General features: G+C 43.0%; 12 protein-coding genes across 13 annotated transcripts; 9 read left to right on the top strand and 3 right to left on the bottom strand.

The window, feature by feature from the left end:
- Nucleotides 1-1,055: 1,055 nt before the first annotated feature.
- LOC102715213 lies at nt 1,056-6,519 on the top strand. The gene is made up of 7 exons (XM_006655844.2): nt 1,056-1,447; nt 2,880-2,937; nt 3,374-3,454; nt 3,563-3,598; nt 4,478-4,717; nt 4,816-4,954; nt 5,729-6,519. Exons 1-7 carry the CDS (start codon nt 1,248-1,250, stop codon nt 6,199-6,201), a joined length of 1,227 nt encoding a protein of 408 aa, XP_006655907.1. The 5' UTR covers nt 1,056-1,247; the 3' UTR covers nt 6,202-6,519.
- A 5,698-nt stretch (nt 6,520-12,217) lies between these two features.
- LOC121054803 (probable calcium-binding protein CML41) lies at nt 12,218-12,824 on the top strand. The gene has a single exon (XM_040525567.1). The coding sequence runs from the start codon at nt 12,268-12,270 to the stop codon at nt 12,565-12,567; it is 300 nt and encodes a 99-aa protein (XP_040381501.1). The 5' UTR covers nt 12,218-12,267; the 3' UTR covers nt 12,568-12,824.
- A 1,517-nt stretch (nt 12,825-14,341) lies between these two features.
- Nucleotides 14,342-18,292, top strand: LOC102714925 (protein TIC 22, chloroplastic). The gene is made up of 8 exons (XM_006655843.3): nt 14,342-14,915; nt 15,009-15,071; nt 15,515-15,589; nt 16,337-16,381; nt 17,318-17,377; nt 17,456-17,527; nt 17,609-17,644; nt 17,730-18,292. Exons 1-8 carry the CDS (start codon nt 14,517-14,519, stop codon nt 17,817-17,819), a joined length of 840 nt encoding a protein of 279 aa, XP_006655906.3. The 5' UTR covers nt 14,342-14,516; the 3' UTR covers nt 17,820-18,292.
- Nucleotides 18,293-21,134: 2,842 nt separating this feature from the next.
- Nucleotides 21,135-23,094, top strand: LOC121054706 (probable fucosyltransferase 8). Its single transcript, XM_040525117.1, has one exon. The coding sequence runs from the start codon at nt 21,135-21,137 to the stop codon at nt 22,782-22,784; it is 1,650 nt and encodes a 549-aa protein (XP_040381051.1). The 3' UTR covers nt 22,785-23,094.
- Nucleotides 23,095-23,241: 147 nt separating this feature from the next.
- LOC102714650 (galactoside 2-alpha-L-fucosyltransferase-like) lies at nt 23,242-25,128 on the bottom strand. Of its 2 annotated transcripts, none has more exons than XM_040525115.1 (2): nt 24,818-25,128; nt 23,242-24,692 (listed from the first exon to the last, which is right to left on the bottom strand). In XM_040525115.1, the coding sequence occupies exons 1-2, from the start codon at nt 25,089-25,091 to the stop codon at nt 23,266-23,268; spliced, it is 1,701 nt and encodes a 566-aa protein (XP_040381049.1). In that variant the 5' UTR covers nt 25,092-25,128; the 3' UTR covers nt 23,242-23,265. The 2 variants fall into 2 exon arrangements, with proteins under 2 accessions (XP_040381049.1, XP_040381050.1); XM_040525116.1 differs by having other exon boundaries at nt 24,803-24,844.
- A 1,077-nt stretch (nt 25,129-26,205) lies between these two features.
- On the top strand, nt 26,206-26,741 carry LOC102716606 (cytochrome P450 93A2-like). The gene is made up of 2 exons (XM_015838012.2): nt 26,206-26,475; nt 26,583-26,741. The coding sequence occupies exons 1-2, from the start codon at nt 26,206-26,208 to the stop codon at nt 26,739-26,741; spliced, it is 429 nt and encodes a 142-aa protein (XP_015693498.2).
- Nucleotides 26,742-29,647: 2,906 nt separating this feature from the next.
- Nucleotides 29,648-31,505, bottom strand: LOC102716328 (galactoside 2-alpha-L-fucosyltransferase-like). Its single transcript, XM_040525114.1, has 2 exons — nt 31,238-31,505; nt 29,648-31,161 (listed from the first exon to the last, which is right to left on the bottom strand). Exons 1-2 carry the CDS (start codon nt 31,503-31,505, stop codon nt 29,648-29,650), a joined length of 1,782 nt encoding a protein of 593 aa, XP_040381048.1.
- Nucleotides 31,506-39,691: 8,186 nt separating this feature from the next.
- LOC102716048 (fucosyltransferase 2-like) lies at nt 39,692-41,734 on the top strand. Its single transcript, XM_040525592.1, has 2 exons — nt 39,692-39,965; nt 40,120-41,734. Exons 1-2 carry the CDS (start codon nt 39,692-39,694, stop codon nt 41,625-41,627), a joined length of 1,782 nt encoding a protein of 593 aa, XP_040381526.1. The 3' UTR covers nt 41,628-41,734.
- Nucleotides 41,735-46,091: 4,357 nt separating this feature from the next.
- Nucleotides 46,092-48,971, top strand: LOC102715769 (fucosyltransferase 2-like). The gene is made up of 2 exons (XM_040524883.1): nt 46,092-46,359; nt 47,497-48,971. The coding sequence occupies exons 1-2, from the start codon at nt 46,092-46,094 to the stop codon at nt 48,969-48,971; spliced, it is 1,743 nt and encodes a 580-aa protein (XP_040380817.1).
- Nucleotides 48,972-51,814: 2,843 nt separating this feature from the next.
- LOC102715490 (fucosyltransferase 2-like) lies at nt 51,815-54,658 on the top strand. Its single transcript, XM_040524882.1, is given in 2 exon segments — nt 51,815-51,994; nt 53,177-54,658. Coding segments are annotated over 2 exon segments (1,662 nt in total).
- A 3,600-nt stretch (nt 54,659-58,258) lies between these two features.
- Nucleotides 58,259-61,614, top strand: LOC102715216 (probable fucosyltransferase 8). The gene is made up of 2 exons (XM_040524881.1): nt 58,259-58,439; nt 60,107-61,614. The coding sequence occupies exons 1-2, from the start codon at nt 58,259-58,261 to the stop codon at nt 61,612-61,614; spliced, it is 1,689 nt and encodes a 562-aa protein (XP_040380815.1).
- Nucleotides 61,615-62,013: 399 nt separating this feature from the next.
- On the bottom strand, nt 62,014-65,371 carry LOC102714380 (galactoside 2-alpha-L-fucosyltransferase-like). Its single transcript, XM_006655842.1, has 2 exons — nt 65,116-65,371; nt 62,014-63,481 (listed from the first exon to the last, which is right to left on the bottom strand). The coding sequence occupies exons 1-2, from the start codon at nt 65,369-65,371 to the stop codon at nt 62,034-62,036; spliced, it is 1,704 nt and encodes a 567-aa protein (XP_006655905.1). The 3' UTR covers nt 62,014-62,033.
- Nucleotides 65,372-69,332: the final 3,961 nt, after the last annotated feature.

Raw genomic sequence — 69,332 nt, 5'->3', positions numbered from 1 at the left:
TCAAGCAGCGAACCTAGCTTCCAGTGTTTTAGACTGGTTCATCCTTCTACCCAAAAAATTTGTTGATAATTAGATAACGCTTTTTGTTGTCTGAAATTGGTATGAACGTTGCCTCTACCACCAGTTGCTAAGCATACATGTCTATTAGCATGGTTTTTAAATTGTTTTTCTATCGAATAAGATAAGTCACTCGCCTGATATCCTTTATTATACATTTTTAACTATTAAATGGTGTGTTTATGGAAAACTTTTCATATAAAAGTTTCTTAAATAAATATTTTTTCTATAATTTAATATTTGTTTTTTTAAATGAAGCATATATTACCTCTGCTATAGAAAGAGTGTATTTTTTTTACCATCTACGTTTAAGATTTGAACGTCTGTCTTATTTAAAAAAGTTTCATGATTAGTATTTTATTGTTACGTGCAAAATACACGTGCGTTGTAAAATAGATAAATGCTTTTAGTTTTATTAACTATTTTTGTATATACTCACATGGTAACAAATAATGATCCACGCCGTGTATGTAGATTTAAATGGTATTTTTTCCACTTCATGTATTGCGTATGTATTTAGTCATCCTTGTGCAAGTTGTATTTTTCTCATGTTCGTGCCATTGTTAATGCATTTTATCTACTTTGCTAAATCTAAATTCAAAATTTATGAATTTATATATTCTTATCACAACATATCTGGTCAAGGTAAGCCCATGCAAAAGTTTATTATAAGTACATACAATATTCAACCAATCAAATAAAAGCACCTTCCCAAATTAAGAAAAAGAAAGTGTCCATTTTTTTAAATCACCATTAAATCAATATTTATAATTGGTACCACTAATATTTTCAACGTTCGCTGAACATATTTAGATAGGGATGAAATTAATAAATTTTAGATTTTTTCTTAAAAAACAGCATTGTATTGAAGTTGACGCTAAATAGTTGAATTCATTAATATAGTTTTTTTACATATTCTAAAAATAAAATAAAATTACATGGTTAATGCCCGTTGCAACGCGGGGCATTTTGCTAGTAAATAAAAAAAATCCGCAACTAGCCAAACACCGAAGCGACTCCTCGCCCCGTCTCCTCCCCATTTCCTCCCCTCCCCTCTTCCGCTTCCGAGCCAAGCAACCGAGCGGAGCAGCGCGCAAACCCTTCTCCTCCTCTCCCTCCCGCCTCGATTCCGCGCTCGGGTTCCCCTCCCCCCTCCCTTCCCCTCGCCGAGGAGCGGGTTGCTGGTGGCCATGTGGCCCGGCTGCGGCGGCCGCTTCTACTGGGCGCCCGCGCCGCCGCCGTCGTCGCCGGCGGCGGCGGAGGACGTGAGGGGCATCGTGGTGGTGTTCGGTTGGGTGTGGAGCGACGAGGCGCAGCTGCGGCCGTTCGTCGAGCTCTACGCGTCGCTCGGGTGGCGCTGCCTCGTCTGCCACCCCGACCTCGTCGCGCTGTGAGTCCTTCCCTTTTTTCGCTTGTGGTAGCTGCTGCTAGCTGTTTCGTTTGGCCCGCGCTACTCGCGCGCGCTCGTGGAAGTGATCACTTGGTAGTTCCGTAACCTCTGCTGCTTCTCACGGAGTGTAATTGTAGCTGCGGTTAGGTTCAATTTTAGGGATAGGTTTGGCTTGTTTTGTGGCTGCTGAAATAATAGGGGAGGGTGGTTTAGGTCTAGTTGTATGTGATTTTTTTAAGTATCTGAAATTTATTGCTTGAAGATCTTTGGATCGATCATCTTCCTCCTTGGAGTGCTTCAACGCGGTCTTTTAGTTAGAATTGCTGCAATCTCTACCATTTTTGTGGTAGAAATAACCAGCTAACTGCAGCAACCTGTGCAATTTCTACTTTTGTTTTAGCTCAATTGCCTGATTGGACTTTGATCATGACATTACGTTTGGAGGTTTTGGTGTTAAAGTATATTCATTGGAGGATGGTGGAAGGTTTGGGTTGTTGGGTTGTGGATTTATGGTAACTGGATCTTTGTATTACCAAAGTTGCGTTTTATTTTATTGAATCCGAAAGAACATTTTGTCATTTCAATCCTTATTTTGTTAGCTTTTGACCTTCAAGGTTTTCTTGTATCTTCAGCCACAAGTTCTTAGTGTCAATATTCGTTAGTTATTAACCTTTTCCATTCTCTTTTTCCTTGTACCCTTTTGAACTAGTAATATAATATCAGCAAAAGAGAGGGAATTATCCCAGTTTCATTAACAAAAGCAGACATGCGCCAACAAAAAAAGGAAAATAATAGACTGTAGACACTGTAGACATCATCTTTGCCCACTACATAACAAGTTTACAAAACAGTACTCTATGAATGAACTATCAGCAACAACAACAACAAAAGAATTGAAACACCAACACAAACCCACATGAAGACGCCATCAACAACTCAGGCTTGTTCGAGAAATTGAGCATTACCCCAATTGCCAACCTTCTTTTTACAGAGACATGCCTTGGCATAAATGTGACTCCCCACGTTATCGGTTTTATTTCAGAGGATCTGGATCCTACATATTTCCTCAACCCGCACAACCGCCAAGATGGCTGAGATTCTTGCATTTAGATCGAGCACTCGAAGACATTTTTAAACCTTCAATCATTGATATAGTAAATCTACACACAATGGAATATATTGTGTATTGACTAATATGTGTAAATAAGTATTTAATATCATATGGTGCTAAGGATAGTGGTTTTTATCAGCATCATTTAATTCACTGGAGGAGTGAGTAACATTATTCAATAGGGTGATTATGGCCTTTTTATCCCGAATGAGATATAACCAGGGTCTTATACTTGAAGAGTTCAAGTGTAGAATTTCAGGTGATCCCTTTGCGATCTTATTCTATGACCGTATTAATTATTTCCTATTTTCCTTTATGCAGGTATCTGTCTGAGAAAGCTGCATCACTGGCATCTGGTGTTATCAGTGAGTTAGTGAAGGTTAGTACTTCATTGTCTTGGCATACACAACAAATACTGCGTTACACAGCGTGCACTGATAGCTTTGTTGCTCAAAGTGTGAAACATTAAAATGTATGCTGCTTCCTGTTTTGGCAATCAGTGATACTGTAAAGAAATTCCCCGTGTGAGCGCTGTTGAGTGTTGTGCCCTACACAGCTATACTTGGGAAATATCTCAGTTTGATTTCTTGTTTGGTCTTTGTCTGTTATATACCCATTAAATCCATAGCTGTAATGTGAAGTTCATGTGTGCATGCCTTCATAATATTATTACTGATGAGGAACTGAATTATTTGCAGCTTTCATATGGTAAAACACTAATACATCTTGAAAATGTGTCAAACCTACCAGGAAATATGATTATTCTTGTTTTTTTTACAATCTTTCTGGAATTACATGATATGCTGTTGTTTCAGGAATTTAAAGTAAAGCCATTGCCGATCGTGCTTGCTTCCTTTTCTGGTGGTTCAAAGGGATGCATGTATAAGGTTATTCAGGTGCTAGCTTGACCACTATTTCTTTTAACTATCTGATCCTAACAATATCTATGCTTTCATTTTATTCTTTTCACAGTTGAAATGACTGATTTTGCTTGTCTGTTCCAGTTACTTGATGGAAACTGTGAAGGAGATGCAACCATGGTATGCTCTTTCTTTTATGCCTTTTTCCCCTAAGAGGAGCACTTGCATTTCTATTCAACTATGATAATGAAAACTTGCTAAGAAAATCCTAGTAATTGGGTCCGGCTTTCTTTGGTGGTGTTTAGTTGCTAAAACTTTTTAGGAAAAACATCACATCAAACGTTTGACCGGATGTCGGAAGGGGTTTTTGGATACAAATGAAAAAAATGAATTTCACGGCTAGCCTAGAAACCGCGAGACGAATCTTTTGAGCCTAATTAATTCGTCATTAGTACATGTTGGTTACTGTAGCACTTATGGCTAATCATAGACTAATTAGGCTCAAAAGATTCGTCTCAAGATTTCTTCCATAATTGTGCAATTAGTTTTTTGGTTCATCTATGTTTAATGCTTTATTTAGATGTCTAAAAATTCGATGTGATGTTTTTGGAAAAAAATTTTGGGAATTAAACAAGGCCTTTATATACTCCAGTTTTATGTCGTATTGTAGTGACAGCCTTTTGTTTATTTAATCTAATCAAACATATTACTGGTAATTTTGTTGTGGTAGGAGATTCCTTCCTTAAAATGTTCACCTTTCCAAAACATCAACTCATGATCATTAAATGTTCAATTTGTATCTGAAATGTGCAGTTTGTATCAGTATTTTCGTCCATGATGTGACTTATATGCTTTTTAAAAGTCCCTCGTCATCATTGTATGTGTCGGTACTTAGTGTTGCCATTATGTTGTTGCTTCACTTACTTTTGGTTGCATGGTTTGCGTGCATTTGATCTATTTCATTTTGTCATTCCTTGTCAGCATATGTATGCTATACTGTTTGTGTTGTGGATACTTGCTATTTGGACAGAAGCTTTGACACAATTTTTCATCATGCAGAAGGACTATAGGTTGGTGAGAAACTGTATCTGTGGGCAAATCTATGACTCTGGGCCAGTAGATTTCTACAGTGATGTGGGTACCCAGTTTCTCCAAAATACTATAACTGGCAACTCGTCTCGACCATCCATGTTACTTTCATGGATGACAAAAGCCCTTGCATCTGGAATTGATACACTCTTCCCAAGCAGAATTGAAGCTCAGCGTGCGGAGTACTGGCACACACTATATTCATCAGCAGTAAGTCCAGATTTTTCCTATGCAATAGTGTGATTGTTGCATTCCTCTCACTGTCTCTGGTCACAACTGTATCAACTATTTTCATTGACTGTTTGCAGGGGCTGGGTCCTGTTCTTATGCTTTGCTCAGAAGATGATGATCTTGCCCCATGTCATGTTGTCTGTGGTTTTGCCAGGCGTCTGGTTGAACTGGGCACTGATGTTAAAGTTATCAAGTGGAGTGATTCCCCTCATGTTGGTATGTTCTTATTTTATGGTCATATCCAGTTATATTAGGCGGAATCTCTGATTACGAAGATTGTAAATATATCACTCTGTTTAAGAACATAACAGCTTGGACATTCAGTAATCAATACGTGACTGAGTGACTAACCGTCACTTCAATTTTCATGATAAGTATGATGGCACTATTTTGACATGATAAATCTGAAATTCTAAGTATCCTTTGTCTCTGACACCAACCTGGTGACATTACAAACTTACAGCTAGAGAATTGACAGCCTGCACAATTTCTGGAAGGACATGTATTTCTTAACGGGGATAGTAGGAATATGGATTTTGCATGATAATTCTTGCAGGTAGCATTCCAGGACAGGCATTAATCTGATATTGCATTGTCAATGTAATCAACTGACTGATTTGATGATGGATACCTTTAAGCTCATCTCCTGGAGTAATTCACAACTGAAGATGATGAATTAATCATTTCCATTATCTTACTAGTTCAACATCCTTTCCCATGTATGCTGTTGACTTGATAATATTTTGATATATTAATTAATCAAAGAAGACATTTTAAGCTCAGCTATCCAATACAGTGTTGCATGTTTATATTCCTAGATATGAGGATGATTATACTTTAATCTCAGGGTTGACATTGCAACCCCCATATAGTCTACAGTTATTTGTGGATGCATCATAATCTACTTAAAGCCTTGAAATTTCTTCTCTGCTATTATTTATCATCTCAAATTTAATTGGCTATCAGATAACCTCTCTTGATAATATGCAGGCCATTACATGTTGCATGAAGCTGAATACAGGAGTGCTGTAAATGGTACTCTGGGAAAAGCTCTCGTAACCTTTTGCCACAGAAGCCAGCGGAATGCAACAAGTGATCAGGAGTACAAGATAGCACACTCTGTGTGCAGTCTACACAAAGTGGCCGCTAATTCTAATGAGAGCCTGAGAAGGGTAGCCAACAGCCCTAGTGACCACTTCTTCTTGCCAAGTTCGAAGGACCAGAATGAATCTAGGGATCCAGATTCTTTGATTGATGAACAGAGGCGACAACTATCCTGTCCACCCAGCATGGAGCCTCAAGGAGTCCTTGGCCAAATTCTGTTTGATGTTTGTGTTCCAAAGAATGTTGAAGGATGGGACATCAAACCAACTGTATCCCCAAACGGGCGGCCAACATTGGCTTCTGCTCGGCAACTCGGTCCGTTCAATCCCATCAAGTATTTTCGACGTTCAAGACTATAGCTTGTCTGCTGCAATTGAGAGTTTTGTGTACATATCGGAGGCAGGGTGTCTAATATTACTCTGATCAAGCTTTCACCTATGTAAGTTTCCTTGAGATTTCACTTATTTATAATTTCTTTTGTACACCGTTGACTGTACATATGATGTGTATAGTGTATATAAACTAGTTGATATGGTAGAAGGGGCCATCTAGGTTTGCTGGCAAGTACACACTTAACAGTATATATAGGCAAGGGAGTGCGCTATTATGGCCCTTAAGTTTTCTATTTTTGTGTCCCAAAGTCATGATCTAATCTAATTGTGAGAACTGTTTCTCTTTCCCCCTCTATAATAACTATTTCTGCTGGGGTCTTATATTGTCATGATTTGGTTGCCTTTGTTTACTTGTATTATTCAGGCTTTTGCGCACACGTTTCCCAAAGTGGAGTGATAAATGGCGCGTGTTTTGTGAAAAGTTTATATATAGAAGTTCATCGAATCACATTTTTAGAGTAACTTTTTAACTTCGTAGCGGTTAATTTTATTGTTTATATCATTAAATAGCTTAAAAAATTAGATAATCTTTTATCTTCTATCACCAAAAGAACACAACCATCAATTATATCTATCATTATTCGTGTTCTCTTGTTATCTCTAGGTTGTAAGAACGTTGTAGTCTAGGGGTTGATTTTTTTCCGCCTTTTTAAGGGAAAACAACGTACTTGCAAACAAATTGTGAATAAAACTTTTACGTGATTTTTGTGATATAAAAATCAAGTTTGAAAAATAAACTATGACGAAGAAATCTTAAATTTAATTTTAAATTTAAAGTTTAAGATTTAAATTTTGACTCATAAGTATAAGTATAAATAAAACGATGAGGCCGCTTATGTTATATATTAATTATAGATAAGATGTGGACAAGTTTATCGCTTCTCTGACTCGTTGGCTTCAATTCAACACGCGACCATGGATTTGTCATACTGATTACATCTTTCAGTTTAATATGGTTGACTTTTTCCAGAATTATTTTTTAGAAATATGTCTTTGGCATCCGACTTTCTTCGGGACGAAACTGCTAAAGGGAATGGTCTCGGTGCCAAAAACTGTCGTGCTAATTGGACCTCAACGCAAAGATCATTCGTAAAAAAGTTCATTCTTGATTATAACTATTTTATGAATCTACTTATACAGTAAGTTTTCTAAAATGGTCAAAATGTAAAATAATCCACGAGAAATGACTCCATTTGGAGAGCTTACTGAAGTTGTTGATAACGTTAGCACAATAAGTACCTACGAGAGCACGTGGGCAACGTGTTTGACTAGTTTAGGCCTAACTTGTATAGTTAGGGCTAATTTCTCAAAAAGTTTTTCTAAAAAACATCATATATAATCTTTGGACATCTAAACGAAACGTTAAACATAGATATAAAACTAATTACACAGTTAGGAGGAATCATAAGACAAATCTTTTAAGTCTAATTAGTCCATGATTAGTTATAAGTGTTACTACCTCCGTTTTATATTGGAAGACTTTTTAGTCGTGATTAAATTTATCAATCGATGAATGTATATAATTTATATATATGTCTAGATTTATTAGCATCCATATGAATCTAGATAAGGCTAGAAAGTAAGTACAATAACATATATATGCCAATGATGAATTAATTAGACTCAAAAGATTCATCTCACAGTTTCTACGCAAGCTTTAAAATTCGTTTTTTTAGTGTCCAAAAACCCCCTTTTAACCTCAAGTCAAACATCGCGTAACACACAAAATTTGTTTTCGCGAAGTATACACGCCCTTACACGAGAAGAATCGAATTTACTTGAGATGATTTGCCGTCATATCAACAGCGATGCAAAACTATGATTTTGTTCCTTTCCTTTTTTTTTAACTTTTGACTACGTGTTTTTTTGAAGGGCCATGGCCCAAGAGTCGCATCTTAGAAAAAAATGTGAATAATTCGGGTGATCATCTTTTGGTTTATTGGAGAAAAAAACAAAATAATATATTTATAAATAAAAAATAATTTACAACTAAAGCTTTTATAAACGTAATTTTAGCAATCTAAAAGTAAAGTCTGAAAAATAAAATACGATGAAAATCTCCTAATCAACCTCAAATTTAAGTAAAAAAATTAAATTTTGATTTATAAGTATAAGTAGAAACGAAAAGATTAAGATACCAGGGTTATTAATCATGATCTTTGGGTATTCTGCAGAGCTGCTGAACGCTGAACTTCTGTTGTTGCATGTGGCTTGTTTAGGATTATTGCTTTTCTTCGTTGTTTCATTATAAAGTTGATAATCGAATATGAACTTTGGTAAATGTAGCGCTGGCAGCACATGGGCGCACGCTTCCTACTGAATTCGATTGACGAGGCTTGTCCTCAATGACGCGTTTCTGTCTGAAGTTCTGAATACAGACAGAACTTGATATATGGTGGTGTTCTCTTATCATAAAATTTTTAGGTTTACCAGATTATGATAACTATGTGAGAATGAAGTTGAAAATTTTGCTTTACAAAGATGAAATGGGATTTTTATTATATTTTTTCTTAGCACCAAACAAAAAGTGTAGGATCTTGATAAGCGTGCAAACAAAAATTCAAACTCTATAATCAGAAAAGAAAATGACCGTAATCACAAGGCTTTGTTCTTTTAAGCTACTAGCTAGTAGTGCTAAACTGACTATCATGGTGGGTGCGTTTTCTAAGCTGGATTTTTAAAAAGAATTTATATAAAAGTTCCTTTAAAATTTAGAGAAAAATTCATTTTGCAAGTTTGTAATAGCTAATACTTAATTAATCGTATGCTAAATAAATATCTTCCTAATAAGCCAAGAAGTTACTAGACCAAATAGACAGAGTTTGTGATAGTTAGTACTCAACCATATGTTTACAGGTAGGATAATAACTCATGGATTTATTCATAAGAATTTCCACGCAATCCTCATGTTCAGGGGATCTTTCAACTGTCTGTATGTATTAGGTTAATTATCAGCGGCATCAATTCAGTAACTATATGTATTAGGTTTTTAAAATTCTAAAAAAAACATACACAAGGGACGTGCTGTAGTGTAAATTGGTTCCCTATCATGTAACACACATGATCATTTTAGGCCTGTGTTATATTTTGGACAAATAATTCTTAGAGCTAAAACAATCAAGTCAGTCTCCACCATCTTGACCTCATATAATAAGGTGGAATTAGATCATATGTTCATGTGATCTCCAATTACAGATGCTCATATTTGCCATCATAATTTTCTTCCAATGCCAGAGCAATGATAAATCAATGTGTTCAGACTTTACAATAAAAACAAGCAAACAATAACAACTAGATTACTGCATGTGCCTTACATTCCGGTGCTTGCTTTTATAGGAGTTTTTTTTTTACCACGAAGGTACCGGAAATATCATATTTTCTAGTATAAAAATTTGATATATTCAGGTACTAGATATGTCAGGTAATTGAATTTTTTCACATAGTAGACACTCTGTGCAGCAGTTCTCTTTTCTACAGAAGAATCTGATTCTCACAAATACTAAATGGATATTTCTCCATCATTCAAATAAAGAATCTTGGGGACTAGAGGCTTCAATTGGATTAGTACCAAAATTTCATCTTTTTAGATAATACCAGAACTTTTGTTAACAACGGTTATTCTGCTCCCCTACAATACTTAATTAATACCCTATGATTTCTTCCTACCACCACTTGCACCGATGAATACTTTACACAGAAGCACATAAAGATAGAGCAGAGATGGATTCACCAGTAAACAAAATGTAGACCATGATGATTGATGAACATACATTATTGTTATTGATCACCAGGGGAACTTTGTTGTCACAATAGTCTCTGAACTTATCTCGCTACGACGAAAAAAAGGGTACTCTGAAATTTCCCGATTTGTGCTTCTAGTTCTATCATCTATGCTTCCCTTCAGCTGAATCACTTCGCATACCAATTTCAAAGGTGGAGCCCAAATGCTTTTGCAGAAAAAAGAAAAGAAAAGAAAAGAATGTTATGCTTTCTTAATTACATTCATGTGCAGCAAAAGCACAGGTAATTATCCGCCATTTCTCATCAGGCTAAATAGTGTATGTAACTATTTCTCATCAGGCTAAATAGTGTATGTAACTATTTGCACATACTATGATACTAGATCAAAATTTTACTACTCCGTTTACAAATATTTGGCACTGAGGCACAATTCATCTGTACGATTTTACCACTCGTATGTTTCGCAAAAAGAAAATTACAAATAACTAAAGAGGTAATATCTCTTGTCGGAAATACTTGATTGTTTTGGTTTTTTTATTAAAAAAAAGCTAAAATGTCATATGTGTAAGCTTAAAATAATATTTAAATAAAACTTTTATATACATATTTTGAGTGATCTAACAACCAAGACTGAAAAATAAACTTACGAGAAAACCCTAAAATTAAATCTAAACTTAAGTTTAAAATTTTAATTTTTGTTTTTAAGTATAAACAGAAGCGAAAAATAGGGATGCAGGCTAAGAAAAAGAAAAGCAGAAGAGCTGCCAGGAACCAAACAGCTCTGCTAAGCACTCGTTACACTCCGCGTATATTTAGTACTGAGCACCCTAGATTCTCGATCATCTGATTGTTGCCCAGCGTCTTTACACTGTAGGGTTAGACTATGTGCCACCACGACCTTATCAAACTCCAAAAATAATGCACTTTTAAGCTCCACCACCTATTATTCCCCTTGCAAAAGCCCAAAGCCAAGCACGGCAGCATCCTCCAGCAAATTAAAAGAACCCCCACTTGTGATCTATCATATGATATCTTATCATTTTTCACCCAAGAATGTTTCCAAAGTTCACCATGGCTATCACCGCATCAACCAATCAATTACTACGTATCCCCAAATAAATGCATTTAGGCAAAAATTTGCTAAAGTGCATCGAAAAACGCGTAATTAGCCGGTGGACACCGTAAGGTCACAAATTTGTTGTAGGCAAAGTGTGGTAATTAGCTATAGGGCACTCCAGCTAATTTTTTATTATTTTTAGAATAAAAAATTTTAAAAATGATGAGATTGCCCTCGATGGCTAACTCGACTGGGTCCAGTCAAACCAGACCCAGTTGGTCTCGGCGCCGCACCACACCCGAACCCTAGCCTACAGGGCAAGTGAGCAGACGGCGACAGTGGCAACCCAACGGCGATAAGGGCGCATAACGGGTTGGCCACCAAGGGCAATCTCGTCATTTTAGAATTTTTGACTCTGAAAATAATAAAAAATTGGCCGGAGTACCCTATAGCTAATTACCACGCTTTTGTGGTGTCTTATAGTAAATTCGTGATCTTACGATATCAACCGGCTAATTACGAGTTTTTTTATGCCCTGTAGCAAATTTTGCCATGCATTTATAGCACTTGAATGGCAAAGACAAATTATATCCCTTATTAAATGATAAGGAGTTAAGTATAAATTATAATAGGTGATGTAAGGGCTCTAAAAATTGTCTCATATTTATGCTTACATGGAGGAGAGAGTAAAGAAGAGAGAAGAAAAACAGATTACAAATTTAAAATCAGCTGCAACACAAGCTGCAAGACACTATGTGTGTATGAGAGATGGATCATATATGGATGATATAATATATATTTATGTGTAACTATTGTACAAGTATATTACTGTAGAACTTATGGCTAATCACGGTTTAATTAGGCTCAAAAGATCCGTCTCACGATTTCTCTCCTACCTGTGTAATAGTTTTTTTTATTCATCTATGTTTAATGCTCTATTTAGATGTCTAAATATTCGATACGATATTTTTGGAAACTAAACGGTCTAGCAGTAGAAAAGAAAAAAAAAATGCAGGTAGCACCGGCCTGCCAAACTTCGCGCGTGCGTGGGAAACGTGCGGTAATAGTTAGCGCCGTAAAACACATAGAGGGGCTACAAGCCTAAAAAAATGCCAAGCTCTCCCTGATCCTATATATGCCTCGACGCTGGCTCACACTTTGCCTCTCACCAAGACATCTAGGCATCGATCGAGCTAGAGAGAGAGAGAGAGGCGGTGGCCGGCGGCGAGGCAGGGATGGCGTTCAGGAGGTACAGGGCGCTGCCGCAGGGGGAGGTGACGGCGGAGGAGTTCAGGGCGTGGCTGGGGCAGTTCGACGCGGACGGCGACGGGAGGATCAGCCGGGAGGAGCTGCAGCGCGCGCTGCGGAGCCTCAACCTGTGGTTCGCGTGGTGGAAGGCGCGGGCCGGCCTGCGCGCCGCCGACGCCGACCGCGACGGCGCCGTCGCCGGCGACGACGAGGTCGGCCGGCTCTTCGCCTTCGCGCAGACCCACCTCCACGTCAAGATCGCCCAGCTCGGCTCCTCCTACTACTGAACTACTCAATTAGCCTCTCGATCAAATCTCATACTGCATGTGATCGATATAATTAAGTGTGTTCGTAAGGATGCATAGTACAGTCGGTGTGTCTATGTCTGTGTTTTTGCACAAATCCTTGTGTTTACTTAATTTTGATCTTCGAGATTAATTGCTGTTTAAAGTACTCGCCTCATCGATCGATGTGAGATTTGGAGAAATTATGTATGATTTTACTCTTCTTTGTTTTGTTGATGATCTCTTCAGTTGGTTGAACCTACACGTATAACAATATCGACGACCCAAATTGGTAAGTTCGTAGATTTATGGGAAATTTTTTATTTGGATGGGGTTAAAAATTATGTTCATCGTCTTTTTTCTTATACTTATAAGCAAAATGTTAAATTTTCAACCTAAATTTAGAGAATATTTAAAGTTTTTCATCATAGTTTATTTTTCAGTCTTAACTTTTAGACCGTAAAGAACACGTATATAAAAAATTTTATTCATGAATTATTTTTAATATGTTGTTTAGTTTTTTCTCTAAAAAGGACAAGCAATCCTCCCCATGGGCTTATCTAATCTAATTACTGTTACCAATCAAATTATAATATACACACATTAAGAAAGTACTTGCACCAATCATTAGTCAACTAAGGTTGAGAAAAAATTAATTACCCATGGCACGTAAGAGGAATCTCAATTGAACCGGGCCTGCGTTTTCATGTGAATGAGACAAAAAGCCCACTTCCGTTTCCTTTTGTTGGGCCAAAGTACATGAGCTTTCAAGGATAATTAACTTAACCTAACTTTAATTAGCTTGAAGGCAAGAGAGGCAGCAGCCGTGGGGTGGCGGGTGGATAGAAATTGGAATCACGCATGCGCCGGCCCGCACCGTAGCTCGATGACTCGATCCCTTCTCGTCCAAGGATCGCTTCCGCGTCCGCCCTGCGGCGAGAGGCGCTGTGCATGCCAGCGGCCAGCCGGACTCCGCCCGCCGCCGGCGGAGCAACTCAAGCGATGGCGTGCCTTAGACGGCGGGCGCCCTCCTGTAGTTCCCTTGTGAGTAAAACTCTACATGCCGCAGTAGACGGGAGAATTTTATTTTTTTTTTACTCATATGAATGTTTATCACAGATTTATCACTAAACTTACATACCCACATATAATAGACTCATGAGGATTAATATATCATAGACAGCAAGTGACAAATCTGTTTTGACCACTTGTAAAAAGCAAAAAGTTAAATTTCTCCGGTGCACCACATCCGGCATCAATCCAACTCCAACTCCAACTCCAGAACATTGTACGTCACGGAATTCCGTTATAAATTATAAACTAAATGATACCCACTCGTATTATTACTGCAAGGTAGCACGGAGGACGTGGAAGCTAGCAAATACCTTTTAAATGGTGAGCTCCATCTTTGTGCCTTTTCGCCTGTTTATATAAACTAAAATTTAAATTTTAAAATTTAATTTTAAAGTTAGTTTATAATTTTTAACAAATAAACTGTTTCGATTTTTCTTTCCAAAAGCAAAATAACAATCATCTTTTGGCTTGCTGTGCAAAAGAAAAAAAACATATTTGTAACGAAAGATAATTTACAAATTAAACTTTTATATACGTATTTATATCAAATTGAACTTTTATATACGTATTTATAGTCGTCTAAACACCAAAACTAGAAAATAAACTGGGATAATAAAATATCAAAGTAAAATCTAAATTTAAGATTAAAAATTTAAATTTTGGTAAATAAGAATAAGCAAAAGGGCATAAGACGGAGGTGATAAACCTCCCGACCAAGGCCGCACCAGCGCACCACGAGACCCCACGGTGCGGCGCGACCGAATCCGCCCGCCGCCCGGCCGCTCCTCGGCGACGCCGGCCAAGACGACGCCTCGCCCTCTCCCTCGCGCCACCACCCAAGCCGTTCCCGTCGCGTGCCGGACCCAGCGACCACGCCGATGCCGCCGCCGAGCTCCTCCTCCTCCTCCCTCCCGCTCGCCGCCGCCCCGATGTCCAACCCGGGCCCCTCCTCCTCCTCGCAGGCCCCCAACCCACTCGCCGCGGCCTCCTCCTTCCTCCACCACCACCTCTCCCGCCTCGCGTCCCGCTTCGCTGCCCCGCCGCGCCCCGCGCTGGCCGCGACGGCGGCTATGGCGCCCCCGGGGCCGCAGGGCGCCTCCTCCCTCTCCCTCGCGCTCGCGCCCGACGAGGTCGCGCGCGCGCTCACCGGCACCCCCGTCTTCACCGTCTGTAACTCCAGCAACGAGTTCATGCTCGTCTCCGACCCCGCCACCGGCCTCCGCTCCCTCGGCCTTCTCTGCTTCCGCTCCGAGGACGCCGATGCTCTCCTCACCCACGTATCCTCCTCCTCTTTCCGATCTGCTTCCTTTTGCTGTTTGATTCGGTTTTTTTGTTTCACCCCTAATGATTTGAAAGTTTGTGTGGTTTAGATGAGGACGCGGCAACCTGTGGTAGGGAGGGGGGCAAAAGTGGTGCCTATTACGCTTGATCAGGTGGGCTTAACTCGATTTCTTTTCATCAATTTTGTCATCACACTTCTAGGACGAACGGTGGGTAGGAACTAGGAAGTGTTATGTACTATTGGGGCGTTTATGCGAGAGTTGAATTGGTTGCCATGCCATGGAAGGCATGCCACGCAAAATAATTTATCATCTGGAAAACAAGCAATGATTAGCTAAGTGCCATGGAAGGCATGCCACGCAAAATAATTTATCATCTGGAAAACAAGCAATGATTAGCTAAGTGCCATGAAATGCAGAGTGTAAACTTCCTTTTCATCCTCCTTTAATGCAATTGGCAGAGCTCCTGATCTTTCGGTAAAAACAAAATTGGTTGGCAAAGTGAGCTAGATTGCTTACCTTTAACTACAGTACTGCACTGATGCTTTTTAAAATTTCACAATGTAAATATACCTAAAGCCGTCTTATCAATGCAGGTTTATATGTTGAAGGCTGAAGGTATTGCATTTCGGTTCTTACCTGACCCTCTTCAAATTAAGAATGCGCTGGAGGTTAGTTGTTCTCTGGATTGGTGGCTCTTGAATCTATTAATTTCTTTATATCTAGTACCCCCATTGCTCTATCTCACTAGAAAACTGGAATTCGGTTTATCAGGTAGAAAAAAAAATACTCTTGATAGGATCAATGCAGCCATTGTATCCAAAATTCCAATGGACTCTTATATCTATGTTACTCCCATTTGATGTTTTCAATTAAATAACTCTACCAAGAACGCAAGATCTTGGCATGTTGGGTATGTGGGTGCCTATTGCCTATTTCACATTGAGTATCACCACTCAAGACTTTACATATGGACTTCCTTGGTTCATTGTAGTTTGTATATATTAGTTGTAGAGAAGTTGTAATGTTACTAATCATTGTTTTCACCAGAATGCACAAATAATATGTGCACATACAAGATAGATGCATGAATAACATGTGGAGACGTGGAGTGCTATCAGCCTATTAAGGGGAAGGTGCCATTTCAAAATATAGATAATATTTTACCTGTTCTTTGATGTGGACTGTCCACATCCAGTGTTTAGAGCCATCTGATATACCATTTGTGTGTAACCGCTCTGTTTTCTGTGTACCCTTGAATGTACAGCTTATGCTTTTTCACTCATGGGTATACTAGGGCTGAAGTCTTAACAGATTACATTTTGTGGATTACTATTATCTTATTCACTGATTCATCTAATGTAAGAATGCTAACATGCTTACTTCATCTTAGTGACAACTACCCTTTTTTTTTTCAGTTGAAATCTGGCTTAACTGCTTTTGATGGTGTTCCTGTTTTCCAGGTAATATTCAGTTGAAATCTGTGTTATTTTGCAGAAATACTTTTATGAAAAACATTGAGATATACCTTTCAATTAGCAAATGATTATTTAGATTATTAAATGAATAGTTGTAATCTATGTATTGGAATATGAACTAAACAGATTTGCTGATTAATATCTTGACTCTGAGCATAAAGTACTCATGAATTTAATATCCATGGACTGTGCTTTTTAGGTAGGTTATGGAAGAATAATATGCCAATAAAAACGGAAGCTGTCTGCTTGTTCTTATATGTTACTTGCCCATACCTATTTATTAAGAAATGTAAATGCATTGACTGTCCTGTCATGCAGTCATGCTTGCTCGTTTCTCACCACATGTATGCATCATCTTGTGAAGCTGTAGCCTTATCTTACTGATTCGACTTGTCGGTGCTAAAATAGGACTAGAACATCAACAAACAGTCAGATAAATTTAATTGAAGGTTTCTCATTAAAAAGAGATCAAATGGAAGTTTATGCGTCCAGTTTAGACCTTTTTATGGAATATCAGATTTCCTGTTTCCGGTTGTTGTTGGAACAAGGGCAGAATTTATTTATCAAGGAAAAACCAAACTATACAACTTTAGGTGCATTAATGCAGTTGATTACATGTTTATTACAGTATGGTACGAAAAAAACACTTGGGAGTAAAAGCTTGATAGCAGAAGCAGCATTATTAACTTTCTTCTGGAGATGTTTCACACTTTGTTTTGAGATACTGTGCATAAGTTTAATTTTGGACCATTCACCAGTTATTTACAGCACCATACTTGTGAATTTGACAGGCTGATAGCTGGTCTTAAATCATCATAGTGTTGTATTCTAATTCCCAAGTACAGACTATATTAAGTGATATATACAGCATGTGATGAATTCTTCTTTCCAATAGAAATAATATACCATTTGAATGTGCAGTCAGATCTATTGGTTGTCAAGAAACAGAAGAAACGTTATTGTCCAATATATTTTCAAAAGGTTTGCCAGGCTTCAATTTATTTCATGTAGTTTACCTGAGTCTAGTTTAGGTCTTCACCATTTCCTTGTTTAGTTCAGGAGGACATAGAAAGAGAACTTACAAGGGCATCTAAAAGTTCAAGAGGATCCGCCTTCTCTAAGCAAATTATGGTATGTGATTTTGTCGTTATACCATCTTCTTGCTCTCCTACGATCTGAATATATTGCCTTCAAAATGTGTGATTTCTTTAGGTTGGGAGTTTGGAAGATGTCTTGAAGAAAATGGAGGTAGGACGATAGAGATGCATTTTGGATTGCTTTTACTTTATGTCTTTACCAAGTACTAAACAATACAATGCACTTGGTTCTACAGATGAACGAGAGGAATTCTGGTTGGGATGACTTGATCTTTATACCCCCTGGGAAAAACCTCAACCAACATATTAATGAGGTATCAGCATAATTTTGTTATTGCAGTGATACCATAGAGTTTGAGCCATTCGCTCACTTCAAATGCTGTGATGGCCAGCCAGTCAACAGTGTCAAATCGCTGCCTGAGCTTCTTTTTAATAAGTTTTTAATGGTTCGACTTGTAACGAAAACAATTCAAGATGAAAGTGATAAGATATGTTTGTGATTTTTTTTCATTGTTTCACTAAACATCCATACAAACTCCACTCGATGCTGGCGAAGTGTATCATGATCACGGTGTGTTTGGTGGTCTTTCATGGGGGGATAAAAATCCAAGTTTCCCTTGTCGCGCTATGGACCAGAGGTCCAACCAACTAGTTAGCAACCTGGACCGAAAAGGACGTTCATGTAATCATTTTGTCTTTCCATTCCCTGTTTTGCACTTGAAATCCCAAAGAGATGCAATTTATTTCCTATTCTTTTTAGATAATGTTTCCTGTGCTTTTATGAACAATAATCATTTCCTGCTCGAAATGCTATTTCATTCCTGTTTTGTTTAGGACTATCGCACTTGTTGGCTTATCTTTTCGATCTGCATTTCAGAAAGTCAACGGGCAGGTTTTATCGATCCACTACAGATGTGTATGATATCTCACGCATTCAAAGTTACAGTATCATATCGTTCCTTGGTACTCTCAATTGATCCAATCAATTTCCTATATATTTGGCTGCCGGGCACTATGAATGCAGTGATTGGTACTCCTTGAATATTCCATCCATGTCCCAAATAAAGACACCCTTCTAATTCAAATAGTAGCCAGTAACATATTCCTAACACCCAATGAAATCTACTGGTATTTATTATGAAAGAGTATTTCCGAGTAAAATCCATAAATAGTATAATTTTTGTATGTTGAATCTAAATTTCTTGAATATATTATATTGAAATAATATAGTTTGACTAGAGCTAGTCTAAATGCTCTTTTTTATTGGGGCAATTTCGTTTCTGCCCATGTTTGAGGTTCTAATATTGATTTTGCCCTTCTTTTTTAGGGTTTCATTTTTGCCCCTCTTTCTTTGAACCGAATGAAAGAGTTGCCCTGTTTTGGATGGCTGTACTAACGGCGTTAAATGACATGTTAAAAGATTATTCTATCCTTTCACGAGAATATCATTTTTACCCTTGTTTTTTTAGTCATTTATGTTGTTACCCTCTGTTATAAATCATACAAAAATACTAAAGCAATATATTATTAATTCAAATCACATGTTTGAAAACTTATAATTTTTTTAAAAAATTTGACAAAGTTTTATTAGAAATTGGATACAATTTTAACAACAAATACATATAGCATATCATATCAAACTTTAGGGACAATTTCCACATATCACAAGTCCAAAATATCACACAATTGGTCCACATGTAACCATGTCCAAAATATCACAAAATAGACAGCCATATCATCTCAAATTAGTTCACATATTACCATATCCAAAATATCACAAAAACATACAACCATACCATCTCAAAGTGTCCCACATATTACAAGTCCGGCATGCTGAAGAATGACCAAACTCTAACGACTAGTCTCAACTCATTAACAATTGGCCTACAAATCACATGAAAAATAATACACATTTATCTAATCACCCACATCGTCTTATGAACTAAATTGAGAGACAACCACACAAGAATAACACAAACATTATACCTGCTGGCCTCTTCCATAAAAATTTCTTCCATCTCCTTAATTTCCTCCATGACTAGTCTTTAATACATCTGCATTCCAGGAACATTTAGCAATTTTCAGCACAATGCTATCCCAGGAAATTCACAAATTCCATAAACCCTTACTGGACTAAGCAAAGGAAGGGAAGAAAATGGTTACCTTACTGGACTAAGCAAAGGAAGGAGAAGGAAATTCCATAAACCGAGCCGAGGCAGCCCTCCCAGCAGCCGACGAAGCCGCTGTCGCAGACCACGCCGCGCCCTCCACCTCGCCGGCCCGCTGCGGGCGCGGCCCTCCCCGCCACGGTCGAGCGCGCGGCCGCAGCGCCCTCCTCCTGGCCGCCCCGCCGCGGGCGCGCCCTTCCCCGCCGCAGGTCGCGCGCGCTGCCGCCGCGCCCTCCTCCTCGCCGCCCCACCGCGGGCGCCCCTCCTCGTCGCCGCGCCGCGGGCGCGCCCCACCCCGCCGCCGCGCCTCCCTCCTCGTCGACGCCCACGGCAGCTGCCCGTCGCCGGATCCAGTCCTCTCTCTCCCTTTCGTTTTTTGCCGCTCCCTCTCCCCTTTAGTTTCAACAGGGTAAGGCGGTCACAGCCCACTTTTAGGAATTAAAATTTTTATTTTTAAATCTAAATATATTGATCAACTAGCACTTAACCTAACAGCGGGCAACCCTTTCATTCGGTTAAAAAAATGGTAAAAACAAAAAAGGCAAAATCAATATTAGGACCTGAAACTCAGGTAAGAACGAAACTGTCCCTTTTTTATTTATCTATCCTGAACGATTAACCCGGACATTGAGTTTGCATGTGTCCACGTTATCATCAGTACTAACCAAATCGATTATGGCGTGTCATCAGTACTAATCAAATCGATTATGGGGCGTGATTGTTTGGGTTTTTCAAGAAAAAAAATCAAATGACATATTTGCAAACGAAAAATAATTTAGGAATAAAACTTTTATATATGTATTCTTAGTAATTTAAAAGTCAAATGCAAGAAAATAAACTTTAATGAAATAGCTCAAAATTAACTTCAAATTTAAATTAAAAACTTAAAATTTGAATTGTAAGACCAGTCTCGATGAGGGTTTACAGAGATGTCATGTATATTAATTAGATGACACATCAGTCAAAAAAAATATTCGTATCAAACTACGAGGAGAGAAAGAGAGAGAATTAGTTTCAAGAACATGAAACCTCTATACATCCTCGGTAACTTGCATTGAGTGGATTAAGACGTTTCATATAATCAAATATTCTATGTAATTAAACTTTTAATAATAATTAAATACTTTATTTAACTTTAGAAATTGTACACCAAAACATTGTAATGTGTGTAGCTATTTTATACCTCGTTTTACTGTTGTGAAAACTATACAACAAAAATAAAACAAGTACTGAGACTGGTCTAAAGTAAAACCAAACGAATAGTCAGGACCATGCTGTATCTGGAAACTCTTCACGGTGCTACTACTGCTATGCCATCCTGTCATTCGATGTGCAACAACAATGGCAGTTACATAATTAATTAGCCATTGCCAATGTTGACCTCATCTACCTGTCCCCAACACAACAAAAAGCCAGTAGTACTACTAGATTGCGACGAAGTTGGAGTGCGTCGCGTTGCGTCGGTGCCTTGCCATGGTCACCGACAAGCTGGAGGAAGCGGCGGCGGGGCATCCGCCGGAGGCAGAGAAGCGCCGTGGGGTGGCTGGGCCTGGGGCCGCCACGGTGCTGGTCCTCGTCGCGCTGCCACTGGTTCTTGTGTCCTTCTTCTTCGGCGACCAGACCGCCTCCATCGCTGCCGACTCCCTGGCCCGTCTCCACCGCTTCAAAGAATCGTCGCCGGCGGCGGCGGACCGGCTCCTCGGCGGGCTGCTCTCGCCGGACTTCGACGAGGCGGCGTGCCGCAGCCGGTACGAGGCCTCCAGGCGATGGAAGCCGTCGCCGTTCCCGGCCTCCCCTTACCTGGTCGAGAGGCTGAGGCGGTACGAGGCCAACCACCGGCGGTGCGGGCCCGGCACCGCGCGGTACCGGGAGGCTGTCGCGCAGCTCCGGTCCGGCCGCAACGCCGACGCCGACGCCGACAACCACGGCGAGTGCAGGTACGTGGTGTGGCTCCCCATCCAGGGCCTCGGCAACAGGATGCTCAGCCTCGCCTCCACCTTCCTCTACGCGCTCCTCACCGCCCGCGTCGTGCTCGTCCATGAGCCGCCGGAGATGGAGGGTCTCTTCTGCGAGCCATTCCCCGGGACCTCGTGGCTGCTGCCACCGGACTTCCCCTACAAGGCCGGGTTCTCCGCCGGGTCAAACGAGAGCTACTTGAACATGCTCAAGAACGGCGTCGTTCGGTACGACGACGACGGTGGCGGCGGCGGCGGCGGCGCTCTGCCACCTTACGTGTACTTCCACCTGGAGCAGATACATCTCCGGTTGCAGAACCACACGTTCTGCGAGGAGGACCACCGGGTGCTCGACCGGTTCAACTGGATGGTGCTCAGGTCTGACAGCTACTTCGCCGTGGCGCTCTTCCTCGTGCCGGCGTACCGTGCGGAGCTCGACCGGATGTTCCCGGCGAAGGGGTCGTTGTTCCACCACCTCGGCAGGTACCTCTTCCACCCGGGCAACCGCGCGTGGGGCATCGTCGAGAGGTTCTACGACGGGTACCTCGCCGGCGCCGACGAGCGTCTCGGCCTCCAGGTCCGCATTGTGCCGGAGATGGCTGTCCCGTTCGACGTCATGTACGAGCAGATCCTCCGGTGCACGTGGGAGCACGATCTTCTTCCCCAGGTGACGAACACCAGCGAACCGGGCGGCGCCCGCCCGCCGTCGACGAAGGTGAAGGCCGTCCTGGTGGTGTCGCTGAAGCGGAGGTACTACGAGAAGCTGCACGGCGTGTACTACACGAACGCCACGGCGACCGGCGAGGTGGTGGCGGTGTACCAGCCGAGCCACGACGGGCACCAGCGCACGGAGGCGCGGGCGCACAACGAGCGCGCCCTGGCGGAGATCTACCTGCTGAGCTTCTCCGACACGCTGGTGACCACGGCGTGGTCGACGTTCGGGTACGTCGCGCACGCGCTCGCCGGGCTGCGGCCATGGCAGCTGGCGCCGCTGGACTGGGCCAAGATGAGGGCCGACGTGGCGTGCGTGCGGCCGGCGTCGGTGGAGCCGTGCCTGCATTCGCCGCCGTCGCTCGCCTGCCGGCGCCAGGACGCCGACCCGGTGGCGCATGTGCCGTTCGTGCGACACTGCGAGGATGTACATGCCGGTCTCAAGCTGTTCGATTGAGCTGCTTCATTTTTTCTCTTTTCTTTTTGGAAAAAAATATGAACTTTTTTGGGCTTTCGATCCCATAATAGTAAATTCTTTTATGCCTCCTCTAGAACACGATGAATTTCAAAGGAATTTTGATTTTCGAAGGAATCGAATTAGATCCTGAAAAACTCATTCCTTCCTAAGGAGCCCTTAAGCTGGAACGGAACCTAAGCAAGAGGTAGGTTCGCAAAATTCAAGAACTTCACAGGATTTCCTGTTCCAGTGTTCCAGCACCAAATCCTGTCAGAATTATCCATTGATGTTCTTGCAAATATAATCTAAATCTAATTTGGAAGCATCTTCTGATAAACACTGTCACCAGAGTACCAGACACCACCAATGGCTGCCATGGATAGTTCTTCAATGGATGGTAAAAGGTGAAATGTCTAACAGCAGAGCAGGTTCAAAATTGTTCTAAAATTTCTCTGTTTTTTTACATCACCAATTCACCCTTTCACTCTGGGTGAACAAGTTTCAGTCCCCAGCTCATGTCTTCGCAGTGTCTGACATGTGGGACCAGCTTCCCCGTGTTGGCGCCGCGCTTCGCCCTGCAGTCGTAGAAAGGCGGCCCGTGCAGGCACGGCTCCATGGACATGGCGCGCCGGCACGGCGGGTCGGGCGTCGTGAGGTTCACCGGCTTGAACATGACCCACGGCGAGAGCCCGCCGAGGCCATGGCCGACGTACCCGAAGGTCGACCACCCGCTGGTGACGACGGCGTCGGTCATGCTCAGCAGGTACATCTCGGCCAGCGCCTTCATGTCGTGCGTCGTGTTGCCGGACAGCTGGTGCTCCTCGTGGCTCGGCTGGTGCACGCTCACCACCTCGCCGGTCGCCGTCGCCGACTGCCAGTACCTCCACCGGATGTTCTCGTAGTACCACGAGTTCAGCCCGGTCATCAGGACGGCCTTCGACCGGGCGCCGGCCGCCGCCGGAGCTGGGAACGGCGGCTCCTGCGGCACCACCGCCGGCAGCAGCCGCTCCCGCGACGTGCAAGCGGTGATCTGATCCAGGATGTGCTTGAACGGGCTGTCCCCGTCGAACACCCTGACCTGGATGCCGAGCCGTTCGTCCGAATCTCTCAGGTAGGAATCGTAGAACCTCGTGATCAATCCCCAGACTTTGTTCGTCGGGTGGAGAAGATAGTGTGCCAAGAGATAGAACACCGAGTCTTTGCGAGGGAACAGCCGGTCGAGCTCATCTTGGTACGCCGGGTTGAGGAAGAGCGCCGGCGGGAAGTAGCCGTCTGTCCTCATCAGCAGCCATGGCGCCCGGTGGAGGAAACGCCGGTGGTCGTCGCAGTAGAAGAGCTTGTCGTGGTACGTGCAGGCATGGTCGAGGTCGACGAAGACGTAGGAGAGATCTGACACTGACGTCTCCGGCCGGTCCTCCTGCACCAGGTTCCTGTAGCTCTCCGGCACTTCGCCGGACAAGCCTTCGAGGTTCTTGATCGGGAACTCCGGCGGCAGCAGCCACGACGTCTGGTGGAACGGCTCGCAGAACAGGTCGCCCAGCGACTCCCCCCTGTCGACGAGCAGCGCCCGGCCGGTGAGCATGGCGTAGAGGAACGCCGACACCATGGCCAGCATCCGGTTCCCCAGGCCTCTGTACGGCACCAGCACGAGGTAACTGCACCCTTCCTCGCCGGCGCCCGTGCCGTTTCGCCGGGAGTCCAGCCGCTCCGCCGCTCTCCGGAATGCCGCCGTGCCGGGGCCGCACCGCCGCTGCAGCGCCTCCTGCTCCCGGAGCCGCCTGACGAGGTGCGGGCACGGCGACCGCGCCGTGTTCTTGCGGTACAGCGCGGAGCCGTGCCGGCTGATGCACGTTCGATCGTCGAACCCCGGGACGAGCAGGCCGCCCATGAGCACGTCTTTCTTGGACTCTGCAATGGCGGAGGTAGAACAAAAATAAAAATTACCGGTTCGTCTTCTCCCCTGAAATCTTGCGATCCAACGAACATGGAGGAACTAAAAATGGCACCGTGGCACTGACATGGCGAGTCTTTACCTTGCGACGTGCCCTTCGTCGTCGGCGATGCCCAGCCGGACTTGGACGGGAACGGCGAGCCTCGCCGGCTAACCAGGAGGATCAGGAGAGGCGACACGATGAGGCAGATCGCAAGGCACGTGATCGTCTTCTTCCCGGAAACCCAAGGGCACGGCCCCTCGTCGTCTTCCTCGGCCGCGCCGGCGCGGTGAGCAGCCGCCGTCTCGACGGCGCCCGAGCATTGCTGCGACGGCCGCTTGGTTATGCCAACGCCGATGCCTCTCTCCATGTCCATGGTTATTTGGCGGATGATGCGCTCTTCTCGGGATCAAGAATCCCATACTAAAAATGAGATATTCAGGGATTAAGGAAAGGAAAATTTGAAAAACAACTAAAAAGAACAATAGTAATATAAGAGAAGAAAAAGGGTGAGAACAGGGTGGCGATGTTAATGATTATTTTGATTTTATTTTAAGTCAAATCTATTTTAATTCAATCAATTATAGAAAAATATACTACCATCCACAAAACGAAACTAGTTTCAATAAATCCAAAATCAAATGTGTTTTTATAGTGTATTTATTTTATATTATAAATGTTGTGATATTTTGCTATAAATTTTATCAAATTTAAGACCATATAATATAAAACGGAGTGGGTGAAAAACAAAAAAATTATCAAATCTAACAGTTATATACTTATATTATAGAATAAGGTCTGAAACTTTTTTAAGGATATAGGGGTTGAATTCTAATAACAAAAAGTTCAAAGGTATATAAATTTGTAAAAAAAATATCGAGCAGAATCTATCATGACAAGTTTGCCACATATAAAGTAGGAAATTTTGAGTCATCTAAATTTGGGATTTGCTCTCGTGCAACAAAAAATATCTCAAGTACCTCACACTACCAAATTGTGTCTCACCGTAGGATCTACCTAAGTAGAATGGACATGGTTAGATCTAACTATCTATCAGAAACACGATTTGTTACCATGAAATACCATTATTTTTTTATTATTGTGCTAGAGCAAATCTCTCTAAATTTACTCGTCGCGCACGCGCTCCCCGGACTACGGCCGAGAAAATGAACATTGTGCCACGTTCAAATAGCGGTTTTGCTAGAATGTCATCCCGAAAACACGTTTCTTTAGAATGGCATACCGAGCGAGTGGTTCTAGCCACTTTGCCATTTTTTCTGGTTTTTTCTAGTTTCTCAAAAAAATAGACGACGTGACGAAAATACCCCTGCATCCAATTGGAGCACGCTCCGCCACCTGCATGCCCAGGCCGGCAAGCCCGTCGACGTCGGCGCGCAGATGTTCCTCACCGGGATGAACGTGGTGACCGGCACGCTGTGGAGAGCGAGCGGACGGCGGTGGAGAAGGAGTTCTGGGATCTCGTCGCCGACATGACCGAGATGCTCGGCGCCCCCAACGCGTCCAACTTCTTCCCGACGCTCGCGTCGTTCGACCTGCAAGGTATCCGTAAGAAGTCGGACCTTCTCAAGGTCAGGTTCGATGATATCTTCGCCAGGATCATGCAACAGAGGATCAAGTCCGACCAGACCGCCGGCGGCGAGACGGTGGCTGACTTCCTGGAGTACATGCTCAAGGTGGAGAAGGAAGGCGGCAACGGGAAAACCTCCTTCACCATGACCAACGTCAAGGCCCTGCTCATGGTAAAGTTGGTAACCAAGCGCTCAACCATTGCTTATGTACTCACACAGCCAGTGCCGGAGACGACGACGCCATTAATGGCTGCGCTTGCCGTGTGATTTGGCAACAGGACACGGTGGTCGGGGGGACAGAGACGACGTCGAACACAGTGGAGTGGGCCATGGCGGAGATGCTGCAGAACCGGTGGACGCTGCGCAAGGTGCTGGAGGAGCTGGACACGGTAGTGGGGCGGGACGGCGTGGAGGAGTCCCACCTCCCGCATTCGTAGCGACCACCAGAGCATGTTTCATTTAATTGGATGCAGGGTATTTTTGTCACGTCGCTCGGCTGATGAGCCAAAAAAAATTAAGAAACTGGAAAAACCAGAAAAAATGGCAAAGTGGCTGGAAGCACTCATTCGGTATGGTATTTTAAAAAAACACGTTTTTAGAAGGCATTCTAGCGAAACCGCTATTTGAACGTGGCACAATATCAATTTTCTCACTACGCCCATGGCAGCTGACGCCGCTGGACTGGGCCAAGATGAGGGCTGACGTGGCGTGCGTGCGGCCGACGTCGGTGGAGCCGTGCCTGCATTCGCCGCCGTCGCTCGCCTGCCGGCGCCAGGATGCTGACCCGGTGGCGCGTGTGCCGTTCATTAGACACTGCGAGTCTGTGAGGATGTGTATGCCGGTCTCAAGCTGTTCGACTGAACCGCTTCATTTTTTTCTCTTTTTTGGAAAAAAGAAAAACTTTTGGGCTTCGATTTTCACGATAGTAAATTCTTTTATGCCTCCTCTAAAACATGACGAATTTCAAAGGAATTTTGGTTTTTAAGGAATCGAATTAGATTATCATCTAATAAATGAGCTCTTTTAGGTGCTCCAACTTACCTGTCTAGAGGTAAAAGCTCACATAAATCTTAGCCATTGATCATTATTATCCATTTTTCAAATAAAAATATTTTATTTATCGCAATGAAAAGGTCATCGTGCAAGAAGGAAGAGAAACCGATACTGTTAATTGTTTTTTTTCCAAACTTAATGCGTAATTAGTCATACATGCCAAGAATTAGTGATACTAATTTGGCGTAGATGTCCGTCATTTAATAATTTCGCATGTAATTAAGTTTAATTGTCATATTCGAGATAACCCTTAATATAATAATATGTAAACCTGGATACCATAAACTTAAATTTCATAAGTACCTTTGTAAACACTACATTTTTAAATTGATTTACAATTAAATTATGCATGCAATATGCTATCTGAATTTCACATGTTTGAAATATTGGTGCCTTTGATTTTACACGTCAAATTTGAACATGATATTTCAAGTCAACAGATCGCAGCTGTGAGTTCAATTTACAAATATTTACCTACCTTATTAACCTGGCTGTTCTTAATGGCACATGCAACATAAATACTTCTGTTTATTTGTATGATGTCTCTCTTATGGCATGCTCAAAGGTAGAGCCTAGTTTTTACATTTTTCTTATCCACGTCAATACCACTAACTCATTTTATAAACATATGTACAATGGTAGAGCCAAATATAGTTTCTCACTAATACTATATGATATATTTTTATTACTCTTCTTTACTTTTAATTTACCCCAAGCAACAACATTTTCTTAAACAAATACGAAGAGTTGACTCTAAGTTATGGTCATGCATAACAACTATTTTTCTCTCACCTCACTTCTCTTTCATCCATGTCATCTTATTTACTCACGTGGCAACGAAGAGAGTCAGCTAATAATTACTGTTGTTCATACCCTTACCTCTAGCAAGGTAAGAGACCATATCCCCATTGGATCAAACACAAAATAAACGGTTCAAATATACTTGGAGCACCTTAAAAATATTTCTATATAATAAATAAAAAAAAGTTGTCGTAACATTGAAGAATCTAGGCTGAGATATATCCAAATTCGTAGTAATAGAATGTGTCATATCTATTGGTTTTTATGAGAATGGATGAGTTCTGAGTAATATTGTAAGGTCAGTCACATTGCTCAGTTTCATTATATAGTTTGTAAAACAACTAACTTGATGAAACGATGCATGGAACAACTATTCACAGTGCAACATTTCATTGTACCATTTTCAAAACTAAATAAAGCATTTAATTACTGCTAAAAGTTTGATTGCATGAAACGCCTCAAGTCTCTTAATGCAAGTTTCACTGGGTTACCGAGGATTTAGTAACGGTGTCTAAAGGTTTCATAGCCATGAAATTAATTCCCTCTCTCTCCTCATAGTTTCATGTAAATATTTTATTTTATACTGATGTGTCATTTAATTAACGTGCCTGATGCCTTCGTAAAACCTCCATCTGACCTAAGCGTATATTATATGCAAGAGAGACTAAGAGACTGCATGGAAGCATCCAAATTCCAATGTAGAGCTATCGAGGAACCGCCACCTCTATGCTCCGTGCTACACCGACCAGCACAAACAACCAAGAAAGAGGAGCTGAGAAGAGAAATGAAAACGAGGCGCAATCGATCTACACTGCGCACCAGTTGGTTGTCTCGATGTATTTTATCTCCAAAGTGTTTGATTCCATACACGTGGAGAGCTAGCTCTATATCAACAAGAGCTCATGAAATACTCCAATGTATAATGCACAAATTTTAATTCCAAGGATCTGTGTATGATACGATGTAGATATCGTAAGGATGGAATGCTAGCAATTCACCCCGAACATAAAACTCAAAATCTCGCCCTAAAGATGGAGTAAATCACACCTATGGTACGGTTTACACTATACTAACTAAACTGCAAAAACCTAAATAGCACCATAGATATTGAGTTTAAATCTCTATATAAGTAAATTTTAGATTTGATTATTTGAGTAGCTAAGCTCCCAAACTTTTTTTTAAAAATAAGGCCACGTATATCCACCAATTGGATATAAAGACCATATTAAATACCATTCTCTAAGACAATAAAAAAAACTAACGATCCATCCATCAATCAAATGTTTAAAAATTTTAATTCATCAATCAAATCTGGTCATTGTTGTTGAATGATAATGAAGGCATATAAATAAGTCAAAAATTCCATACACGTCCTCCTCTTCACCCCATATATTACGCGTGTGTTTAACAGAAGAAAAAAAAGTCAAACGTTGATCAAATAGTAAAAGTGAAAAAGTAAACTGCGAAAAGAGCATCGTGTTGTTCACAACTATTCCACACGACGAACGAGCTTCACTCCCCATGACACGTCGTGGCAATTCTGGACGTGCGACAAAACCTTGCCGGAGTGGGCGCTCCGCTTATTTCTGCAATTGTTGTACGGCGGCGAGAGGAAGCACGGCTCCATGGACATGTCCCGGCGGCACGGCGGGCTGGGCACGTCGGACTCGTTCGCCGGCCTGTACATCACCCACGGCGTAAGCCCGGCGAGCCCCTGCGCCACGTACCCGAACGTCGACCACCCGCTGGTCACCAGCACGTCGGAGAGGCTGAGCAGGTATATCTCGGCGCACGCCTTGGCGTCGTGCGACCTGGAGCCGAAGCGCTGGTACTCCTCGTGGCTCGGCTGGTGCACGCTCACCGCCTCGCCGGTCGCCGCCGCGTGCTCCCAGTACATGCTCTTGAGCTGCTCGTAGTACCACGACTGGAGAGAGGTGACGAGGACGGCCCTGGACTTCCGGCGGCGGCGGTGAGACGGAGGAGCGACGTCGACGGGGTCTCCGGCGGTGATCACCTCAGGGAGCAGATTCTCGTCGTGCGTGCACGCGGTGATCTGCTCCAGAACCTTGGGCGGCTCTCGCGCGCCGAAGACGCGCACCTGGATGCCGACTCGCTGCTGCGCCGTCGCGAGGTAGGCGTCGTAGTAGCGGGCGACGAGCCCCCAGATGTGGTTGTTCGGGTAGAAGAGGTAGCGGCCGAGGTGGTGGAACACGGCGTCCGTCTCCGGGAAGAGCGAGTCGAGCTCCTGCTGGAATCCGGTGAGCATGAACAGCCCCGGCACAATGTAGCAGTCCGTCCTCATCACCAGCCACGGGATGTCCCGGAGCACGCTCTGGTCCTCGTCGCAGAAGAAGTACTTGTCGTGCGCGGTGTAGTCGTGGTCGAGGTGGACGTACGCGAACGCCGGCGGCTGTCGTTGGTGTGGCGTCGTCGGCGTATCACCGCCGGCGGCGTCGCCGGCTGTGATCACGCTATTCTTCAGCATGTTCCCGTAGCTCTCGGCGGTGCTGACGTTGAAGCTCGTGTAGTTCGTCAGCGGGAAGCCCGGTGGCAGCAGCCACGTCGTGCCGGGGAATGGCTCGCAGAACAGCTCGTCCATCTCGTTGCTGGGGTCGACGAGGAGCACGCGGTCGGTGAGCAGCGCGTACAGGAACGCCGACGCGGTGGCGAGCATCCGGTTGCCGAGGCCGCGGTACGATATCGACACAAGGTACCTGCACTCCGGCGACCCGCTGCCGCCGCTCGTGGCACCTGACCTCAGACTCTCCACGGCGTTGCTGTACGCGGCGGTGCCCGGGCCGCACCGCCTCTGCAGGGCCTCGTGCTGCCGCAGCCTGGCAACCAGGTGCGGCGAGGGCTCCTTGCCGGCGTTTCGCCGGTACATGGCGGACTGGTACCTGCTGCGGCATGACCGCTCGTCGTGTCCATCAGGCAACAGGCCGCCCAGAAGCTTGTCGTGCGCCGCCGACGGCCGGTGCAGGACGGAGACATCACCTGATGATCCTATCAGAAACCTCCTCCGTGTCAAACTCGCTTCCAAGTATACTACACACATGAGAGTACGCGATAGCGTCCTTACCTCGGCCGATGCTCGCAGAGCTGATCCAGACGGCCGGCGACGAGCCGGCGCGCGCGCCGTACAGGACAACCATCGGCGGCAAGGTCATGATGAAGACGACGAGCACAGCGCTGGCCGCACCGTAGAGGAGCCTTTTCATCGGCGGCAAGAGCGCCGGCGCCGCGCTCCCTTTGGCCTCCGGCCACTGGTGTGCAGCAGCAAGGCGATGCCCCTTCCATGGCGCCGCGGCGCAATCGGCGGCAATGGTGGTGGCTCCATGCTTCCGCATTGGTGAAGACAACGAGCTCGATCCGTTGCACGTCGGCAGTAGTCTAGTAATCTAGTATTACTGAGCACTGTAGTAAATCCCGATGCACGTAAACTCTCTTTTATCGAAGTCGCATCTGTGCATCAGAGCTGGAATCCTAGAACCCTCGCGATTTGCTGTATATTAGGCTAATATCGATGATAGTTTTATGGATAATAAATAAGATATAATATAGATATTTTTGATGATGTGATAAAGTATTAATGAATAGATATGAAATGAGTTTTATGGAGATAAAACCTTTTATGCACTGTAAAAAAGGTAGCTTGTGTCTTACGTGTAACTAAAAAACAACAATAGATGAAGTATGCATTGAGAAATGGATGTTTTATCCTAGTTTTAACTTTTTAGATGACTGTTAGAGATGAGCAGATCAACCCCATTAAAATTTGATGTTTCAAATAATTAAACACCATTGACCTGTTCCAAAATGACCTACTCAATCAGTCGGTGAACATTGACGGAGTAGTAGTATGACAATGTGATTTCTTTCTTTTTAATCTCATACTGGCAGGGTGCTCTTCAAAATGTGTTGTCTCGATTCAGTTCATCTACAGCGTGAGACCAATAAATGTTCATCGTCTTGGTCTCTTGTGCATAATCACCCGGGATTAATACCTGTCCTAAAAGGAGTGACTATATATTATCCGGTGATATTTTCTCATTAAAATAACACGAATTTAGATATAATATAATTACAGAGTAATTGCAATTTAAATAGCATAAAATTACAAATGTAACTAGCATATAACTATCATGTAATTCTCATGCAAATAAAAAATTCTTATAGCTTATTGTTAGTTACATTGAAATTACATACTAGTTACATTATAATTATGCTATAATTACACCATAGTTACATTTATATGATTTTAAGGAAAAAAACCACTCCGGTGATTTATAGAAAAAACCGTTTTACTAAAACACACGATGATCTGTTGTATATCTTGTGGGTCAGATAAGAATTAAACCAAACGTCCAAAATCCAAATCGACATGTCTTAACCACGATGGAGAAACAGCTGATCGATCTTCAGCTACATGAGACTAAAATCGAAATGTTATGTTTGCCATGATCGCGGGGAATCAAATCAATTAAGCAAGCAAACTCATGAGAAAAATCTTCACAGAAATGTTTGCTACGAAGCCATGGGCCGTACGACCAGTACAAGAGCTCTTCAGCCCAATTATAATGGGCCTATTGTGGGCCTCATTCCCATTCGGACCCAGTTAGAATCAGGAGCCACACGTACCCCGTGTATTGGGCCAACTTTAATAGGCCTCACATGAGCCGCGCTATTCGGTTTCGGCCCATACGTTTCTAGAAGCCAGAAGGCCTATGGGAACAGAGCAGGAACCATAAAAGGGAGAGGTATCCCGCATATTATTATTATTACTATTATTATTATTATTATTATTATTATTATTATTATTATTATTATTATTATTATTAATTTTATTATTAAATCTTAAAAAATAATATTTTTATTGTATGAACCTTTTGGTCACACCAGTGTTAGTGGTGTGGCAAGAAAACGCTAACACAAAAGCTGGTTGGACGCGGCCGGCTGGCCACACCACTAGTACTAGCGTGACAACGTTATTTTGATACAGTAGTTTCACTGGCGTGGTAAGTCTACCACACCAAACACTCTGTGTTACAGTGTTGTCATGCCACGTTAGTGTTGGTAGTGTGGTCAAAATATTCATATGGTAAAAATATCTTATTTTGAGATTTAGTAATAAAGTTATTTATTAAAATGTTAAAAAATATAAAAGTCGCTAGACGCAGGCACGTAATTTTTTTCTTTGTGAACATTTTTATTTTTTTGTTAATTTCAAAAATAAACTCCACTAAATATTACTATTTTATAGTAAAACCGTTTTCACAGAGTATAACCATGTTACTACGGCAATTATTATTCACGTAGCATTATTATTAGACCACGTTGGTTAGATTGACGTGACACAACCTCGTTGTCACACAAATTCCTCTTAACGTGTTATTGTTATTTGCCCATATCAGATGGGGTGCTTACTATAAAATTTAGTGTAGTTTAGATTTAAAATTCGATTACAAAAGGGTTCAAAAAAATTGCACTATTCACTTCAAAGATTTAAGTCTAATAAGTTGGTTGTGAAATGGTAAAAAGGAGTACATAAGACACAAACCCATGAGCTGAAAACCATCTTAGTTTCGGGGCGCTTTTACGGTACCTCCACTTAGCGAGGAAGTAGTGTAGTAGTTAAATTAATCAACGTTAATTTTAATGGATATTTTTATTATTTGTTTAAATAAGGTGGAGGATCATTATAGTCATTTTAACTTAATTGGGCTGAGTTTGTTAGTAGAGAGGCCCAACACTGTGTGGATCGAGGCAACACTTGAAACGCAAAAACAAAAACAAAAATCATACGTCACCATTAGGGGTGGATAACGAGCCAGCTCAGCTCGTCTCTACTCGTTAGAAAAATGAAACGAGCAGAGCCAAGCCAAACCGAGTTTGTCACGAGTCGAGCGAGCTAACAAGCCACAAGCTTTCTGTCCACCCTTAGTCACCACCGCTTCTATCTCTGCATCAATCTTTCATTGCATCCATTCAGCTCCGACGCTGCCTAGATCCACCGTCGGCGCCCGCTTTTGGATCGACTTGGTTCGTATAGAAGGAAAATTAAGAGACAGGACGAGGAAGGCCGAAAGCGGCTTGGCTGAATCCAGGAAAGAGGTAGCACGAAATAGTCAGGAGGAAAGAGATCGTTGAGCACGAAGAAATTGACTCGGCACGATCAACATACGCAATTAGCGCATGGTTAGCTCCGTTCAACTCAACCATGTTCGGTTGAGCTTTCTCTCTTCTTGAACGTCAGGTGCAGCCCATGATATATTTACGTGGAATAACTCCTCTACGACAGATGCGGCTAATCACACGCCGGCCGCCGCTACTGTCGCAAATCATCGTTACCCGCTGCTAATCACGTACTCTTTGATAGCTATTTATTTACAACAATGACATGGATTTTTTTCAATAATAACCTTCTACTACACTACTCGATGTAGCAACCACATTATTAACTTATCTTGACTGTTGAATATTCGGTTGATACGGTCCGGTGTATTCACCTGTATTGTAATCACCACTCATAGTGGTTTTTGCCAGTTGCCACAGGTAGTTTTTCCCGAGGGTTTTCACGTTAAATCCGTGTCCGTTGTGTCTTCGATTCGTCTCTATTTTTCTAACAAGTGGTATCTTCTCCACATTGAGGGGGGTTTTTCATATTAAATCATATCTCTTGATCTATTATCCTTAACACTTATATATATGAGGTGTAACTACTGTTCCATAATATAGCGCGTGCATACAAGCCTATATTAGCTAGCACATTGATCACCTTTAAATTTGATTTCTTTTAAATTTTTCATCATCAAAATGTTCAATCACATTACATATACGTATAGATACACCAAGACAAGCTTATGATGATTATAACACATTTTTAGTTTTTATGTAGTCAAACCTTATATTTATTTTGTAACAAATGGGTACATGCTAACTGGCGGTGCACTTGATAAATGCTTTAGCTCGACCTCAGTTCATTTTTTTACCACAATATAAGACCAATAACCTCGTAGGGTTTCAACGGGCCATCATCCTCAACACAATCACCGAGGATTAACAACCATAAATGCATGGCTCGCGCCCAAATGTAAGAAAAGCGAAGTACCCGAACCAGTAGTAGATATCTAGCTTGACCAGGGAAGCCGACGGTGCTCCGGCGCCAATCGCCATGGAAGAAGCAGCACCGTAGGGAGCACTGGCCGGCGACCAAAGAGAGCACTGCTCCAGTGAAATGGCTCGCTGACACGGATCGTCAGCAGCGGATCCAGTAATCATGGGCCACAGGTCAGCGAAAGTATGCAGCACAGCATATGCAGCAGTCCCGGTCGGGCCCAAACTATATAGGCCTCACGTGAACAGAAGAAAGTCGCATTCTGGTGACCAGCGCGCGGGTGGTCGACGTTCGGGTTCGTGGCGCGGGGGCTCGGCGGGCTGACGCCGTGGATTACGATGCAAAAGCCGGCGAACGACTCGGCGTCCGCGGCGGTGGCCGACCGGCCGCGGCCGTGGCCGTGCCGGCGGGACGTGTCCATGGAGCCGTGCTTCCACGCGCCGCCGTTCTAACGACTGCAGGATGAAGCGGGGCGCCGACACGGGGAAGATCGTGCCGCACGTCGAGCACTGCCAAGACGTGCAGTGGGGTTTGAACATCCACGCGCGCTACGACTAGCTGTCTCCTCGTCGAACGCAGCTCATCGAAAAAGTACTGGCCATCTCTATTCACAGTGTTCGAATCTACCGACCGAGAACGCCGATCGTCTTTCGTTTTAATCAACACTGAGGCACTGTTTAGTTCCTAAAAATTTTCACCCAAAAATATTACATTAAATTTTTAGACACCTAAATAGAATATTAAACATAGATAAAACAAAAAATTAATTACACAGTCATGTGAGAAATCGTGAGACGAATCTTTTGAGTCTAATTAGTATTCCCTCCGTTTCACGATGTAAGATGTTTTAGCTATACTTAGATTCATTTGTTAATCATGTATATTGTTTATATGTATGTTTAGATTCATTGGCATCTATATGAATCTAGGAAACGCTAGAAAATCTTATATTATAAAACGGAGGTATTACATGATTAGCCATAAGTGCTACAGTAACCTACATGCGCTAATGACGAATTAATTAGGCTCAAAAGATTCGTCTCGCGGTGCCAACCATGAAATTCGTTTTTTCAATCGTGTCTGAAAACCCTTCTGACATCCGGTTAAACGTTCGATGTGACATAAAAAAATTTCATTTCACTAATTAAACACCCTGAGTCTCACGTCTGAACTCCCCGTTGAAAAAGCTAATTCAACAGTTCGAACCGCATGCTCGAAGTGTTCGAAACCACCGATCAATTGCCGTTGATCGTCGCCACGCTCCATCTTGCACCAATGTCAACATGTGTTGATTAAACGAGCTAGGTCTAATTAAGTTTAATTAAAATCTCATTAGCCGATAATGAATGGTAGAGATAATAATACCACCTTGGAGAATTAAAATAAAGAATCTCAACTTAAATTGAGAGTTAGAGGAGATTTTTTGTTGACTGATTCAAATGGTAGGAAAATCGTCACACGCACATGCGTGCCGGGCCGGGGCGCGGCGTCGGCTGGCCGCTCCGCCCACCTCCTTCCATTTGCAACGGCGAGGAGTTTAAGGAAATAAATCCGAATATCTGTGATTGCCTCTCGAAATGTCCATGCCTCCTTTCTTTTGCAACGGCTGGGAGTTTAAGGGAATAAATCCGAATCTCCATGATTGCCTCCCGAAATATCCGCAGTGATAATTGCGCGATTTGATTGTGATCCGATTGCGTGATAATTATATCCGCATTGATAATTGTGCAATTTGATTGCAATCTGATTGCATGATAATCACGTAACGGAATCTGGGGATGCGGAATTCGGTTTCCATATACTCCCTCTTCCTCCCGAAGCAGGGGTGACTCATCTCTCCATTCTTTTGCTCCTCATTGGTCTCACGAGTTCTTGCGCTTTTTCTCTGTTTCCCCGGTTCTGATCGCTTGCGCGCACGAGAGATCAGAACGAGCTGGGCCTCCGGAACCACACCTTCGCTTGAGATTTGCACCGGGTAGGCGAGTGATCAGGTTTTTGGGGAGTGCTTCCGCACGACTGCTCTTCCTCTGTTCGTCGTCGTTCGTTCGCCTGCATCGCCATGTCTGGAGATGGCGAACCAAAAGCAGGAGATGGCGCACCAAGAGCGGGAGGTGGCGCACCGATCGACAACACCAACGGAGACAGTTCTGTCTCACAATCCAGCGGAGGAAGTTTCATAGGTTATAACTATCTACCGCTATTTCAGTTTTCGTTATTTTTGTTAGTCACAATGCTACTGCGTTCTATACATATTGATGATGCTTATTCTATTTTAAGCATGCTCCTAGTTATATTTGTTTTCATTACCAGATCACCCCACATTGTTCATGGCATGATTATTGCCTTAATACTTTGGATTAAAATATACCAATATATGACTATATTTCCAACACAATGTAGGTTACGTAACGTGGGGCACCTCCATTGTATCTCTATCCTAGATCTCCTACAGGCTCTGATATCACTTGTTAGAAAAGCAACCCGCAATCGACATCGGTATGTAAATGTGGAAGCGACCATAGAAGATCCAATCTTGATGGCGACAAACACGATATTTGTTAATGAGGTTCAGACAAACTCTCCGGGGCACTAATTACGAGCACTCCTCCCCGATTCTAGTATAATTACAACTTATCAGATATCAACGAACACGGCAAGTCGGCCATGCCGTCAACAGTCGCTCTCTATGCCTACCCATACTACTGTCGTCGTACGCTTACGACATGTCTACCTTACTATTTAAAGGAGAATAAAGGATAAAGTTTGACTCCACTCCTACCCTAACACCTAAAACAATTTGAAATACTAACTAGAAACTGACTGCGTACACATATTCACCACAAATTGTAACATCCCTGACACACTCACACCTACTTCAAAGACGCACGCTCAGTTTACGCCTTCAATATCGTGTCTTCTACCTCGGTTGGCGTCCTCGCATATTCCGCCTTCTCCCCTGTTCCCACTATCACAGCTTCAGGTGTGACGTGTGCATCCCCCTCCTCCTCGCCGCCGTTGCCGCCGGAAGCGGGGCAGAGGGCGTTCGAAATTGCATGTCCGATCTAATCTATACTTTTTTTTTTCCACGCACAGGCTGCTAAACGGTGCGTCTTTTGCTAAAAGAGTTTATATGAAAGTTATTTAAAAAAATCAGATTAATCTATTTTTGAGGTTTAAAATAGTTAATACTTAATTAATCATATGCTAATGACGGTTCTTGTTTTACGTGTGCCCTTGATTCCAATCCCAACCCGTCCTTGTGAACGCCCGGAGTTCCTGAAGAATCCCGGCGCGATGCGCAGATCAGAAGGATCCGACGGGTCTCGATTTCTGTTGCAGAGATCAATAATTCAAGAACAAAACCGTCCAGCGACATGCAGTCAGGCACCTGAACATTGTGGCTGTGCACGTCGCGGCAAGCATCTGCAGTCTATGGTGGATGGATCTGCGTGCTTGGCACGAACCCCACGAACAGAGCAGTTGACCGCACGAACAAGCCGCTATGAATTTGCTGCTCCTGATCTGTTCTCAGAAACTCGGTGCCATTCGTCGCCGAGAGGGAGAATTATCGCGAGTTTTGCGACGAAATGGCGAAGGGAGGAAGAGGACGACGGCCATGGCTCGTCTTGCTACTCTCGTTGCCTCTGCTCCTGCTGCTCTTCTTGTTCGCCGATCACCGGGTGATTATAGCTTCTGAATCTCAAGTCCTCCGGCTGGTTAATGGAAGAGGTAATTAAGCCAATGCCTCTCGCCTAGTATCCAATGATTTTGTACTGTTTTCCATTCCTCGTTTTTGTACTTCTGTTTTACTAGTCCTTGTACTTAGTTTATATCAAGTTGAGGAAAAATTCGCTCCGTTGATGTGAATCGTGTCGATGACTCTCGCAGTCTTCGCCCATGTTAAAATTTCTCGTGTTAGATCAACGCCATCGCGAGTTGTTAGACATGAGTGTGGGTCAACTTGTCGGTTAAGAATAGTTTCCAGCTCGGTATCCTTTAACAATGTCAACAGGGCAGTGAATGACAAATCTGAGATCGGAATATAGCACATAAGCACAACCAGCCAGGATTAGCACTAGCTATATACGTCTGATTTACGAATAAGAAAGCTAATTATAGGGGTTATTTTTTTAGAAAAAAATCAAACAATATATTTGCAGACGAAAAGGTTGTACAAACATTTTTTATACACGTGTTTTTAGTGATTTAAAATCAAATGCAAAGAATAAAAATAAAAAACTATAACATTAACTTCAAATATAAGATTGAAATTTTAAATTTTATCAAATAAGCTTAAGGGAAGCGAAAAGATTAGTGATATAACAGAGCATCTGCATTGCAGCTGAGCAGAAAATTAAGCAGACAAGTAGTAGTCGGTCGTAGCCTACCTCCCCGTAGGCCGTAGCGTGTGAATCCAAGATGGGATCCGGTGGCGGTGCCGCCGCCGCCGCAGTCGCCGTGCCACGCAAAGAGAAGCAGCGCTCCGCCGCTGGACACTGGCCGCAGGTGGAAGACGACGGCGTGGCGCCGGCGTCGTCGACCAAGAGGCACGCGCGCAGGGCGTGGTGCTGCGGCGGTGTCAACTTCGTGCTCGCCGCATTCGTCATGGTCGTGCCGCCGATGGTTATACTCCTCGACGCGCGTGCCAGCTCGCCGGCCGTCTGGATTAGCTCCGTCAACGTCTTGCGGCGAGGTCAGTAGTCCACGGGGTTCAGATGTTGACATGACATGCGTGTCAACTCCCAAGTCCCAACCACGTTCTTGTCTAGGTCTAGGTGTAGGACACCTGATGACGAAGAGACGTTGACATGGTGAGAAACTGAGAATTGATTTCGTTTTTGTTTCAGGCGACGGATCGATCCTCCGCTGGCCGGCGGTGGACGCGCGCGACAAGCTTCTCGGCAGCCTCCTGGCCGACGGATCGGAGGAGGGGTCATGCCACAGCAGGTACCAGTCCGCCATGTACCGTCGGAACGCCGGCAGGGAGCCCTCCGCGCACCTCGTGTCCAAGCTGCGGCGGCACGAGGAGCTGCAGCGGCGGTGCGGCCCGGGCACCGCCGCGTACAGCGACGCCGTGGAGAGCCTGAGGTCGGGCAGGAGCGGCGGCGGCGGCGGCATTGGGTCGCCGGAGTGCAGATACCTGGTGTCCATCTCGTACCGCGGCCTCGGCAACCGGATCCTCGCTGCCGCGTCGGCGTTCCTGTATGCGCTGCTCACCGACCGCGTGCTCCTCGTCGACCCCAGCAACGAGATGGACGAGCTGTTCTGCGAGCCCTTCCCCGGCACGACGTGGCTGTTGCCGCCGGGCTTCCCGCTGACAAACTACACCAGCTTCGGCGTCAGCACCGCCGAGAGCTACGGGAACATGCTGAAGAACAAGGTGATCACGACCGGCGACGACGGCGACATTCCGCCGGCGCGGCTGCCGCCGTTCGCGTACGTCCATCTCGACCACACGGCCACCGTGGAAGACAAGTTCTTCTTCTGCGACGAGGACCAGAGGGTGATCCGGAACATCCCGTGGCTGGTGATGAGGACGGACAACTACATCGTGCCGGGGCTGTTCCTGGTCACCGGATTCCAGCAGGAGCTCGACTCGCTCTTCCCGGAGACGGACGCCGTGTTCCACCACCTCGGCCGGTACCTCTTCCACCCGACCAACCACGTCTGGGGGCTCGTCACGCGCTACTACGACGCCTACCTCGCGACGGCGCAGCAGCGAGTCGGCATCCAGGTGCGCGTGTTCGGCCGCCAGCCGGAGTCGCCGGAGCTGCTGGAGCAGATCACCGCGTGCACGCAGAAGGCGAACCTTCTCCCCGAAGTGATCGCCGCCGGAGAGCCCCTCGTCGCGCCGGCGTCCGCGCGCCGGAAGTCCACGGCCGTCCTCGTCACCTCGCTCAAGTCGTGGTACTACGAGAGGATGAAGAGCATGTACTGGGAGCACGCGGCGGCCGGCGCCGGCGAGGCGGTGAGCGTGCACCAGCCGAGCCACGAGGAGTTCCAGCAGTTCGGCGCCGGGTCGCACGACGCCAAGGCGTGGGCGGAGATGTACCTGCTCAGCCTCACCGACGCGCTGGTGACCAGCGGGTGGTCGACGTTCGGGTACGTGGCGCAGGGGCTCGGCGGGCTGACGCCGTGGGTGATGCACAAGCCGGCGAACGACTCCGCGTCCGCGGCGGCGGCCGACCGGCCGTCGCCGTGCCGGCGGGACGTGTCCATGGAGCCGTGCTTCCACGCGCCGCCGTTCTACGACTGCAGGCTGAAGCGGGGCGCCGACACGGGGAAGATTGTGCCGCACGTCCGCCATTGCCAAGACGTGCAGTGGGGTTTGAAGCTCGTTCGTACGTCGTGGTGAATAAAGTCAGTTTTTGTAGGTTGTCACGGTGTCACCCCACCCGCATGTTGTACACTTGTATGTTAGCAGCATCCATGCAAAATGAAGTGGATAGAAACGTTGACAGGAAGACTATTGATTATTTGGGCCACAAGGACCATGGCCCACACAAGGTCTGGACCTGATTACCTGAAGGACCATGGACTCAAACTAATTTTCACCAATATGACCTAAAATAGGCTAGTCCAGGTATGGTCTTGAATCTCTAGAAGAAAAACAAGTAGAGGTCAATGGTATACCAAACAATTACCCCGTATCGAGCGATATGCACGACAGGGGATAAATATGGTACCGGTTCAACCAGCGATGATGGAGGCCAATCCGGCATGGCGGCGATGGCATCCAAACGTGGTTTGACGGACGGTGACGAGACGCAACATGACCATAAAAGGAGGACAAGGGCGGTGTGGGGAAAGTGTTGGCCTAGAGGCTCTCCTACAATGGCAAGAGCACCGGAGAGTGGCGGCAATGTTGTAGCAGGGGTGGCGGCGACAGTGCTAGGGTTTCAAAAAAGAGCATGAAGGGCTACGGTGCTAGGGGATTTATAGAGAAAAGGAGAAGCTAGGGTGGCAACGCTATGATTTGTGACAACAGTGGTTGTGGGGATTCGATGGTACAGTGTGGATTGGACCAGGGCAAGGTGGAGGAGGAGCAGGGCCAAGGACTTGGGCCAGCCATGCTCACTGGGAAGGAGGGAGGTACCATGGGTGCTTTTATTTCAACTTAGGAGAAATACGGTTAGGCGATGCTAATTCGAATTCTTTGAGCGAAATAGAACAACATCCACATTCACCCTCACTTTTTCCCATTAGCAAGAACTTGTTTCAGTTGCATTTCTCGGCCTGCAGGAAGGAGGAAGAGAAAATGAGCAAGGAGTAAGGGATAAGGAAAAGAGATAGAAAGGAAGGAGGGGAAAAGAGGAAGGATGGAATATTTGAAAATTGATTTGGGAATTTGGAGTATTTATGGAGATTTAGATATTTCCTGGAATGATAATTTTGGAATATTGAATGGAGATTGAGCTCTAGTTCAAATATTTCCAGGAATGATAATTTTGGAATATTGAATAGGGATTGAGCTCTACTACAAAGACTTGATAAAAGACAAATGACTCCAAATAAAAAAGACGACCAAAGGAACGGCAAATTGCTAACCGACCCAGTCCAGTCCATTCATACTTTCAGAAATGAGTGGAGCTCCCATTGCCTAAGCTCATAGCAGTTGTCCAAAGAACTTGCTCTGTTTTGGAGATAATTGTTCTCCATACTGCCAACTGTTCATTTGTTTGGGCCTTGAGAGGTATCTGACATTACAGAGCGTGATCTAAGTTGCAATAGCCGGCATCGCTAGGCCTGCCAATGGATTTGGATCCGATCCAAATCCACTCCAATCCATCTTTTTACTAGCAGTCTACCAAACCAACCCACCATAATTATTTTTCATTAGGATCCAATCCAAACCAATCTAACTTTAATTTTATTTCAACTCACACTAAACCATTTAGTTAAAATAGATCCAACCCACTCTAATAGAATGGATGCGCCCATTTAGTATGTATAAACTCGGACCTAAAATTTTAAAACTCGCGTTCACACTATAAAAACTTATTAAATTTGACTGAAATTTGGTGGAATGATTTATTATGTGCAAGAGCAACTTTATACAAATTTTGATCAATTTCTACATGTGGGTCCTACGTATGTCTATTCTCTTATCCATTAGCTACCCAATTAAAGGATCAATTTGCCCTCCACGGGTTAAATCCATTTAAAACCTAAAATCACCTAACCAAACCCAGTTCATACCAATCCATCTGTCTCTGTAACCCAACCCAATCCAATTCATTTGAAATAACAATCCATTTGCACCCAACCAAGATAATCCAAATTAAAATCCAACCCATTTAATCTATTTTCATCTAACCCATTAGCAGGCCTAGGCATCGCCGAGTTGATCATAATTAGCCCTCTCTATGATCCCGCCAGTTTTATGTCTATTTAGCAATAACGGGTGTCAAATCTTTGTTTGATAATTTTGTTAGTTGGCAATGGTAGCCCTAAGACAGTTGCATGGTAACGAGCTGGTTGGGCATCCAAGTATTGTCGAAACTTGTTGCATGCCTTGGCTGTTCATGTGAATTGGTACTAACGTACTCTTCTGGCATAGTTAATCTGTCGCGCTGAGAATGCCGCAAAGGAAACTATGATTCCTTTCAGGGTAGCTTGGTTGGTGGATCCGTAGTAGGATTAGAGTATCATCTGCGTAATGGAACGTTGGTGGTGCGCCCCGGATCTCCAGTGGGTGAAATCCCCGGAGCTGTATGCCTGCCGCATCATTTCTTTGAAAAAAAAGGGGCAAGCGGCGTATCTAGGATAGTAATTTTGGGTGAACCAACTTATATAATTTTTAAAATATTATAAATATACTTTGCTAAAAATACAATACAACTATAAAATTCGTTAAAGAATCACCCTCACATGTTATTAACATAGTTTTTTTTTCTCTTTTTATATAATTTTTTTCCTTTACATACGTGAGTGGCTTATATTTAGATTTCTTAGGTGGTCTCAAATCCACAGGAGCCACCTTATATACGGAATCAGATCAATGGCAGAGAAAAAAAAATAGTGGGTGGCATTGAAAGAATCTTACCCATCCGTTTTAAAATGAATGGCTGTGGGGATCTCTTTGGTACAGTAATTTGCCATAGTAAAAGTAGTAAATTTATTACCATTTTGACTATAGGATACTATAGAAATAATAATTATTGCAAGTGTATATATATACTATTTGGTCCATCAATTAATGGTTTGATGGCATCGAGTTAGTACCGCAGTACAATTGTACAAACCTTGAGTTTCGGTGGTAGAAATTAGGGGACATCTTTTCGCTTTTTAAAGAAAGGCTAATCGATATATTTATAAATAAAAAATAATTTGTAAATAAAATATTTATATACATATTCTTATCGTCGAAAAACCAAGACTTAAAAATAACTATAATTTAAAAATTAACTTTAAATTTAAGAATAAAATTTAATTTATAAGCATAAACAAATGCTAAAAAGGGGTGTCTAAACGGCAACCTAACTGATCACTCTATCGAGTACTATATATTAGTTTAAGTAAAGTACGTGGCCGGTTCTTAAACTTGTGGCGTGGTACCAGTTAGGTCGATAAACTTAGAAAGTGGATGTTTAGGTCTATGCACTCGTTTAAATGTCTAAAATCATAGACTTGGATGGTACATTAAAACGAGTTCATGGACCTAGATGATACATTTAAAATAAGTTCATGGATCTGGATGGTACGTTAAAACAAGTTCATAAATCTAAATGTGCGTTTTCTAAGTTTATGGACCTAAGTAGTACCACGACACAAGTTTAAGGACCAAACATATACTTTACTCTATTACTCTATTAGTTTCTTACGTGTCTGCTCTTTCCACCACTGATATCTTTTTTTCCATCGAATCATCGTGCAGTCGTGCATGAATGGATACAAACCAAAATAAATTAAAATACCAGTAGTATCACTAGCGTTTACTCATTGACTTACCAAAGACATCTGATACGTACTAGCATGCAAATTCGGCCCAGAAGTGGTGACCAATACATATAATCTAGCAGTAAAGAGCTTACAAAGAAATGTCAAATTGCATCTATGACATACGACTCTCTGATATGTCCCATATGTAACCAGTAAAAATGCTCAAATATCATGGATATTGATAGCCTGCAAGTTGCATTGTGAAACACCAAAGAGCTAGGAAATACTCCCTCCTTCCCTAAATATTTAAAGTCATTGATTTTTTTATACACGTTTGACTATTCGTCTTATTCAAAAATTTTACATAATTATTAATTATTTTTATATTATTTTATTTATTATTAAATATACTTTTATGCATATATATATATAGCTTACATATTTGACAAAAAAATAAATAAGATGAATAGTTAAACGTTTATAAAAAAAAGTCAACGGCACCAAACATTTAGTGATGGAGTCAGTAGGATACTCCCTTCAATTTTTAATGCTCGACATGGTTGATGTTTAAATATTTATTTAAGTGCTCATCTTAATTTTTTTTTCCTAAATATGTAAAATTATAAGCAATTGTTATAGTTCGTTTAACAATAAAGTAAATTACAGCAACATAAATAACAATTATGTAAATTTTTTTAAATATTTTATAAATTATTGAACAGAAACTTAAAAGTTAACGATGTAAAATATAATAAAAAGAACTAGAGAGAGTTTATTGTTTGGTAGACTTGTAGTTGACCTGCAGTTTTCAGCGTAAGGTTTTAATGCAGTACTCTGTACGTCCAAGGGTCACGAAGGCTTAAAGCCAGTTCTTGGTTTGCTGGCTATTCCTACACTGCAGAGCAGAGGAACTCGACTGGAAGTGTGAGCAGACGCGATGCACGCCGGTCAGAGAACCGTGCAGAGAGACAAGAGCTGGCGAGAGATCGAGGAGGCGGCTCCACAGTTCATGGCGGCGGCGCCGGCGCCGGCGCCGGCGAGCAAGAAGAGGCAGCTGACCACCGACGGCAGCAGCAAGCGATGGCGCGGGCAGATGAACGCCGTCGTTGTCGCCCTCGTGATGGCCATGCTGCCCGTCGTCGTCTTCATCACCGGCCGCAGGCCAGCGGTCTGGATTCAGACGGCGGCCGACGGCTTACGCCGAGGTAATTAATAGCGTATAGAAAATTCTCTATATATATGCACATGAGTTTTTTTTCTCAATTCCTTGTATATTCCTAAATTTTGTCATATCCTTGTTTGCCCTTGAGTTTTTGTTTTGATTTCTTATATATATGCATTTTGTTAGCTGACTACGTGATCACATATTTTCCAAAATGAATATATTAGCAAATTTATTTGGTACCAAATTTGAAAAAACGAAAAAGAGGGAAATTTCAACTATTTAAAAATGATTAAATTCATACATGAGCTTCATTGATAAGTTAAAAACAATCATTATTTTTATTTGGTTTAAATCTTTAGTGAAAATACTATTTTTGGACGATGAATTCATACCAAGTACAATAGCAAGTGTATAACATGGTCTACCAACTAATGTTGGCGAGAAGGTTAAAGTTGTAGTTGGCGATAGTTGTCGGAAGCTTGAGGCTAATATATTCCTAACTTGATGTGGCTTGTATTATCGAACTCTTTATCCAATGCCCACCCCTTTTTCAAGGCCGTGGTATTTATACGGTCGGCAACACCTTTTTCAAGTAGAACTGAAATGACCCTTTTTTGATGCATACGTAGTAGTTCTCTTATACCTGGATTGGACTACAATAAACCTTCCAAATTCAGGATAAACTTCTTTCCCTTCTTGCGTCAGAATATCATCTGGTATACAATACTTTCCACAATCTTACATATACGACCGTAGGATGTGTCATATCCATTATTTTGACAGTAAACAAATATTTATACTATATTTGAATTTATGAAAAGAAAACCGTCGAAACAATGTCTTACTAAATTTAAAGAGTAAATTACTGATCTCGGTAGAGATTGTCTCACTGAAATGACATATGGTCGAAAGGTAATCCCAAATGTGTTGGCACGGGTGGGTTAATTTTTTTTCATTCCTCAATGAAACATCCTCTTGTTTTATATAGTAGTGTCACTTAGAAAAACATAACAAAATTAACGAAATAGTTCAATATGTGATATATATGGACTATTGGCAGTCACATTTGTCAATTTCCAAAGATTGAATTGAATTTGCATGCTTATGAGGTCAAATTTTTTCTATTCTCCATATAGTAATTTTTTAGCGTGTTGTAAAAAAAATCATTTTTTTGCAGGGTCGGATGCATTCTTCCTGCACCCGAGGCTTTTGGGTGGCCTCTTGCTCGACGGTTTCGACCAAGAAACCTGCCACAGCCGGTACCAGTCCGCCATGTACCGTCGAAACTCCGGCCGGCAACCGTCCTCCTATCTCATCTCCAAGCTGCGGCGGCAGGAAGCTCTGCAACGCCGGTGCGGCCCCGGCACCGCCGCATACAGGAACGCCGTCGAGCAGCTCCGGTCCGGCGAGAGCGTGGCGTCACCGGAGTGCAAGTACATCGTCTCCATATCGTACTGCGGCCTCGGCAACAGGATCCTCGCGGCGGCGTCCGCGTTCCTCTACGCCGTGCTCACCGACCGTGTCGTCCTCATCGACCCCAGCAACGACATGGACGAGCTCTTCTGCGAGCCGTTCCCCGGCACGACGTGGCTGATGCCGCGGGACTTCCCGGTGGCGGGCTACACCAACTTCAGCGTCGACAGCGCCGAGAGCTACGGGAACATGGTGAAGAACAGGGTGGTCAGGAACGACGGCGCCGGCGTCTCGACGGCGCCACCGCCGGCGTTGGTGTACGTCCATCTCAACAACGACTACACCGACCACGACAGGTTGTTCTACTGTGACGAGGACCAGCGGTTGCTGCGGCGTGTGCAGTGGCTGGTGATGAGGACGAACAGCTACATCGTGCCGGGTCTGTTCCTCCTCGCCGGCTTCCGGGAGGAGCTCGGCAAGCTCTTCCCGGAGCCGGACGCCGTGTTCCACCACCTCGGCCGGTACCTGTTCCACCCGAACAACCTCGTGTGGGGGCTCGTCACGCGGTACTACGAAGCCTACCTGTCAACGGCGCAGAAGCGAGTGGGCATCCAGGTGCGCGTCTTCGGCGCCGACTCGAACTCGCCGGAGCTCGTGGAGCAGATCACGACGTGCACGCAGAAGAACAGCCTTCTCCCGGAAGTGCTCGGCGCGGGATCGTCGGAGCCGATGACCCTGCCGGCGTCCGGCCGCCGCAACTCCACGGCGGTGCTCGTCACGTCACTCAAGTCGTGGTACTACGAGAGGATCAGGAGCATGTACTGGGAGAACGCGGCGGCCGCCGGCGGCGGCGGCGGCGCGGTGAGCGTGCACCAGCCGAGCCACGAGGAGTACCAGCACTTCGGCGCCAAGTCGCACGACGCCAAGGCGTGGGCCGAGATCTACCTGCTCAGCCTCACCGACGAGCTGGTGACGACCGGCAAGTCGACGTTCGGGTACGTGGCGCAGGGGCTCGCCGGCGTGAGGCCGTGGGTGATGCAAAAGCCGTGGAACAGGTTGGCCGACCAGCCATGCTGGCGGGACGTGTCCATGGAGCCGTGCTTCCACCGGCCTCCGTACTACGACTGCCAGCTGAAGCGGTGGGCTGACCCCGGGAAGGTTGTGCCGCACGTCCAGCACTGCGGCGACGTCAGCTGGGGGCTGAAGACCGTTAACCGGGAAGGGGATCCTCTACCGTAAAATTTCCGGTGACACATGTGGTTTTATGGATAGTGGATTTCACATGTGAGTGATTATGTCACGTAAGAGGATAAAACCTGTTATTTACTACATCCGTTCCGTAATAACTTTATTTTTTGTTTTTCGTGTCCAACGTTTGACCATACGTCTTATTTAAAAAAATGTTCAAAAACTTTAAAAAATTAGTCACGCATAAAGTGGTATTCATATATTATTATCTAGTAACAATAAAAATATTAATCGCCAAAAGAATTCAAATAAGACGAAGAGTCAAAATATTATATCAAAAAATTGGAAAATAAAGTTATCATGAGACGGAGGTAACAGAAGAAAGAAACACGAGCTGCTCAGCCAGAGGCATCTCATCTGTAGCCAACACACTTAAATTTGATAATATCTTCTTAAATAATTTATATTAGATTCAACTTTTAAAAATGATTGGACTAGATTTGTCTTTAAAAATAGTTCAAAACATTACAGTTTTAATTGTTGAGATTTGCTCTAGTTTAATAAAAAGTATCTTGAGGTACCGGTACTGATCATTAGATCCTGCTTAGTTAGATTTAATGGTGGAAAATAATTTAGTACCATGAGTTACCGATACCTTGAGGTAATTTTTGTTGGACCGGAGTAAATTTCTTAATTGTTACATTAATTTATGATAGATTTTTGGTCGGGCTATTGGATTTGTTCATTATGTAATTAAGCGTCCAAGAACGCGAGACATCAGAATGCATTTTTTTTGAGAGTTTTACTCTCATTCTTCCTTTTATATCTTGAGGTATAGGTACCTCACGGTATTAAATCGTTTCTGATCGTTGGATTCAATAGTCCATATCCTACTTAGTTAGATCTAATAGTGAGAAACAATTTGATATCTCAAAATACCGGTATCTCTAGATATAAAAACTCTTTTTACAAACAGGGCGTGGGAGCTCATTTGGAATCGTAACAGATTCAACGATATTCCCCAGCGAAGAGACACACACTCTATTTTAGATTTGTGGAAGGCCCTCGGCACTATTTCGAGATTTGCTTCTGTCCAATAATAAATATTTCGAGGTACCGATACCTTGAGATACCAAATTATATTTTACCATTAAATTAAATCTAGGTATGTAGGATATGCACTATTAGATCCAACGGTCGGAAACGATTTGATATCATGAGATACCGGTATCTTGATGTACTTTTTATTATTTTGTTGGACTGAAACAAATCTCATTTCTAAACCAACCTAATATGGTCGATCGATCTCTGCAGCGTCTCCCATTCACAGTTAGAGCAAAGTTTAATAATATAGCCAGCTACTAGCTCCGATTCATCAATAGTCAATCTAATAGTCAATTGATACAATAGTTACCTATAAAACATTAATACATGGTCACACATGTCATATACACATTGTGTCTTAGAGCACGTGCTACAACTGACTATAAATTATAAATTAGTAGTCCACTTCTTTTCTCTCTTCCTCTTATTTTTTTAAAATATACTTATATTTGACTTATATACTACTATTGCAAGACGCCAATCCCAAGGATAGGGAATCACAGCACCGACCGAGGCACAATATCTCTTGTTTTTTTTCTGCTGAGATGAACTTTCTGAGACACAGGTCATTCTGCCATTGGTATAGACAGCAGTATCGTTTACCTACAGGCTACAGATCATTAGCCTGTTCACTAGTGGAATTCATAAGCAAGTTAAATAGTATAAAATAGTATAGCCAATTACTAGCTCTAATTCATCTATAGTCAATCTAATAGTTAATTCATACGAATCTATAAAGCATATCATACACACTAAGTGTCTTGGAGCTCGTGCTATAGCTGCCTATAAATTAGTAGCTCGCTGCTCTCTCTCATCTCTTTTTTCTTTAAAATATATTTATAGCCGGTTTATAGCCTGTTATTGTACCTGCTCTAACCCGAGCAGTAATCTATACCTCCAAGGACCAATATTCGTGTGAAGGACTCAATAGAAAAAATATGCTTGTCAGATTTATTAATATATTTTTAATATTCTACAACTAATAATTAATTAATTATATATTTTCCTATGCCGGTTAACTATCCAACTGGCGAACATGGTTTAGGCCATTCCCAACCTAGAAACTATCAAGTAGTTTACATATTTGTCATGTCATATAGACACTATATGTAGAAACTATGTGTCTTCAAATTAGATTCTCATCCAATCATCTCTCATCTTTCTCCTTTTATCCATATATCGACTTGTTTTCGTTCTTGTTGCTTGTAGAGATGGTTTTTTTTATGAGAAATGATTTCTTCATCTTTTTTATTCTCTCCTCATTAATTGTATTGCCACATAAGATTTTTAATTATATGACAATGTATTTAATGCAATGAAAACTAGATGACATGGAGGTTTAGGGTATTCCCAATCCATAACACTAGATATAGTTTCTATAAAGTCTCCATCAAGACACTACTCTTCCAATGCAAACATCACTATTGCATACTTTAATTTAATGTTACTTATCCTACGTGATATCTTGGATGTTGTGTAGAAATCATGTCTCATGTAAGACATGATTTTATTCTCTTTCCTCATTTATTCACTTGTCACATCATTTTTTATTCTAAATAACAACTTATTTAATGTTATGAACACCATCCTAGTCATTGGATTAGAAATGACATTGGGACGGCCTTATCGTCCCACTGAATAAAGTTGACCTGCACTTAAAAGGCAAGACCTTGTGCAGTATCCGCCCCTCTATCCAGTTGGCTGAATCACCAAATCTCACAAACTGAGCTAGCAACTCGAGGGGGCTAGCTCCCCGGCCGGCCAGTTGGTACGTACCGGCGGCGGCGGCCATGAAGACGAAGGTCCTGCAGGCAGCCGGCGTCAAGCGGTGGAGTCCGGCGATGATGCGCACCGTGCTAGTCGCCGTCTTGATGACCATGCCGCCTCTTCTCGTCCTCTTCGGCGGGCGAATCGGCGAGCAGGCGATGTGGATTAAGACGGCGGTGGTCGGCATTCAGGAAGGTAATTAAGCTACTGGCTTTTCTTCCATTTTCCTTCCAATTTCAAGTTTTTCTGCCGTATTTATATACTAGTAGGTAGTATGTACATAATTTGCACTGGTAACTTAGTTACATAATTTGCACCAAATTCGATTTTTTATAAAATAATATATGAACTTGGTGTTTAAGCACTCAACTACAAAACAGTTTATTTTATTAGTAGCTCCAAAATTTAAAATTGGTAATAATAGAACCATGTAAATTAAGGAACTATCCTAATATTTTATTTCATGCATAACAATCTGTTCTCTTGATTTAATAACTTCAAAATTCAAAGTTAACAGTTACCTAGTTGTATGTAGTCAGCGAAGTTTCGATTTATCTTTTTATATTCATACTGTAACTACTGAGTTGTACTTGTTTTAGTCCGAGGGTTGATTTTGAACTCTCGAGAGAATATTCCCTCGTTTATTACACGTTATCTAAATAGTCATCAAAAAATTTAAAAAAACTTGTGAAGATAGATTAATATAAGATATATCACTACACAAACATGCAAGTTCAAATATGACTTCTAGAATTCATAGCAAAAATAACTGTGAGTAAACGTATATTATTCAGAGTTGATTTTGTTATTTTTGTTATAAATTGTAAAAGTCGTATTTGAATTTGTATGTTTGTGCAGTGATATATCTTATATTAATTTATCTTTATAATTTTTTTAAAATTTTTTAATGACTATTTGGATAGCATGCAATATACGAGAGGACATTCCCTCGAGGGATCAGAATACTTTCCCTTTTTTCTCTCTTTTTTTTTCATTTTTGGAACACTCAAAAACTTTGCAAGTCAAAGATTGAGAGTCTTTCATGGATTAACAATTCTGAGGCATATGGAATTTACAGTGCAAAGTTTGTACTACTTGTTCGAAGTCTCAGTTAAATTTTTTGTGAGCAAGTAATATCAATAAAGTTAATACGTACTAGTACTAAGTTACATTTGGTTACGAGATTACAGTTTTTCTTCACGAATTAGTAATTTTGAAAGTTTGAATTGATTAGTATCAAATACAGTACAAAAATTTGAAAAAGTTTATATACACATTTCAAGTGAAGCCCCTTTTGGGGCAAAAAAAACTCGCATACATAAGAAGTTTATTCTCGTAGTGGCACTTGCAAAGATCACACAGTTTGTGCGATTTCTGCAGGTCAGGACGATGTCTCCTTCGTTCAGCAGCCGGCGACGTCACACGACAAGCTTCTCGGCGGCCTCTTGGTCGACGGCTTCGACCAAGAATCCTGCCGCAGCCGGTACCAGTCCGCCATGTACCGGCGAAACGCCGGCAGGCAACCTTCGAGGCACCTCGTCTCCAAGCTGCGCTTCCAGGAAGACCTGCAGAGGCGGTGCGGCCCTGGCACCGCCGCCTACAGCGCCGCGCTGGAGCAGCTCAAGTCCGGCAAGAGCCCGGCGGCCTCGCCGGAGTGCAGGTACCTGGTCTCCATCTCCTACCGCGGCCTCGGCAACCGGATCCTCGCCGCCGCGTCGGCGTTCCTGTACGCGCTGCTCACCGACCGCGTGCTCCTCATCGACCCCAGCAACGAGATGGACGACCTGTTCTGCGAGCCCTTCCCCAGAACGACGTGGCTCCTGCCGCCGGGGTTCCCGCTCGCGGGCTACCAGGGCTTCTACCTCCACACCGCCGAGCGGTACGGGAAGATGCGTGAGAACAGAGTGCTCAGACCGCACGGCTCCGGCGGCGAGGCGGCGGCGCTGCCGGCGTTCGCGTACATCCACCTCGATTACAACCAGACCGACTACGACCAGCTCTTCTTCTGCGACGAGGACCAGCGGCTGCTTTCGAACATCCAGTGGCTGGTGATGAGGACGGACAGCTACATCGTGCCGGGGCTGTTCCTCGTCAGGTCGTTCCAAGACGAGCTCGCCGCGCTCTTCCCGGAGCGCGACGCCGTGTTCCACCACCTCGGCCGGTACCTGTTCCACCCGACCAACCAAGTCTGGGGCCTCGTCACGCGCTACTACCGCGGCCACCTCGCGTGGGCGCACCGCCGTGTGGGCATCCAGGTGCGCGTCTCCCCGTGGGAGCGGGAGTCGCCGGAGCTGCTGAAGACGATCACGGCGTGCACGCAGGAGGAGGGGATGCTCCCGCGGGTGCTGGCCACGGATCACCAAGAGCCTCCGGCCGCCGCCGTGACGGCGGCGAGCGCGCGCCGTGTCAGGACCAGCGCCGTGATGGTCACCTCCCTCAAGCCGTGGTACTACGAGAAGATGAAGGGCATGTACTGGGAGCAGGCGACGGCGACCGGCGAGGTGGTGGTCGTCGACCAGCCGAGCCACGAGGAGCACCAGATGTACGGCGTGAAGGCGCACGGCCGGAAGGCGTGGGCGGAGGTGTACCTGCTCAGCCTGACGGACATGCTGGTCACCACCGGGACGTCGACGTTCGGGTACGTGGCGCAGGGGCTCGGCGGGCTGACGCCGTGGGTGCTGCCGCGCAGGGAGGTGAACGGCACCGCGCCGCCGTGCCGCCGGGACATGTCCATGGAGCCGTGCTTCCACGTCGCGCCGCTGTACGACTGCAAGCGGTGGGAGGACGCCGGCAAGATCGTGCCGCACGTGCGCCACTGCGATGACATGCCCGCGGGGCTGAAGCTTGTCGACCGAACAGAATGGTAAATATTAGGGTCCCTCTAACTATCAAATGTTTAAAAATTTTAATTTCATCAATTAAATCCGGTCACGGTTGTTTAATAATAATCTGAAAATATGCACAAATCAAAAATCTTATACACGTCATCCATATCCAGGTCCCATTGCTCGCGTATTTGACAGAGAAGATAAATCAAACGTTTGATTAATAGCAAAAGTAAAATACTATTACTAAAGATCAAGGACACGAGAAGAAAAAAAACATGAATTCGATTTTCATCCCTCGATAGGTCAAAAAATGAGAATTATTTTATGACCATATTTTATACCTAAGTTTCACTTTATTCAATTTTAACCACCCTTAAACCTATCTTTGGATTTTTGGATCAGCTAAATTTAGCAGCGTTAAAGTATGAACCACCCCAAATGATTTTTAGTAGACATTAGTGACCTTAAACACATCGAATTCGGTACAACGGTGAACTTCCATATATATGTTGTCCATATATTTACTAAACAAGAGATCATATATATTGAGAAAAGTTATTTAAGGTGGTTCAAACTGCAAAAATGCTAAATTTACGTGATCCAAAATAAAAAATAATAGGTCTAAGGTGGTCCATATTGAAATTTGGGTAATATGAGCACATCAAAGAAATGTCTAAAATTGATCATTAAAACTAAATTTTTGAAATTGGAGTAAAAATATATCTCCAACAGGTTACCAAATACATTTTTAATATTTACACATGTCTAAAATTAATTCACTTGTATCCTAAATTTGGGGTAAAAATATATGTTCCTAATACAAGTTATTTATATTTAGATTTGTGTTGGAGGAGTATATAATTTTATTGCCCAATACTTTTTTGATGAACCCAACACAAGTTTTTAGAAAGTACAATATTAGCATTCTCTTGAAGATGTGTGGTCATATTGCTCTATACTCTAAAATATTAAAAGATTGATTATAGAGCATCTCACTTCAGAAATATACAAGATAAAATTTGAGTTCTGCTAGTCGTAAAAACTTAACTAGTACACACGGTCATGTTTTAGTACACATGGTAATAGTTATATTTGCCATTTTTTACAACTTATAAAAACTTAAATTTGAACTTGTACGTTTTTATAGCGATATATCTTATATATAATCTATCCTATTAGCTTTATAATATTTCTTAGTTGACATGCAGGAATCGAGGGAATGTCTCCCCAAGAGACGAAGGAGGCCATCTTTTGGCTTTTTTATGGAAAAAATAAAATAACATATTTGTAAACAAAAAATAATTTGTAAATAAAAATTTTATGTACGTGTTCTTCACGATCTAAAAGTAAGGATTGAAAAATAAAATGCAACAAAAACCTGCTAAAATCAACTTCAAATCTAAAGTTGAAAATTCAAAATTTGACTTATAGGCATAAGCATAAGAAAAAGACGAATGTGAAAAATACCATTCCAAAAACACATACCTCCATATCTCATGATATTATGGAATTTTCTTTTGACTAAACGAAAAATGCACAAGTACACACACCACCGCATAATTCACTAGAGCAAAACATCACGAGTACGTCCCGTAGCACATGATCAAGGAAAGGAAATCAAGGCCACCAATATATACTGGCACTGTTAAGTTTCTAATGAGAGTGTATCCACATGTGTGGAGTACTATCAGCTGTACTATGATATATTGATGAGTATTTGAAATACTACCTTTAACTGTATGTATCTGGTTGCACCATGGAAAATTTATGTCATGCATATCCCAACAAGGTATTTGAAACTAGATTTAAAGTAGCACCTTCTATTAAAAAATATTATTCTACATGCATCTCATCTTTTCATTTTTGCTTATACCTATAAGCCTAAATTTAACTTTTATTCTACATGTATTTCTTGCATCTCATCTTTTCATTTTTGCTTATACTTATAAGGCTAAATTTAATTTTAACCTTAAATTTAAAGTTAATTTTAGTATTTTCTTTATCATAGTTTATTTTTAATCATGACTTTTAAATCGCTAATAACATGCAAGCATATAAAAATTTTATTCATAAATAATTTTTTGTTTACAAATATGTCGTTAGGTTTTTTCCTACAAAAGCCACCCGCTTGCACAGCCGCGCAACTTTCTAATCTTAGATGGTCAGACCATTACAACTTTACAACATGTACTTGGATAAAACTCTGGCAAGTTTGCAATGTACTTTGATATTAACATCGCTAACACCTAGGCTTGCAAATTGCCATGGACCTAGCCCCGGGACGTGCTTAATTTCTTGTTAAGCACCACGTGATGAACAAGTCAATGAGAAGTCATACGTTCTTGTGAATAGCACCCAAAATCCTAGATTTAAATCTTAGTAGAAGCATAAATTTCAGATTAGTATTTAAGGAGCTAAGTCCCCTACTTAAACTAAATTCTCAAAGTTCCTGAAATAAAAAAAATCATATATATTTAAATAGATATAGAGACCACGTAAAAATACCCTTTAAAAAAATAGATGAGAAGCCGGGATTGCGGCACGCCTTTTTTCGCGGCGGTTTGGACTTTGACGAGATGAGCTCAGCCCCAATTTAAGATCGTACTACTAGTCTACTACTACTACGGTAGTACCTCTGAGCTCACATGGTGGCTCTGTTACCGAGGTCAGCTCTTAAAAACTTTCAAAAAAACATCATTCGAATTTTTGAACATCTAAATAAAGCATTAAACATATATAAATATTAAAACTAATTATACAGTTATAGAGGAAATAGTAAGACGAATCTTTTGAGCCTAATTAGGACATTATTAGTCATAAGTGCTACAGTAACCAACATGTGCTAATGACAGGTTAATTAGACTCAAAAGATTCGTCTCACGGTTTTCAAATGGAATCTGAAATTTATTTTGTAATTAGATTACGTTTAATACTTCAAATATATTCAAATATATGTTTAAAGTTTTGATATGATATTTTTGTAAAATTTTTTTACTAATTAAACAAGGCCATAGTATCATAGTACTAAAACTATAAATTGATCCAAACGAGACCGAATGCCATAGTACTTATGCAGACCAAATACTATGATCAAACCCCAACCTGACGTGACACGCAAAGTTGCCTCGATCCGATGGATCCAACGAGATCGAATGCTGGCCGGTCCCCGGTGCAGCACCTGACCACGCCGATACGCCATTCTTGAACGTGTGTACTCTTTTCTTCTTTATTTTTGGTCAATACCGGTAACTTTTGTATCAACCTCTCACCATTTGTTTTATTTAATAAGTATATAAGTATATAATTATTATTTTATGATTTTATTTGTGAAACTTTGAGAAGACTTACAATTTTATATATTTATAGAAATAATTTATATAAGATGAATGATAAAAAAAAGTTAATAATAAAAAAGGTGGAGTACATGGTATTGAGCTAAGCTAAAGTACACTCAAGGAACGGAAGTCTCGTCACTCTCCAACGTGCAGTGGCTCGCATGTCAAGCTAAGGCCGCGAAAAAAGATGTCATAAAGCGTCGGGGCCGTTACAAAGAAGAGGTGGCAGTCGAGCTGGTGGTAGCGTCGATCGGGGACAGGAGTCGAAAGAGAGCGGAGGAGTCCGGGCAGGGGCGGCGAGATTATGCCGGCGAAGGGGAAGAGGACTGGCGGCGGCGGCGCGGCCGCGGGCGCGACGGTGGCGCGCGTGTTCGTCGTCGTCTGCCTCATGATGGCGCCGTTGCTCCTGGTGCTGGTGCTCGGTGGGTGGGCCGGCGCGTCCACGGTTTGGCAGAGCGCGACCTGGCTGACCTCTATGACTTCAGGTTTTTTTTTTCTGCTATTCATAGAACATTTCATTGTTTTGTTTTTCTTTTAAACACGTGTGCAATGCATTGGGGAGAACGTGTATGATATATTTGACTTGCGTGCACGCCTTCAAATTATCATCCACTAGTAGTGACCGGATTTGATTAATGAAATTAATATTTTCAAACATTTGATTGAGCTTTTATTTTTGCACGTGATTAGCAGAATAGCAGTGAAAATACCATGTCTTTTCATTTATGTTTATAAGGTAAAAACTTGATTTTTTAATCTTTAGAGTTGACTTTAGTTTTTTTCATTGCAGTTTATCTTTCAGTCTTAACTTTAACTTTTATAGCGATAAGAACACGCATATAAAAGTTTTTTTATAAATTATTTTCGTTTCTACGAACAAGCCGAACAATCACCGCTACACGTTTTAAAGCAGCTGGGAAAAATGATTTTCAGGCCCATCATAGTCAAACATCACATTTATAAATGAAAATAATTTATAAATAAAACACACACATATATATAGAAAAATTAGATCCTTACTAACAGATGCAGTTGAACACCTCTATGACTATTTCTACTCCCACCTAATAAAAAACATAAACATCATTAAATTCTATATGAATAATACAACTACGTATGGAATGTGTATTTTCTGCTAACTAAAAGCAAAAACATATATGTATATGTTTCTACACCTTAAACGTGTATACCTTAAACGTGAAGATAGTAATAAGAGATATAGGCTTCCTATCTCATATATATATATATATATATATACACATATGTATATATACATATATATGTACATACGTATGTATGTATATATATATGTATATGTATATATATATATATATATGTATATATATATATATATGTGTGTGAATATATTTGTAATCCAAGAACAATGACTGAAAAATAAATTAGGATGAAAAAACCTTAAAATCAAACCCTAAATTTAAGACCGAAAAAAAATCTTCACTTACAAATTTTAGAAAAATGAAAAGATGAGACCCTTGGGGTGTGATCAGCGGTTTGTGAATATAGCTGGAGGGAAGTAAAAGAAGCACATATTTTAAATTCTATCGGAAGAAACAAAGAAAGATGTTCTGCATGTCCATCTTTTATTGTTTTCAGATTATCGAATTCAATATCTGCGTGAAACAAACAAATTACACACCAAACAGTTTAAGATCCCACGTGGATCAGAGAAGAAGCGATGAACTCTTCCGTGAAAATTGGGTTACAATGCAGGCCAAGATTTTTTTTTTGGGCCAAACTTAATCGTGGGATTACAGAAATATATGTTGAGGGCATAATTTGTACACCATATTTATTAACTTTTTTACCATACTTGAGAGATATCTTAAAGTATTAGAAATTTTAGTGCAAAATTCTAGTACCAGATACTTTATATCTCAAGATAATAAATTCATAAATTTTTACGCTGAAAAATACGTTATCTCAAGATATTTTTTAAGGATAGTAAAAAAGATCATATTTATGTATTACAGCTTTGGGGATTTAGAAATTCTTAATTTGAAGATGTGCATTGGAAGTCCTAAACTGCGGATGTAGATTTCAAATTGTGCATCCAGAACGGAACATGAGAATTTCAATTTCACCTGATATATTTTCTCAATTTTTTTGGGCATGTTTCAAAAATCAAATTCAGGATTCACGAACGCATCCCACCACAGCGCCACCGACGCGGCCAACGGCGCCGACGAGCTCTTCGGCGGCTTGCTCGCGGCCGGCGGCTTCGACCGCGGCGCGTGCCTGAGCCGGCACGAGTCCCCGCGCTACTACAAGCACTCGCCATTCGCGCCGTCCCCCTACCTCCTGCAGAAGCTCCGCGACTACGAGGCGCGGCACCGGAGGTGCGGCCCCGGCACGCCGCTCTACGCCAAGTCCGTCGAGCAGCTCCGGTCCGGCCACAGCTCGGAGGTCATGGAGTGCAACTACGTCGTCTTCATCCCCTACAATGGCCTCGGCAACCGCATGCTGACGCTGCTCTCATCCTTTCTCTACGCGCTGCTCACCGAACGCGTCCTCCTCGTCGACTTCCCCGGCGACTTCACCGACCTCTTCTGCGAGCCGTTCCCGGGAGACGCGACGACGACGTGGCTGCTCCCGTCGGACTTCCCCGTCGTCGACCTGCTGAGGCTCGGGGTGCACTCCAACCAGTCGTACGGGAACCTCCTCGGCGCCAAGAAGATCACCGGCGACCCAGCGAAGGACACGCCGGTGTCCGTGCCGCCGTACGTGTACCTCCACCTGGCGCACAACCTCCAACGCGCCGACGAGCGCTTCTACTGCAACGACGACCAGCTCGTGCTCCGCAAGGTGAACTGGCTGCTGGTGCAGAGCGACCTCTACTTCGTCCCGTCGCTGTACGCCATTCCGGAGTTCCAGGACGAGCTCCGGTGGCTGTTCCCGGCGAAGGAGAGCGTGACCCATCTTCTTGGCCGCTATCTTCTCCACCCTTCCAACACCGTGTGGGGCATGGTCACGCGGTACTACCACTCCTACCTGGCTCCGGCGGCGGAGAGGATCGGCGTGCAGATCAGGATGTTCTCCTGGGCGTCCATCCCGGTCGACGACATGTACAAGCAGCTCCTCGCGTGCTCCCGGCAGGAGCACATCCTGCCGGACATCGACGGCGACACGCCGGCGCCAGCAACAACCGGCGGCGCCAGGACGAACGCGACCGGCCGACGAGCCGGCACGACGGCCATCCTGGTCGCGTCGCTGCAGGCGGACTACTACGAGAGGCTGAAGACCACGTACTACGAGCACGGCGGCAGCGGCGGCGGCGGCGGCTGGGTCGGCGTGTTCCAGCCGAGCCACGAGGAGCGGCAGGACACCGGGAAGCGCGGGCACAACCAGAAGGCGCTCGCCGAGATCTACCTGCTCAGCTTCTCCGACGTGCTGCTCACCACCGGCGTGTCCACGTTCGGGTACATGAGCAGCGCGCTCGCCGGGCTACGGCCGGCGATCCTGCTCTCGGCGGCCAACCACAAGGTCCCCGAGACGCCGTGCGCGCGCATCGTCTCCATGGAGCCCTGCTTCCACAAGCCGCCCACCGTGCAATGCCAGGGCAAGGCGGCTGTCAACGAGAACGTGACACGGCACATCAAGCCATGTGAGGATTTTCCCCAAGGCACTAAGCTGTTCGATTAACTACGAGCTAATTACACCATTCCAAGATCAACTGTGAATTACAGGATTTTTTTTCCATATAAACATGATCAACTGCTGTGTGATCAAATATATTTTCATTCTTGACACTACAAGTAAGACGAACACTCACACACCATAGACATTACTCGTTTTGTTTGTTTGGTATATCGATATATGTTCTACATAGGTTGCAAAAACAGCTAAAAAAACCTGATGTAACTTGTGAAAATGAAATAAAACACTATACCTTGTTCTTGTTTTAAGTAAGAGTAAATTTTACGCTTCTTTGGTAGTTACTGAGAGGTAAAAAATTTTAACGTAAAATTTGATATCTCCTAATATCTAGATAGCAAGAAGTACTAAAATTTTACACTGAAATTTTGATACTATCTTCTCAACAGAACCGTAAAATTACTCAATTAAGTAATAGGATCAGCCAGTTTACGTCCCCATGGCATGTCCTCGCAAGAACGGACATGGGGCAGCAGGTTGCCGGTGTCGATAATCTTGTCGATTTCTTTCTTGGTGCACTCGAAGAATGGCGGCCCGTGGGAGCAGGGCTCCATGGACATGGCCTTCTTGCACGGCGGGTCCGGCACCGTGCGATTCTCCGGCTTGATCATGATGTACGGCGTGAGGCCGCCGAGGCCGCTGCCGACGTAGCCGAACGTCGACCAGCCGCTGGTGACGATCTTGTCCGACAAGCTCAGCAGGTACATCTCGGCCAGGGCCTTCATGTCGTGGATGCTCCGGAAGAAGTGCTGGTGCTCCTCGTGGCTCGGCTGGTGCACGCTCACCACCTCGCCGGTGGACGACGGCGACCGCCAGTACATCTCCCGGATGCTGTCGTGGTACCACGAGTTGAGGCCGGTCGTCAGGACGGCCTTAGACCGAACGACCAGCGGCGGGGCGCCGCCGCCGCCGACGCCGGTGGTCACCACCCCAGGCAGCAGATGCTGCTCCGACGTGCACTCCAGGATCTGGTCGAGGATGTGCTGGAACGGCTCGTCGCCGTCGAACACCCTGATCTGGATGCCCAGCCGCTCGTCGGCGTTCTTGAGGTAGGCGTTGTAGAACCTGGTGACCATGCCCCAGACGTCGTTGGTCGGGTGGAAGAGATACCGCGAGAGGAGGTAGAAGACGGAGTCCTTCCGGGGGAACATCATATCGAGCTCCTCCCTGTACGCCGGGTTGAGGAAGATCCCCGGCGCGATGTAGCTGTCCGTCCTCAGGACCACCCACTGCACGCGGTGGAGGAACTGGCGGTGGTCGTCGCAGTACAGGAGTCTGTTCGCCGGCGACGCCGCGTGGTCGAGGTGCGCGTAGACGAACCGCAGGCCGGAGACCGACCCACTCCGGTTCACCGCCACGTTCCCGTAGCTCTCCGGCGCGTCCTCGCCGAGGTCCCTGAAGCCCTCGAGCGGGAAGTCCTGGGGCAGCACCCACGACGCGCCCAGGAACGGCTCGCAGAAGAGGTCGGCCATTGTCTTGCCGGGGTCGACGAGGAGCACGCGGTCGGTGAGCATGGCGTAGAGGAACGCCGAGGCCATGGCGAGGATGCGGTTGCCGAGGCCACGGTAGGATATCAGCACCAGGTAGCCGCAGCCGTCGACCGTGGCGACGAAGCCGTCGCCGTCGCCCGCGCTCTGCCTGGAGCTGAGCCGCTCGGACGCCCTCCGGTACGGCTCCGTGCCGGGGCCGCACCGCCGTTGCAGCGCCTCCTGCCGCCGCAGCCGCCGGAGGAGGTGCGGCGACGGCGGCCGCGTCATGTTCTTGCGGTAGTGCACGGACTGGTACCGGCTGGCGCACGACGGCTCGTCGAATCCGGGGACGAGCAGGCCGCCCAGAAGCGCGTCTTTCTGGGCTTCTGCAAGCGAAAATGGAGCCCAATTTTAAGCCCGTAATACGGCCCAGGTGCGGCCCAGTCCAATACTAATGTGAAGGGATACGTGGGGGCGGTAAACGGTCTAACATTTTGACTATAAAATTAAGGGTTAGGTTCAAAATAAATTAAAGATAAAATTATATAGAGTTTTGATCTAAATATTTTTAAGGATTAAATATGGCTGTAAAATAACCCAAGGGACTTGGCCCATTACAACTTCTATTTGCTACATGATTTTCGTGTGACAATTGCTTGATGGACATAGTCTTCGGATCTTGTCACACTTGTGAGCTCTTAGCTCTTAGGGTAATCAGTAAGTTATGTTGAATTATCATGATTAAGACTTGTGCGAAGAATTCAAGTTAAATAAATTTAGTTGAATATAACATTGACTCGTTGTATATCTGAAAATTTAATAATCACTAGAATTGATAAAAATGAAGTTGTGTCTATTAGTTACAAAATTTAAAATGTACTATTAGTGAATTGTAGTTTACGTGAACTCTTCACTATATTTCAACAAATAACCAATGTATTTAGTATGAGCTCTTTTAAGGTATTCTACCTTGCCTCCATGGTGGTTAGAGCCATATTGGTCTTTGATTATTAGGATTGTTTTCAGAATTAAAAATATTTTTTCTCTCAATTGATAAACCAAAGTAAAGAAATGAAATGGTTAATGGGCCCAATTATCCTCACTAAACTTGTGTGCATGCAACTCATAATGGGTTTCCATAGGTTGCGTTTTACCATATTAAAACCATAAAACGCATGTACCGGTAAAAACTACATGAAAAAATGTGCCAAGATTCAAATCCCAAAATTTTAAAAAGTTAAATAAAAACAAAAGTTTATCATGTTATAACTGAAAATTGAATAGATAAAATACATCTATATTCACAATACTAATGTTCTATAGCATGTTTGTTACTTACGAAAAAAAATCAAATTTGAAATTTTGTAGTGGGATTTGATAACAAAGTGTAAAGTTCAAATTGTGTTGTAGATATAAACATATTTATTTAATATAATTTTTAAATAAAAGACGAGACTATTTCACCACATGCATGATATAAATAGCAAGAGAGAAGATAATCCATTTCCTTGTATAAGCGTATTACTCTTGTGAGGTAATAGCAACGACAACCATTGGATCAGTATGAAATGGATGAACTAAAAAAGTATGCCGTAAAAAAGCCCGCTTTTATATGATTAAAAATTTAATTTTGTAAAATCAATCATAATAGCCCATGAGACATGTGGATTGGGGACTAGTTGTTCCTAAAGTTTTCAGTTTGGATCAATTTTCAGCCGAACATGTTTGCAAGCTCTAAACGTTGAAAACGTAGCAGCATGCAAAACACGAAAAATCAAACCCCTCGTTCACCAACAGTGAGAAAAATAACCTCATTGCTTTTTTTCATAACATATTTGTAAATAAAAAAAATTATGAATAGAATGTTTATATATGTATTCTTAGCGGTCTAAAATTAAACGCTAAAAAATAAACTACGATGAAAAAACTCCAAATTTAACTCCTTAGATTTAAGTTTAAAATTTTAAATTCTGGTTTATAAGCACGAATAGGAACGAGAAAACGAGGGTACAAGTTTAACCTCCTCGTGCCGCTAGGCTGGCGACGGTGGATTTGATCCACACCGCCGGCGCGCCGGCCGGCTGGCCGCCGATGAGGACGAGGAGGGGAGCCATCATCACGATGAACGCCACCACCGTGGCCTTCACCAGCTTGGGCCATCGCCGGCCGACGTCGACCTTCGTCCTCTTCCCCGCGAACGGCGCCGCCGCCTCCTCGATCCCCAGCCAGCTCGTCGGCAGCTCCTCCCTCGCCGGCGTTCTGCTCTCGCTGTCCATGTTGGATGCTAGCCGGTGTATGAGCAGGTACTCAACTCGTAGTGGCTACTACCTATATATAGACCTATTTTTTGCTTGTAATGGCTTGCAAAATATAGCAACACAATACTAGATAATCATAAGACACTATATTGCCATATTCGTAATATTAGTTATGATTATGATGGTGTCTAATCTAATTCTGAAGTATGTCTACATTCATAGTATTATGTAGTGTATAATATAATACACACTTATGTTTTCTTTATGGGATTAGTTTATATAGACATATTTTCCCCTAAAATCGCACAAATATACTACAATATGATTATATTTAACTACAATGTAACTAGTATGTAATTACAAATATAACTATTATATAAGAAATGTTCATGGTTTAGTGCTAGTTACACTGAAATTGTATGTTAGTTATATACTGGTTGCATTGTGGTTACATTCGTGTGGAAAAATCACATAGCAGATTTATAGCAAAACCCTTTTTTATTTGACGTCGTTGGCTTTAAAATCGAAGTTTAATCATTCATCTTATCAAAAATTTTATGCAATTATAAAAATTATAAATTATGCTTAAAGTATCTTTAATAAAAAAATAAATCATAACAAAATGTTAAATAAATATGTCATATTTTTTTTTGAAATAAGACAAATAATTGACCGGAGATTCTAAAGTCAACTACGTATATTACTAAGTACTTATATTATCTTGGTAGTAAAGGAAGATGTTGAATTAACAGACATCGTACAGTCCATTGACATGCATGGGTTTCCTCATCAAGATCCATACTTGAAAGTGCTGCCTTGCTTGACCTTTAGAAACAGTACACAAATCACAAATGATCACTTGTTTGCTACACCTAGATAGCTCAAGGTAAAAACAAGTTAAGCTTACCCAAGTTGAAGTTCAGAACAGCAAGTTGCACATTCGCTTAATGCTTTTTATTTGTTAACCATCGCCTAGTGAGATTAATTAGGCAGGTTCTGATCGATGATGAGTAGATTTTTCCTGCAGTGGAATGAACACACAAGTAGCATTATAACAAATTGTTTAGAACGGGTCGACACCGACAACCGATTAATTAGTCAGATTAATTAGTCCATCTTAAAAAAGAGGGCCATTACGTCGTACTTTACTGTTCAGTTAGACGATCGGAATTCGTCAATGGTAGTATTGGGCAGTAATGTGTAGATACTAAACGCATGCAATGGCACATGCAACGATCCTGCATGTGTCGCATGTTCAACTCTGAAATTTCAGACTGCGAGGAAGCCTTCTGAATCTAAAGAATTGGAACTCTCAGAAGAATCTCGAAAGATGCAGGCAGGCTCTGTGTGATTTTTGTTAAGAGAGCGTAGTATCCAATGGTTGCTGCTTCTGTGGTTGAAACGTGTCCAAGAAATTGTATATCTACAGACGATATCAAATTACCAAAAAAAAAAATACAGACTATATCAAAGCACACAAATGTGTAATCTGGAAAGCCCATTCTGAAATGAATGTTTATCTTCGGTGAAACAAAAAAGAGAGAGAGAGGATGTTTATCATATATGAAACCCTCTCACGAGATTCTCAGTCTTAACACAAATAGTTTCAGTGGAGATATTCCATTTTAGCTATGCCAAATTCCCAACTTTCTCAGCTACAATTACCTGGTATATATATATATATATATATATATAAATATAATTTCACCTGATTCATTCACATTTTTTTTGGCAACACATCCATGTTACAGCCAGGGGCAGGGGTGGATTTAACGTGGAGGGCAACGGAGGCTCGAGCCCCTGCTACCCCTGTTAATGTTATTGGAGCTCCTACGAATACCCTCTAAAATTTTATGGCAAAGATCAATAGAAACATGGGCTGAACTTTATCTAGACTCTCTAATCCCGTTGGCTAGATCCACCACTGGTTACAGCCTGAAATAAATATGTTAAGGATGGATCCTTTAATAGGTACAATATCCCTTTAAGAAATGATAGTAGTTTAATAGTTCATGTATTTTGGATTTGGAAGGGTCACGAATAAGTTTGATTTTCCTAAAACAACAAATCTGCTGTACCATAAAGAGAAGCTAAAATGAGCCAACATGTATGCTCTAAGGGCCTAGACTTAATAACGTTAATTGGGGGAAAAAAGAAAGATCCATACTATTGCTAATGGTGTGTCCCATATTATAACTGTATAGATTTATCGATCTAATTCTGTATAAAATACTAATAGTGTTGCACTTGTATGAGCAGAAGCAAGAGTTGCATAATTTTACTTCCAAATAAACTTAAATATATCTCTATGCAAAATTGTGTATGAAATTTGGTTAATTATGCTTAATTATAATCGGGACCAACTATCAATGACATCCTTCAGGGTCTTAGATTTTTGAACTTGTCAAAGATATATTCTAGTATCAGGCAGTATTCTGAAAAGGACATGCAGTTTGAAGCTTGCTGTCAGTCTGTCACTTGATTTATCAGTGATAAACTTTCAGGAGTTCCACTAGAATAACTGGCCAGTTCTTACTACCTTCGTCCTATAATAACTTTATTTTTTAGTTTTGACCCTTCGTCTTATTTAAAATTTTTTTGTGATTAATATTTTTATTGTTACTAGACGATAAAACATGAATAATAGTATATACGTGACTAATTTTTTTAAGCTTTTGTATAAATTTTTTAAATAAGACGAATGTTTAATGTTAGACATGAAAAAACGAAAAATAAAGTTATTATAACACTAACATATTTCAGGACCAAGCGGCTCAACGACTCGAATCCTCGATAGAAGAGGAGGAGCGTGGCTGCAGGAGGAGAAGCAAGGAGACGGCGGAGGGCGACATCGACGTCGCGACGAGGTGGCAGCGGCTGACCAGTGACTGAGCCGAAGGGTTTGACGGCGGGAGCGGCATGGCAATCTCAGGGTTGATACCGAACTATATATATTTTTATAAACACAAAATAATTTATAGATAATTTTTTAATATACGCATTTTTAGCGGTCTAAAAGTTAAGAATGGAAAATAAAATTCGATAAAAAAAACTCAAACTCAACTGTTAAAAGTTTTAAATTTTGATTTATAAGCATGAGCAGAAACGGGAAAATGATAGTGCTCATTGGCGGCGATTCCCGCCCGTCGGCGACTGGGATGTAAATCAAGAAAGAAAGAATTCGGCCTTCTTAACGCATGTCGTCAAATTGTCAACTAATTCGGGTCCCAAATGAATTAGGCGCACTTAATTTTTGCTAACAAGTTCAGCCCATGATAGAATTTGGTCCACCATTTCTCGTTAATGAATGTGACACACAACTGAGTTTGGTCCATTTAAGCCTTATTTAGTTTCCAAATTTTTTTTCTAAAAACATCGCATCAAATCTTTGGACACTTAAATAAAGTATTAAACATAGATAAATCAAAAAACTAATTGCACAGTTACGGAAGAAATCTTAAGACGAATCTTTTAAGCCTAATTAGTACATAATTAGCCATAAGTGCTACAGTACCGATATGTGCTAATGACGGATTAATTAGGCTCAAAAAATTCGTCTCGTGGTTTCCAGGCTAGCCGTGAAATTCGTTTTTTCATTCGTATCCAAAAAACCCTTCCGATATTCGATCAAACATTTGAAGTGACACTTGTCACAGGAAAAAAAATCAAACTAAACGGCGCCTTAATTCCCGTCAACGGATTTTGGGCCTGGAATGGACTTTGGGAAGTGGTGAGTGTATACCGTGGCAAATGGCATGGACAAAGTATAGCTTCTACAATGACAGTTATAGTAGCATCAGCCGAATTCAGAAGACACCACAGATGGCAGACATGCTGAATCAATTGATGAATGGTGCAAGCTTAGTGGCTTACAATTATCAGCTGGAGGATTTGAACCTGGAATCCAAAACCAAGCTCTTGCCTTTCACCCTGTCAAAAAATCTGCACAGCTAATGGCAAGGGAATTTACCCCTCTGGG

The sequence above is a fragment of the Oryza brachyantha genome, chromosome 6 (genome assembly GCF_000231095.2).
Source record: "Oryza brachyantha chromosome 6, ObraRS2, whole genome shotgun sequence".
In the NCBI taxonomy this organism is placed as follows: domain Eukaryota; kingdom Viridiplantae; phylum Streptophyta; class Magnoliopsida; order Poales; family Poaceae; genus Oryza; species Oryza brachyantha.
This window is presented reverse-complemented; position numbering and strand designations above follow the sequence as displayed.

Coding starts and splice junctions, on each gene's coding strand:
- LOC102715213 (XM_006655844.2), top strand. CDS start 1,248: ATGTGGCCCGGCTGCGGCGGCCGCTTCTACTGGGCGCCCGCGCCGCCG. Junction 3,455..3,562: donor GCATGTATAAGGTTATTCAG/GTGCTAGCTTGA, acceptor TGTCTGTTCCAG/TTACTTGATGGAAACTGTGA. Junction 4,955..5,728: donor GAGTGATTCCCCTCATGTTG/GTATGTTCTTAT, acceptor GATAATATGCAG/GCCATTACATGTTGCATGAA.
- LOC121054803 (XM_040525567.1), top strand. CDS start 12,268: ATGGCGTTCAGGAGGTACAGGGCGCTGCCGCAGGGGGAGGTGACGGCG.
- LOC102714925 (XM_006655843.3), top strand. CDS start 14,517: ATGCCGCCGCCGAGCTCCTCCTCCTCCTCCCTCCCGCTCGCCGCCGCC. Junction 15,072..15,514: donor TGCCTATTACGCTTGATCAG/GTGGGCTTAACT, acceptor TTATCAATGCAG/GTTTATATGTTGAAGGCTGA. Junction 16,382..17,317: donor ATGGTGTTCCTGTTTTCCAG/GTAATATTCAGT, acceptor TTGAATGTGCAG/TCAGATCTATTGGTTGTCAA.
- LOC121054706 (XM_040525117.1), top strand. CDS start 21,135: ATGGTCACCGACAAGCTGGAGGAAGCGGCGGCGGGGCATCCGCCGGAG.
- LOC102714650 (XM_040525115.1), bottom strand. CDS start 25,091: ATGGACATGGAGAGAGGCATCGGCGTTGGCATAACCAAGCGGCCGTCG. Junction 24,693..24,817: donor GACGAAGGGCACGTCGCAAG/GTAAAGACTCGC, acceptor CCGCCATTGCAG/AGTCCAAGAAAGACGTGCTC.
- LOC102716606 (XM_015838012.2), top strand. CDS start 26,206: ATGACCGAGATGCTCGGCGCCCCCAACGCGTCCAACTTCTTCCCGACG. Junction 26,476..26,582: donor ACGTCAAGGCCCTGCTCATG/GTAAAGTTGGTA, acceptor ATTTGGCAACAG/GACACGGTGGTCGGGGGGAC.
- LOC102716328 (XM_040525114.1), bottom strand. CDS start 31,505: ATGCGGAAGCATGGAGCCACCACCATTGCCGCCGATTGCGCCGCGGCG. Junction 31,162..31,237: donor CTCTGCGAGCATCGGCCGAG/GTAAGGACGCTA, acceptor GGTTTCTGATAG/GATCATCAGGTGATGTCTCC.
- LOC102716048 (XM_040525592.1), top strand. CDS start 39,692: ATGGGATCCGGTGGCGGTGCCGCCGCCGCCGCAGTCGCCGTGCCACGC. Junction 39,966..40,119: donor CGTCAACGTCTTGCGGCGAG/GTCAGTAGTCCA, acceptor TTTTTGTTTCAG/GCGACGGATCGATCCTCCGC.
- LOC102715769 (XM_040524883.1), top strand. CDS start 46,092: ATGCACGCCGGTCAGAGAACCGTGCAGAGAGACAAGAGCTGGCGAGAG. Junction 46,360..47,496: donor GGCCGACGGCTTACGCCGAG/GTAATTAATAGC, acceptor ATTTTTTTGCAG/GGTCGGATGCATTCTTCCTG.
- LOC102715216 (XM_040524881.1), top strand. CDS start 58,259: ATGCCGGCGAAGGGGAAGAGGACTGGCGGCGGCGGCGCGGCCGCGGGC. Junction 58,440..60,106: donor GCTGACCTCTATGACTTCAG/GTTTTTTTTTTC, acceptor AATCAAATTCAG/GATTCACGAACGCATCCCAC.
- LOC102714380 (XM_006655842.1), bottom strand. CDS start 65,371: ATGGACAGCGAGAGCAGAACGCCGGCGAGGGAGGAGCTGCCGACGAGC. Junction 63,482..65,115: donor CAGCCTAGCGGCACGAGGAG/GTTAAACTTGTA, acceptor TTTCGCTTGCAG/AAGCCCAGAAAGACGCGCTT.